Source organism: Camelina sativa, chromosome 10 (assembly GCF_030686135.1).
Source record: "Camelina sativa cultivar CO46 ecotype springtype chromosome 10, ASM3068613v1".
Taxonomy (NCBI): Eukaryota; Viridiplantae; Streptophyta; class Magnoliopsida; order Brassicales; family Brassicaceae; genus Camelina; species Camelina sativa.
In genome coordinates this window covers 23081503-23153302 of record NC_141889.1, presented here as the reverse complement: position 1 = coordinate 23153302, position 71800 = coordinate 23081503, and the positions used below count along the sequence as shown (strand labels likewise).

Below are 71800 nucleotides of genomic sequence, written 5' to 3'. Positions count from 1 at the left end.
GGGCTTGTGTATCCTTTTTGGCGGGCTGTTTAGCCAATTGTGTGGCCGATGTGCTTACTGGTGTTGTTGAAGAGGATTTAATAAGATTATTAATTCCTATGGAATCTTGAGGTATACTGGGTTGAAGGATTATTCGATTTCTATGAACGGAAAGTTTCCATGAATAGAAAGTTTCTAAAAATGTGAAGTTTTATGAATAGTTAGGACTTGTCTATTTTTGGAAAGGGGATGTGAAACACCGGAGTTGCGGCTTGCAAAGCATTTGATGCGGTGAATCAGAATATGCGAACGTATGGTACTTGTTTGTTTTATTACGCTCGTATTGATGAGTTGTTGTGGATAATTGCCAAGCGGAAAAAGCTATTTATGGAGATTGCAGTTCCAAACAAATAAAACGTTCTATGAATAGTTAGAACTTGTCAGTTTTTGAAAAGGACGTGTGTAAACACCCGAATGGTTAAGATGTGTTAGAGTTGGCTTGATTAGTGGTCATGATGGTGTTGATATTCCAGTGAGGGAATATGGGGGTTGGTAGGACATTGTGATGTTTTACGCAAACCACGGAAGGTGGTTCCGGTGAGGAGATGCTTATAGACATTAGGACTTGTTTGCTCATGAGGAGATGATTAGTTCTCCTGGGGGAGATGCTTAGTTCTCCGGAGGAGATGATTAGTTCTCCTGAGGGGATGATTAGTTTCCCTAGTGCACCGCGGGCTTGACAGGTTGCGACCTTGAGAGCGGCAGAGGAGATGATTTGTTCTCCTAGGGGATGATTAGTTCTCCGGAGGGGATGAGTAGTTCCCCTGGTACCGAGATCTCGAGGGTGACGATCCGAGATTGAGACGGTATGGCTCGAGGACGATGGTCTGAGAGTGCATGCGGTGTAGTTCGAAGGTTGCGACCTGAGAACGTATGAGTGAGAGAGCAAACAATGTCTAGGATGTGGGTATGAGCATAGTGGCTGGATGTAGACCTCGGAGGTCGGGATTGATCTCGTCTTTTTTGCGTTGTGATGACTAGTGGAGGCAGGGCTGTGTGGACCGTTGAGTCACGTGGATGTGCGGGCTGTTGCGATAGTTGCACAGAAAACTTTGGGCTGACAGTGTTCAGTCCGGTCGGATATTGTGCAGGCCGTGGAGACGGTTGCACGGGGGTTCTTGGTGGAGGGACGATGTTGCGGGATTCGAGGACGAATCCATATTGGTAGGGGAGAATTGTAACGCCCGCGAACCAATTTCTGGAATTTTGGTTAGGGTGTAGATCGACACCACATGTGGTGTTGGTCGACACCATTTGCTGACGGTTCGATTGGTTCAATTTTAATCGTCCGGTTTGTGTGGTTGGTTTAAGAGAAGCCCTAAACTCGAGTTTAAAAGGGGAACTCGACTTATTTCGTCTTTTTAGCCGTTTTTGGACAGAGAAGCAGAAGGAGAAAACGTTTTTGAGAGAGATTTGTGAGATCCTTTGTTGTTCTTGAGAGATCTATTGCTGTGGAGTGAAGATCTTGTGTTAGGAACGAAGGAGAAGGTTTCTAAGTGTTGGATTCGCCGTTGTTGAGTGAGAATCTTCCTGCAAAAGAGGTGAGTGCTTGACCATGGCTGATCTAAGCCTGAGATCTCTGTTGTTTTGGCTGTTTCTTTGTGTTTGTGGTGTTTTGCTTGTGTGGGTTTGTTGTTTTCATGTTCCCATAGGTTCCTGAGAAGTTTGGAAGAGTTTGGGAGGGTTTGGAAGCGGTTTGGAACGGAGATTCGTCGTTCGGCTTCGACGACACCGACCTTGTGTCAGTCGACACCAGTGACGCGTTAGCATCGGTCGACAGCGACTTAGTTTCGGTTGACACCAGTGACGCGTTAGCGTTGGTCGATACTGACTTAGTGTCGGTCGACACCAGACTTGACCGAGTCTTGTTTTCCTGGTTTGTTGTGTTGTTTGTGTTTTGGTTGTTGGCTTTAATAATAGAATCTCAGTTGCTTGTGTGTATAGCCCAGTAGATGGGAGGATGGCCTCACTGAGTGATTATTAAATACTCATGCATCTCAATTTGTGTTTGCGGTGTAGGTAAAGGCAAGTGTGAACGTGGAATCAAGGCAATGAGGAGGAGGATGATCTAGGGTCTCATTTGTGTGTTGTTGGTTATTTATGGTTATGTGTTGGAACCTTGGTTAGAGTTATGATAGGTTGTTAGATAGAATGGTTAGGAATGTTATTGTATTAAGGATATGTTAGTTTGGTACTGTTTGTACGTTTCCGCTGTGTAAGATGGTTATGGCTTGTTTAAATGATGTTTTGTGGTTTGGATTGATTTAATTAATTAGTATGGGATGCTTAATTATATATATAGTATTTAAAAAAGGGTCGGATCGTTTCAACTAGTCGTAGTTTATTTATTTATTTATTTATTATTATTATTATTATTATTATTTAAAAAAAAGATTCGATCGTTTCATAATCCTTCTTTATTATATAAGATTATTGAACTTACAATAACAAAAGATGAAAAGAAAGACAATTGTTTTTTCAAAAAAATTCAACCAGTTTTAGCAAGGGTACTGACATTGGCACAAAACAATATTACCAAAGGGATTACAAAATCCACGCCCACCTTTATATTTTTGTGCGCAGTTCGCATCACAACATTTCTCAGGACAAACGTAACTGCACATTCTTTTAACTACACCGATGCAAACTTTGAGGGGTGAAAGGGGTGAAGGGGGTGAAAATGGCACCCCCTCGTAAGTGCATGTGCCTAAGTTGTCGTTGCATGAATCTGCTCTTGTCTGATTCACAACTAGAACAATATTGTATACCGTATTAAATTTCAACATAACAATAAGAATTTTTTTAAGAGAAAATAAATCTTACTTTAGTCTTAATTTTAAAAGAATATGTGACTATTCTCCGAAAAATGTTATTCTTTTTCTTTTCATCCATTTCCATGTGAGTGTGACATATGTCTGTAATTTCTATTTTATCTAATGGAATATAACAATTGAAAGTATACTAAATATATAAAGTACCTGCGACGAATATAATAAGCAAGCTAAGATGGAATATAAGTGAAGGTGTCCTCTCCATACTTTCACGTTTTCTAGTTTCCTTCTTAATGTCCTCTGTAAGATAATTGATTAGTTCATCTATTTATAAATAAGCTGAAGATCTTATATATATTTCTTTGAAGAAAAGAATTTGGAGATAAGGATATTACTTTCTGGTCCATATATCATAGGTTACAAAATATTATTGGTCTAAGGGATGGTATGTAAAGACTAAAGAGATAATTAGATTTGAATTAATTAAATGCATACATCCTTTTTTTTTACAACAAAATAACTAATTAAATGCATACATCACTCCATGAAATCTATACCATTTTAAAAGTAATAAAAAAAATTGAATGAGTTAAATGCAATACATCACTCCACGAAATCTATACCATTTTAAATGCATACATCACTCCATAAAATCTATACCATTTTAAATGCATATATCACTCCATAAAATCTATACCATTTTAAAAGTAATAGAAAAATTGTTATCTATACCATGGCGATTACAGAAACTCGCCAAGCATGATCATCCACAGAAGATATGCAACAAAAGAACTAATTAAATGCATGTAACACTCCATGAAATCTATACCATTTTAAAAGTAATAAAAAAAATTGATATTGCACTACAAGAAAACATGAAATTAAGGACTGCACTATTAGTTACTATTTAGTCGCTAAATAGAGTTTTACGATCTAATAAAGACTAAAACCAGTTGTCGAAATCGTTAGTCGGTAAGAAAAATTAGCCATAAATTAGTAGCAAAATAACGACTACATTACGACTAATGTTCGCAGTCGTAAGCTTAGTCGCTAAATTTAACGACTACGTTACGACTAATTTTACGATTACGAACATTGGTCGTAAAATAGTCGTCAAAATTACTGACTAATTACCGACTATAGTTGTATTTAAGTATTTATACATTATTGTATTTATACAGTATTTATCCAAATTATAAATATATATTATTAAAAATTTTAAATATATTTAAATAGTGAATAATGATTTTTTGAATACTATATTTAGTATTATAAACTAGGGATGTTAAAAAGAGTTTATAAACCCAGCCCGGCCCGGCCGTGTACAAGCTCGGCCCTCCAAAAACCAATTTTGAATTTGGGCCCTACAAAACTAACACTAACGAGCCTAAACTCGGTCCAGCCCTGACCCTGCAATTATTATTTTATTTTCTCTTCCTAAACGTGTTATTTAATTATTGATGAGTTGAGTGATAAACTTTGTAGTGGTCGTGGAATCGAAGCCAGAGCCTTGGACTGTGTCTCTGCTATGCGATTATCTTCTCTGTTTTGGACTTCTTGAAGTTGAATCTAATAAGCCTTTAGATCTCAGGAAAATTCCTTATTCGTTCCCCAATCTCTTATTTGGATTCGTTCATCTTTGAATCCCTAGTTCCTCCATCATCTCAATTTGAGCGAATTGATTTCTACAAAGATCGTGTGAGTGAATTGATTTTGAGAGGTCCGTCAATGGTGCTTAGGAGTTGGGAGGAAGAAAAAAAAATTGCCTAAAAAAAAAACCTAGACTAAAACATCGTCGTTTTCAAATAGAAGATTGAAGAAGAATAAAACAGGGCCAGCTCGAACTTTTGCACAACTCGACCCTAGACGAGCTCGAAATATTAATAACAAAAATACAGGGTTACAGGTACAAGATATTTAAACGAGCCGGGCCAACCCTGTAACTTTAAGCCCTTCTTAACATCGCTATTATAAACCATGATTATAAAAAAAACTGTATTACAAAATAAAATTAAAAATCATAATTAAAAATAAGAATACTTCATCCTCAAAAAACATAATTAGAAGAAAAAAAAATAGATGAACAGCTACATAATAAATGGTTTGTAGCACATTCTCAATTGCTTTGTATTCCATCATTGAAGCCTAAGTAATTCCCACTAATGTTCCCAGAGCAACTCATTTCTTCAAGTACCTTCAGAACAAACAAACAAAAAAGGTATCATGGGGACACAAATGACTGGCTGCTAAACAAATTACTCTCTGAATGAATTAATAAAAGTCTCACAACAATAAGTAGCAAAGTAAATATATTGTACCAAATGAAAGTTTACCTTCCGCTCTGAAATAAAGTTGTACATCATGAGCTCTGTCGAAGAGTGTGCTTGGCTGTGGCTTTCTCTGTAAGCCAAACATCATCTTCGACCTAAGAACAACAGGACATGATCAGAAAATTTCATTTTTAGAGACTGAAATCACCAAAAACAAAGAACCTTCGAGATATTATAAATAGTCCGGCTTTGGTTCAAACATAGAAAATAAGAAAGAGCTGAAAATAAAACATACATAACATAAACTAAAGATAACAACTTTCATATTTAAGAAAAAGAAGAAGAAACTTACAACTGAAGCTGCAAAGACACTCCAAAGCTGTGAAGCTTAGTGGTGTGACCATCCCTCTTTTTCTCACATAATGCAAACAGGTTTGGTTCAGTAGCACCAGTTAGCATATATTCTAATCATGACATCGTCCTGCAGAGGAGTACATGATCTTATGAATGGTTTCAATCAAACATTGTCTATGATTTGAATATAAAACCTCAATCTATCTACTTTTCTCCAACAACTGTATCTCAAGAATTAAATAGAAACGAAATCTTATCGGACCCAACATACCAAAATTAACCAAAATCGAAATCAGAAATCAGAAGAAGATGATACAACATACCACGAGACGCATGTCTCAGAATCTCTCTTGAGCGGTGCAGGTGCTGATTGAGAAAGCTCGATCCATATGAGGCGAGATTTCTCGGCGTTAAGCTTTTTACCGCTGTTGACGAATCCATCGGGACGAGACCTCTTCTTTGCGACAACACTTCTACCGCCACAAGGTCTAGGGTTTGCTATGATTCTTCTTCCTTCCATCATCAATCCCCTTGTCGATTTCGGTTCCTCAAATCCCCTTCAAAGAACACAAACAAAAACAAATAAATGACAGTTAAATTTTTAGATCCAAACATAGGGTTTTCAATTGTCTTTCTCGCCGGGAAAGAATTCTAAATATCAGATGAACATGAGAGGTGCTGGCGTCGCCAGTGTTGTTTCGAGATAAGACAGATCTTCTTCTGTAATCTGTACCTTGAGGATTTCGTCGGAGGAGAAGCATGGTTTCCAATTTGTGGAATTGGTGACCAAAAAGCAAGTGATTTCGATGAGTATATGTGGTTTCCTTCAATGTTTTTGAGCAAAAGATTGAGAAGATGAAATAATTGAGTGAGAGGGAGAGTAAACGAGGGTTAGGTCTAATTGTTTTCTTCCAAAAGACATAGAGAAAAGGGGAAGGTGACTAGAGACAGTAAAGAAGACTTGAAAGACGAGATTTGGAGGTTTGGCCGGACAGAGTCATCGCGATTCGAAGAAATGAGAGTGAGAGTTTCTCTGAAAGAGTTTCGAGAGTGATGATGAGTTTTTTTTGTAAGTGTAGTGTCAGAGGAACGGAGGCACATATCTAGAGGCTGGTTTGTTTGTTTGTTTATTGTTTTTTTTTATTTGTCGGCCAAATTTCGATTCATATCATAGCCCAAAGTGAGACAAAGCCTCTTAAGGCCCAGACTAAATATTAGTTTTAGGTTTTTTTTTTTTTTTTGTCAACAATTAGTTTTTTAGATTTTACAATGACTAATTTATAAATTTTATAAGTAAATAGTTTTTGGAAAGATTAAATTATATGTATACACTAGATAGTTTTAGGTATGGCTTTTATTTCATACATATATAATGGTTATATTTTGGTTAAATGGTTTATAATTTAATTTCTATATATTCTGCATTATAAATTTTTAAAATTTAAGGCATAGTGTTTAAAGTACAGAGTTGGGGTATATGTTTATGATTTGGGGTTAAGTTTTGAATTTATGATTTTTGAATTAATTTCTAAGATTTAGAATTTATGAGTTTGGTTAGGGGTTAAATTTTGAAAATTTTGATTTTCTTAAATAGCGATTGATATGCGACTTCTTAGTAACATTTACTATGAGTCGCATATTAGTCACTAAATTGGTGACTATTTAGCGACCACATATTTCGGTATGAAATATAGTCATAAAATAGTCGCTAAATTACGACTAAACTAGCGACTACGATATGTAGTCGTCAAAAAAACGACTGAGATACGACCAAATATTTATATTCGTAAAATAGTCACTAAATAGTAGCTACTTAGTTGCCAAAAATGAAGACTACATATATAGTCGCTAACTATAGTCGTAAAATCCATGTTTTTTTGTAGTGTTGGCTTTTTATTCAAGATTTTATACAAGATTTCATTATTATTTTCCATTTTCTTTTTTCTAATATATTTAAATATTTGAAGTGAGCAATGGAAATAGATATATTAAATGAATAACATTTATCTTACATTTTAAAAGTATATAAGATAACAATTAACTTAGCACTGAAAAGCAAATAGTTAAAGGTTATATATATAATTTATTGTTTTGCAAAATGGACAAATATTTAAATGATTGAAAATGATTTTTTATATATATCTTTTATTTTATTTTCTATTACTAATGCTTTTACATCTTATATAAATTTAATTTTAACTTATTTTAGTGATCTATATTAACATTTTGAAGTACATTTGGTGTTCTATCCTTTAAGTTATACTTATTTACAAAGTTAATCCTTAAAAAATTGCACCAAAAAAAGTTAATTAGATTCCCAAAATTTTTCTACCAATTTCGTTTATAATTTTCTAAACGAATTTAGAAATCTAGAAATTTATTACACTTAATAACACATCCGAAAAATATCTATACAATATTGTTTTTTTCTATAAAAACACTAATATTCAATAATAACTATATTGTTTGATATAAAATGTAAAAGCAATTATTTCATGGGTTAAATCTAATTGGAGTAATTATAATACAGTTTAATCAACGGTATACTGCATAATTACTTTTACGGATATAATTCTTTTATGGCTTAAATCTAAAAAAACATTAAACACAGTTTAAATTTAAAACACTAAAAATTTAAAAATATAATAATATAAGAATAATCTTTTCACGGGTTAAATTTAAAAAACACTAAAAGTTTAAATTTTTATGACCATATGAAATTTGATATGGTAAAAATGTAACATTATTATAAATACAACTGGTCAAATTTCAGAATTAACATTTAAAATATAATTATACAATCTTAAACACTGCACAAAAGAAACAAAATTAACAAACAAATATAATTTTAAAAAATTTAGTTTTTTTTTATAAAAATGTTGTCTTCCGGTGTACCATGGGTCAAAATCACTGTAAAGACTGTGACACATAGCAAATTAGCAATTAATATACTGAGTAGACTCCAACATAGAGAAATTACCAAAGAGTCGTTACCCTATTTATGAAAATATTAAAACAAATATAGTATGTGTCCCAGTTTCGCGTCTAAGCCAAAGATCGTGTTACACAGACAACCTCAGCATTAATTTCTACACGAAATCAGTTGAAGGATGTCAATGAATCTCTTATGTTTCCAACAAGCCCAAAAACACAAGATTTGGCCAACAAACTACAAGGATACACTTCATTTGCTAAAGGAGGTCAATCTAGTTCTATACTAGAAGAGTTTTAGGTCTAATTGGTTTAAGAGCTTCCAGAATTATGTTTGACAACCAAGAGGTGTTTCTACTAAGCCCAAGGGCAAGAAATTGTACAAGCCATGTTGTTTCTCAGTAGCAAATTGGATCAAGGAGTCAAAGAGCTAAGAAGATCAAGGAAACAGTTAGGAAAAACAGCTAAAATCAACCCCAACTATTTCTCAAACGCTTTTTTATACCCAAACTTTAACACCCTCCAAATAGCAACCTAAACTATATTAAAATTCAAGTTTGCTACCTAAACTATATAAAATATTGTCAGTTTCAACCTCTATTCGAACAATGTTAAATCAGAGTATATGATGTTGAGTCAGACGGTCTGTGACTTCAACGTAGCACTAAGACTTACCAAAACTACATTGTTTTGGTCATTTTTGGGTATTTTGTCATCGTTTTGTTTCTTGCCACAACACACATAAAAATGACCAAAAAACCTTAGTTTTGGTCATTCCCAATGCCATGTGGATACCACAAATCGTCTGACTCAACATCGTTAAACTCTAATTTGACATTGTTCGAACAGAGGTTAAAATTGACAACATTTATATAGTTTAGGTAGCAAATTTGAATTTTAATATAGTTCAAGTTGTTATTTGCAGGGTATTGAAGTTTAGGTATAAAAAAGCGTTTGGCAAATAGTTGGGGTTGATTTTAACCATTTTCCTGAAACACTTAATGGCCTAATTCAAAAGCTTATGGCCAAAGAAAGCATGGAAAATTCTAATGGGGATATTGTCTATCAAGTCCAGCCCTCTTTGAGCCTATTTCAAGTCCAAGAAAGCCCAAAATAATCACTTTATTTTGTGGTCAAAGAGGAGTGACGAAAATGGAGTTCAACTCACCTTGGGTAGGACACCTTGGGAAGGACACTCTTGGGAAGGCAAACTTCAAGAGTTGAATCTTCATTCAACTATCCCCTAAATATTAATAGAGAAGGATTAATATACACATATTGTCCTCATTTTTATGGCATGTACACATAATTGCCATTTAATGATTAAGGAATATTCCTTTACAATTAATTTAAAAAATCAAACATTTCAATTTAAATTTTATTTTAATCAATTTATAACAGTAATTATTAAAATATAAAATCATTAGATCCAAAACGCTTTTAAAACTGGAATTTATTCACCTATTAAAATTTTTGAATATTATTCCCATATTTAAAGTTTACAAAGTAAAATTATCACAATAATTATTATTACAGGGAATTGACTTGTTTAATACCATTGGTATAATATTTCACGGATGAAACATATTCTTACACAAAATAATTTTTTTTTAAATAGAAAATTTTGCATAAATTGAAGAAAGAGAGGGTTATACATATATTTAGATGATACATAATAATTTGATCTAAACATATACTCATGGTTATATATATATATATATTTACACAAACAATTTTTAGATCCTAGAAAATAACTTTATTCATAACTCTAAGTTTATCTGCATAGATTTATCCCGCACATAGTGCAGATTGTTACCTAGTTTATCTTTATTGTTGTTAGTGTCAATAATAATAATTGGATTTGTTACCAAGTTTTCTTTCCTATATAAACTCATGTAAGAGCAATGAAATACTCAATCCAACTTTTTTACAAAACCTTTATCTTTTTTAGAGTGATTCTCTTCTGCTCTTTGTGAACAAAACTGATTGCTTGGTATGATTCCAACAATCAAAATCGATTACTTGGTGTGATTCCAATAGTCAAAACCCCAATCTCTTTGGTGCGAGGCTGAGAGATCCGATCCTTTTGGTGCGAGGCTGAAAAGATCAAACCGGTATATCAAGAGTCTTTCCGCAACTCTTGTGCAACCATTCAATCCACCATCCTTATTCTTGAGGCTTCATTGTCTTTTGATTAAAGTGTCTTTATCTACCAACTCGAAGGTGTCGATTCCTTGGAAGAATCATATCAAGTGGTATCAGAGCCTCAAGAATCATATCATATAGTCTATACAAAATTTGAGTCGTGTTATCTGCGAGAGAACTTTTTTCTAATCTTTTTTTGTTATAATAATCACTAGATATTCACTCGCGGTACACTACAGGACTATTTTTTACTTTAAAACAATTTAAATACTGTTTTATAAATTTTAAGTGAACAATATATTATAGGTTTGTACCGATTTTTTTGTATGTGTCTATTTGGTTAGCAATGTATAGATAATAGTATCTAAAATTATTTAAAATAAATAAATTATATGCGTATACGATATTATGACATGTTAATTTAGTTTGTTTCATCTATTTGTTGTGCATATAATCCTTTTAATTTTCGATGTTTAAAACTTTTAGGTTATCCAAACTAATTTTTTCCTTTGTTATTAGTATGATACGTATGTGTATATAGATATGTTAGCAATGAGCAAATTAAATTAAATAATAGTTTTTGTTATAGAGAGAAATATATGGGTTGTGTCTTCTTCTTCTACAATTGGGAAAGTTAATTTTTTTTTTTTTATTTTGGTCTCGACCGACTAAATAAGTGAGATCTGGGAAAACAATGTTCCCATATCTTTTTTTCTTTCCTTAGCATTAAAGCCCAACTCTTTTATTTAAGTCAGAGAAAGCAAATCGAGCTGTTGTCATTTCATGATTTCATTTTTGAGTAGATTAGACAAAAAGAGTACCGATTTCATCACATCCTAATCGAGAATTCCATATCTATTCAACTTTTGGAATAGTTCGGAGGTAAATTACTCTGTTTCTTTGTGTTTTTTGTTTCTAATAATTCGATCTAATAAAGATGTAATTACATACATATGTTAATAGATTGTTTGGAAATTTGAATGTAGATTCTCAAATATGGAAAGAATTTAATTGAGGATAGCCATGAGCTTGGGTCTTCCTAAGAGAGAATACTTTGGACAAACCCAAGTTTTACAAATTTTTATTAAATAAATAATTAATGACAGTGGCATAATTATAAATAGGTTTGAACTTTAGAATTTATTTCATAAATGTCTTCAAAAATATATATATAGATTCTTTCTATTTAATTTGTTTTAGTGAGCTGCTATAATTTGTAAATTAATTAGGTGAATAGTTTATGTGTTCAACAAAACTTTATATGTTGGGGTCTTCTCCCTTCCCTTCAACTTTTCAAAGTCTACCAAAAATCAATGCTTCAAAGTTCAAACTTCAAAGTCTACCAAATATCAGTGCTGAAGTCAATGTCTTTCCTACACCCAATAAAGCAAAAAAAAAAACTTTAGATTCCAAGTCAGATTTTACTTTTTCTACGTTTTCGTTTTACACATCTTTTTCTTTTTGGTTTTACTAAGTCTTTTTTTTTTTCATCCCGAATTAGCCGGTTCCGTTAGCCAAATCAGTGATTAATCTTTAAAATAAAACATATACTTTTATCAAGATTGTTTAGTAAGTGCACTAGAGTAAAAAATCTGACAAAAATCTAAATTAACTAAACACCCCCACACATTGGTTTTGGTCGTCGCAGAAATCGATTTTTTTTTTTTTTTTGAAAATATATTAAATTAGATTCAAAAAAAATAAAAAACGTTATTACATCGTATGCGACATGGAACTTAAAAGTTTTTTTTTTTGTTTTCCACAGGGAAAGCTGATTAAGTATTAAAACAGAGGAATCAAAAACGCGATGCTAGACAAATGCCCAATCCATCCTGAAACCATTCATCACCTCCAAGCTGAATTGCAAGCAGTTGGTTTCGAATTTGTTGATCAATCCGTTGAATGAGCTGAGCTTGTGCGATGGGGGGAGCTTCATGTCGACGGTCATTCCGTTCCCGCCAAAGCGAATATACAGAAATCTGCAAAACGTAACGCGCAAGAAACCCAATTGTCCGATGAGGCCAAGAAGAAGAAGCCGTATTGACGACCATTTGTCAATCAGTGGAGTGTCTAGTGGTGTAAATGCGAGATGCAAGGTTGTTCCAAAGCCCAGCTGTAATCTCACAGCAGAAAAAGAGATGGTCTCTCGTTTCGAGAGCATTGTGACAGAAAACACAGGTGGCATCCGCTCCGTTGTTCCAGAGCATCATCCGGTCCCCTGTGGACAGCCTATTTTGCACGGCTAGCCAAACACATAAAGAAAATTTTGGAGTGGCATGGGTGAACCATACCCCCCTACTCCAACCGACCACACTTGAGGCTTGACGGAGATTATTCCAGGTATCCCTAGTAGAAAAAAACAGCTTTGTACTCATCATTCTTCCCTTTCCATAGAACTTTATCTACCTCTGTATTGCGGTTAAGCCAGTGCGTATGCAACACGTCCTCTACTGCAGTGAGTTGGGTTGTTCGACGGCGTCTCCGACGACGGGTCCAAGCCTCAGCAACTGTAGCGTGTTGACCGATACCCATATCAATGATTCCCCGTGGTCCAACTAGAGGCATAAGACGACCCAAATGAGACCAGTTATCGAACCATAAAGAAGTCCTCTGGCCATCATTGACGGTAGTCTTAGTAAAAGGTTTTGCAACATCCCGAAACTTCAATATCTTTTTCCACATCCAGGAGCCTAGATGTGTTGCCTCAACTGACCAGAGAGAGGAATGCTTGAGAAGAGTTTGTTGTACCCATATAACCCACAGCGAATCCTCGCAAGAGATGATACGCCAAATTAGCTTCAAACAACTCACATCATTGGCTTCTTGCAGAGATCGTAGACCTAAACCCCCTTCAGTTTTTGGCTTACAGACGTCCACCCAAGCAACCTTGGCTTTATTTATGTTAAGCTCTGCTCCAGACCAAAGATACGCTGAAAAAATCTTCTCCACAGTTCGAATACATTCCCGGGGAAGGCGGTATGCAGCTAACCAGAAATTACAAATGCTCCAAAGAACAGAACTAATTAAATTAAGGCGACCAGCATACGAGAGGAAACCTGCGGACCAAGATCCAATCCGTCGTTTGACTTGCTCAATGAGAGGAAGGTAATCAGTTGTAGAGAGACGCTTAGTGACTAGAGGAAGTCCTAAGTATCGAACCGGCATAGTACCCACGACAAAGGAGAATCGATCTGTAATTTCTTGGTGAACTTCGGGAGAGACCCCCGCAAGGTAAACAGTTGTTTTTTCCATACTGATACACAGACCAGAGCGCCATGCAAAATTCAAAAATACCTGGACTATCCCCTCTATGGAACGAATACTACCATCCGAAAATACAAGCAGATCATCAGCAAAGCTGAGATGAGTTAAGCCAATGATCTTGCATCGCGGGTGATAGCCAAACTGTTGTGATATCGCCACTTTATCCAACATTTTTGAAATCACATCCATAGCAACAACAAAAAGATAGGGACAAAGAGAGCATCCCTGTCTTAGCCCACGTTTACTGTTGAAAAATCCTGCGAGTTTGCCGTTAACTTGGACAGAGAAGGAAGGAGTTGTTATACAGAGCATGATCCATTTGACAAATTCAGGAGGAAAATCCATCGCCAGCAGTGTGTTGTGCAAAAAACCCCATTGAACAGAGTCAAAAGCTTTTGAGATATATATCTTAATAGCACAACGGTTTGATATTGAATCCTTGTGATAATTCTTGACCAATTTTGTGGCATGTAAGACATTCTCAATGAGTAGTATATTTTTGACAAAAGCGGAATGATTCCCAGCTATGAACTTTGGCAACACTAGTTTCAACTGATTTGCTATTATTTTTGAAATGACCTTGTACAAAACGTTGCAGCAAGATATGGGCCTATAATCCTTCATCTCTCTTTCCTCTGACTTTTTTGGAATCAATGCTAATATTGTTGAATCGACTCCCTTGGGTAGAAAGCCTTTGACAAAGAACGACTGAACCGCCAAAACAAACTCTTGACCCATAGAGTTCCAAGCTGCTTTATAAAACTCTGACGTATACCCATCTGGACCAGGCGCTTTATCATTTGGCATTGCAAACAAAACCTTCTGAATCTCTTCTGCAAAAACAGGTCGAGTCAAAAGAGTTTTGTCGCGTTCGGAGCAGCGATACAACATCAAACCGTGCAAGACATCAACTGAAACCTCCTCATAGTCACCAGGAACCAACTGCAGGAACTCTCTAAAAAATCTCTCTGCTTCAAGTTTTATCTCATCCGGATCCTTACTGACAGAGCCATCTGGTCTCTGGATCTCCCTAATAGAATTTTTTGCCGCACGTTGAAGCACAACCCTATGGAAAGTTTTGTTGTTTTTATCCCCAATCTGCAACCAGTGCAGCTTTGATCTCTGCTTAAGGTATTTCTCCTCCAAACTAGCCACACGCTCCCACCGTTCATAAGCCATATTTTCTGCATCCATCGCATGCGACGTCGGGAACAATAGTGTCTGCTCCTGTTTCTGACATAAATCCTCATAAGCCTCCTTTGCTTTCCTGACCAAGTCACCCAATCTGTTCTTAGCCAACTGCCGCAATCCCGCCTTCAAAGCTTTCAACTTCTTAGTGAACTGATATAGCGTAGACGTGGACATATGCAGGGGCTCAGTTGTTTGCCAAGCGTTACTGACAAATGGTTTAAAATCTGGTAAACTCGTAATAGCATTAACAAACTTAAAAGGCTTTCGACGAGAACATGGATTACCCCCACCTGCCGTGAGATCTATCCGACACCGCAGATGATCTGAGCAACTACCTGCCTCAAAAACACTGTATGATGTCGGAAAAGAATGCAACCAACGAGCATTCACCATAACGCGATCCAGTTTCTTAGAGATAAGATCATTCACCCTTTTATTACTCCAAGTAAACAATGGGACATGAGCTGCTAAATCGGAGAGCGAACAATAGTTCACGATACTTTGAAAATTCCTCATACCTGTCGTGGCCACAGGCTGACCGTCCAGGTGTGAATGCTCCGACAAGTCCAAAGTTTCATTAAAATCCCCCATTATCATCCACGGCTTACCATTAATTATCGGGCTATCTGCATGATAACGAAGCTCTGACCACAACTCCCTTCTCTCTGTTGTCGTGTTATAACCATAAATAAAAGAACAAAAGAAATCCTCTCCCTGATCAGGCAGCTGGATTGAACAAGTTATCATCTGTGCACTCTTGTAAAAAAGAGTGAGAAGGACATCAGGTCCCCATACTAGCCAAATTCGACCCCGGCGATTATACTCATAATTTGTAATAACCGACCAATCATTAAAAACTTTAGATACCACCAATGGAACTTTCCTCTCTCGTACTCGAGTTTCTATCAAGCACCCAAACTTCGTCTTATTCTCTTCCACCCATTTCTTTATAACGGAATGTTTTTTTTATCTGTTTAAGCCGCGGACATTCCAAAAGAAACCTGACATGATTAACGACGTTTGGAGTTCTTCATACCCGCTCCACGAGTAGAAGAAATAGTGACCGTTTTGTGAGCTGTTTTAGAATCTCGGGGAAGATATGGGCGCATCGGTGGATCTGTCATCGGTTTGTCAGCCAGTGAAATTGAGTGCTTAACCAGTAAACTTTCTCGAGAAGACCCCACCTTCGTATTTTCTACAGGATGTGTCTCTGTCACATCCGTTACCTCCACATCTCCCTCCCCCATATCCTCATTTTCACTCAGAACATAGTAAGAATTCGATAGTGTAGAACCTTCAGCCAGTGTAGAGTTAGTTCCCTTACTGGGGCTGCGGCTCTTCTTCTGAGGGGTGCTCCAACCATCTGCATCCCCCGGTGAAATCGCTGCCAAACCCGCGTCAGCAGAGACAGTAGCCACCGTAGGTGAACCTTCCTCTGTTTCTGCAGTCTGTGCTCCCTCTAAAGCCTTCCGATCAATCACCAGAGTGATCGGTAAGTCTTGCTCCTCAGGAGCCGAATCCTTTGAGGTACTCTCCATCAGACATGAGTCTCTTAATTGGCCCCACTTATTACAACTAGTGCACCTTGGTGGAAGCCAAGGGTAAAAATAGTGAATAACCGCATCCAAATCTCCTTCCTCTTCACCTCTAATTACGAACTCTCGTGGTAAAACCTTAGTGAGATCAGCTTCAACTAGAATTTGAGCTTCGTCAAAACGTTCACAGGCTTCTGTTTTTGGATGGAGACGAACTGGCTTCCCCACTCCACTTGCTAAGAACTCCAGTCCCTTTTTTGTGAACATTGATGGGAGAACATCCTTTAACGTGACCCATAGCTGAACAGACGTCATAGCCGGCTGCACTTCCTCTGCAAACGGAGACCATTTACTAACAATCATCAGAATTCCCATGATATTCCACATACCCCGATTCAAAACCCTACGCCGCATTGTTTCGTTTTTAACACGAAACTTGAGTGTTGTGTCATTGATGACAATAACATCAATCATTGTATGTAAGTCAGTAAGTGTATGTTCTTACCCAAATCCATCTACGTATAGCCGTATAGGCTTGCAAAGCTTTTAGTGTCTCATGTATTATTATGTGAACTCATGTAATAGCAAAATTGTAAATGAGATATATTATACGTATAACTAAGAGATAATTTGTGTTCGTTTTATCTAACAGGAAGAAAATTTGCGACAAAATAAACTAAGAAAAAAAGTTCCAAAAGGATGTAAAAAAAAAGGTAAGAAAAACAAAAAATTACTTTTTGCATATAGTCAATAATGGTAGGTGAATTGTTGTGTAAACATTCTTCATGTAGTCGTATATATATCTATCAACCATTCCTCAAAAACATTTATTTTCTCTTTTCTTATAATAATCTTCACGATGAGTCTTAAAAGCAGAGTAACCTCAATATCATCTCACAATCTTCACCATTCCGAAGAGAGAGTCCCTCTCCGATCAGATTCAGACCAGACATGTCTCAATTCAAGCCCCGAGTTCGATTTTTGTCTACGGCAGAATTCAAAACAACAGTTTTCTCACGCAGACGAGCTCTTCTCAGACTGGAAAAGCTTCTCTCACTCGGCCACCGACACGATTTCTAAGAAGACCGATGTTACTTCTCAGAGAAGCAATCTCCCAACCCTAGCCGTGAAATCAGACACAAGAGGTTCTGACTCAGAAGGTGATGATCCAAGTTTTGGGTGTGGGTTTTGGCTTGTCCGAAGCAAATCTGTTGGGTACTCAATGAGAAACAAGAAAACTAATTCTTCTTCGGAGTATCAACGGAGCAATAGTGATCCGTAAAAGAAGAAGAAGATGAAGAGTTTGCAGAAGATGAATTCTACAGAGTTTAGAGCTCCAAGATCCATGAATAGTCCGGCGTTGAATGTCCCATTGGCTGATATATTTTGCTTAGGCCCTGTTTTTTCCGGTAGCCGTGATCGGAGAAAGTAAAGCGTTCTCTTATCTTTTAAACACGATCCTATATAAACGAATTTGTGGAACATGTGAAGAGTTAGGTATATGATTGGTTTTTAAGCTTATGATTTTGGAGCAAGACAAAATAAGAATCTCAATGGGGATCGTCATACTCATATTATATAACTAAGAATCTAATTCGAGTTACTTTTTTTGTTTTTTTAATGTTATTAATTTGTGTTTCCATTCGTTTATGAGAATAAATAATTTAGAGGTTGATGTAACAGTATATACTGGTTGTAATTCAGAAATATAATGTCACAGTTAATAGGAAGAAAAAAATATACTTTACTTGTTTTGTGAAATACTTATAAAACTATACCGACAAGTGATACTAGTAGTCAAACGGTACACATATATTGATTAAATATGAGAATTTTAAAACCTTGACTAATATGATTGGGCAAAAGTTGACTGATAAAGTTGACTGTTTACTTGTATTGTCGTATTGGTTGCTCCAAAAAATATTTATACGTGAGAGTTTTGCTACATTGTTAATATTGTTCGATGTAATATAAAACGAGGTAATTTTGTTGAGAAAATTAAAGCAATTTATGTATATTGTGTATTGACAATTGACTATAGAGAAAGTGAAAAAAAAAAAATAATACCGTGTAACTCTTAGAATGTTTTGAAGAAAGATTCAAGACTTAATTATCAATTAATGAATGAAAATGTAGTTTTTTTCGATAATTACTTTTTTTTTTTGTTTCCAGTTGCACAATCATAAAAAAATAATATGAGGATCTATTTTTTAAAAAAATTAGCACGATGGATCCAATATATTAACATCCAGTACTGGTAAAGAACTCGATCGGTCCACTTATGTGTAACGTTGCTTGGAAGTCCCATGATAACAACTTTGTCGCTATAGTTAAAAAAGTTTCCAAAATTTGAACACCGTTTCAATGCACCTTATTAAATATATGCATCCAAGTACATCACAATCTCGGTGGCAAGGAAGGACCAGTTTAACTATATAAGGAAAACAAAATGTATGGACATGCAAAAGTGAATTACTAGAGTGCTCTTAACATACCTTCTATTAGAAATGTGTTATAGATAAGACGGTTGTCGAAAGGTCAGTAAGAAACTTTGTCTTTGATTTAACTAGCATGAGAGAAGGGGTTGCATGATGCAAAATGTTTGCAACATAGTTATACACTACTGAAAAAGAACTACACATGCCAATGAAGAGTGTATTTTTTCGAGGTCTATATCATGTTCACTTAGATCTAATGCTGGAGCACATGTTAACTTAGATCTAATGCTGGAGATGATATTCGTTAGTTAATATTTGGATCGAGATTGTGATAGTACTATATCATCTATGTAGAGTAGAAGATATAAAAAATATTTTTCCCTAGGACTTAATAAAGTAGGGATCACATATATCCACTTTGGGTGTACCCAAATGTATTGTGCGTGAACTGTAAACCTTGTGTACGATGTCCGAGATGCTTGATTAGATTTGTAGATTGATCGAAATAACAATTGTTATTTGGTTTGGTCTAGTCACTGAATACTAGAGGTTAATGCATATATACAACATTATGGAGGCCATCGTGTAAGAATGTGTGTTATTGATGTCTAGCTGAGAAAAGACTAATTTTGCTACAACATTACACTCACCACGAAATATGGTTATTAGTTTGACTACTAAATTAAATATCTCGCATGTTGGGGTTGGTTCTCACCCCATCACAAGACCCGGTCCATGAGATCAATAAAAGCCCAAGGAAAAAAGGAGCATCTTCGAGTGTGGAGGGATATTTTGGTCATTTGAGTAGACCAGCACATACGACACCACCAAAAAGAAATCAGAAAAAAAGAAAAGAATCATTCATAGAAAGCGACTTGAAGTTGACGGCTGACTCGTCGAATAGATAAATACTGGACGAACCACTTGGGTCGTCTATTTTTTTATAACATGTAATTCTCATCGTATTTAGCTCGTCGAGTTGAGCCTTGTACTTCAACTTTCACGAGCCTAGGCTTAAATTTATAAAGAGAATTTTGATATATTTTCCAGCAAACAAATCTCTAATTGTTAATTGATGATCTTGATATCAACAATTTGGCGCGCGAGGTAGGGGAAGTCAAAGCAAAATTTGGGCAGAGTTTAGTTGTTTAGAGAGGTGTTGTCGAAAATGAAGTCATAGAGGTGCTATTTATAAGCCCTTCACTCGACTTCTTTGGCTTGGCAAGTGGCATTTTTCGTTTGACAATTGTCAACTACTTTGCATGTACTCTCCCCAGGACCGTGCATCTCAAACAATGGCGGAAGTGGCTTAATCGCATGACATGTGGCGTCTCACTCCCATGCATAGACTCTTCCGCTTCCCGCATCATTCCGCGTCTCTCTTGCGTCCCAAGTTCCTGTGCTTTTCCGCAGAACAACCCATTCGTCCCCGAGTCTGTTTTCCTCGACAGTTCCCGGTCCTCCCGACCGTGACATTGGACTTCCTCGTCTATCACCGGACCTCTCGTCCGTGACTCTTGATTATCTCGTCCGTGACTCTCGATTATCTCGTCCATTTTTAGACCTCTCGTACCATGCGTTCGATCCGTCCATCGTCCCGCGGTACATGGACCATTCGGTTGGTACGTGGCCATTCTGTTCCCATGGTCTGTTTTACGTCCTTAGTACCATTTTGCCACAACCATTACTTTCTTTTCCCTTCCTTTGGTCCTTTCACCATCGCCCTTTATCATGCGTCGTCCAATGAACCGGATGTACAACCAGTTCACGTCATTTGCACACGTTTTTCGTGTCTGGTACGTACTTCGTGATACAGGTCATTACAACCACCATCTCTTAATGGGCCCTATTTCCACTCATTGCCCATGAGCCCATCTTGCTTAGTTGTCTCCATGTCCTCTTACTACTCCTGTAGGCCCATCCATATTCGACGGTCAGCTTGCTACGTCCGGGAGACTTTAAAGACTTGCTTACCATCTCTACAAATTACCACATGATCTTTCCCTATGTTTTGTCCTCAATCACACAGTTCCGACAATCATTTTCTGAAAGGTCACCCATTCTAAAACGACTCCAGCATAAGCATGATTAACTTTAGAGTTCTCTCAGGAACCTTAATCGCAAAGATAAATGCAGTTTAGTGAGATAAACGACTAAATCAATTTTTTAAAACCTCTCTGCAAATCGGTGTGTCAAAGCTTAACCCTATGTTCTCCTCAGGAGGGATGGTTTGTTAGCGTCGAAGGGGATGGTTGTATCAGGTTTGGGTGGGATGGTTATATTATCCTTAGATAAGAAGACTAACCCCTCTTGCCCTTCCTTTATTGACTTCTTTCCCTCATAAATGTTTTCCTCATCGTAGGAAATACAAGACTATCAAGGCACTGTAACCTTGTATATTAATCGATAAATTTGTTAAATATCAATCACAAGCTGGCAAAAGAGGAAATGTCAAAATGACACTTCCATAGTAGAGTATTCATCATATTAGTTATTATGTTACCTTAAGCTTGTTCATCTGAATCACTACATCTCTAGACTTGGTGCATTACTCAGCCTTGGGAGGGATGTTTGTCTCAGCCTTGGGCAAGAAAACTCTTGAACCGAAAAGCAGCTTCGGGTGTCTTTTAAAGATTTCAGTCATTCTTGTAATGACACTAGCATTATCAACTCTATGAAAGATAATCATAAACATCATAAAAAAGTTAACGAAAGGCTTGTGTTTGTTGTGTAGATTCACAATCTACACAACTGATATTATGACCAGACCAAAATTTAAAAGCGCCGGAAAATCATTCTTGAGAATTTTAAATTCGTCATATTTTGTAGGTTCATCATGAAATGTTTCCTTCACAGAATCAACGTTTGAAAGTGCATCATCCAGCAATGCTAAAAAGAGAATCTTTGTTATTTACAACAAATCAAAACACTTAATCCATCTACTATCGCAAACCTATGACCACATAATAGTATCCAGTTGCCTTTTTCCGTCGCTCCACCCATCATCTCCCCTTTGTTCTCTCTGGCGTTCCAGATTCGATCGTAAACGAGGTCAGTGATTTCATCTGAGCAAGATTCTGGTTATAAAAGTAAAGATGCGATTTTGTAATTCTAATTTTGGGTATGATTGATTTTTTTTATGTAGCCACCATGTATTCAACCAATACAAACAAGATGATGCTCGACAAGGCGAAGCAGGAGCCAAAAACGATGGTGTGGTGGGACATCAACAGCTGTCCGGTTCCCGATGGTTATGATGCTTCTATGGTCGCTCAGTCTATAGAATCGGCCTTGAAGAAGGCAGGCTACACTGGTCCTCTCACCATCACTGCTATTGGCAACCTAAAACACACCTTAAAACGAACCCCTGGTGTTCTTCCGGCGATCTCTTCCTCTGGAATCCTTCTTAAACACGTTCCCGACGGTTAATATTCTTCTCTTTGTTACTGTATTTAGGGCTTAGATTCAGTACGGTTAATGTGCTGTATTTGATTTTTTTTTTCTTGTCTTTTTGCTATTTGAGTTGCTTTCCTATAGTGAAACAGGTTTCAGAGACATTTTTGAGGAAGTTATTGTGTGGAAGAGGGAAAATCCACCTCCGGCTACCATAATGTTCATAACCGGAGATGTTAAGGAAGTGAAACGCTTATCTTATGCTCTTTCCAATGTAGAAAGGCATGGGTACACCCTTCTTCAGGCATTTCATCAATCAGCTTCCGACCTCATAAACAACTCTGAAGAGTCTACAACCACGCCCCTGCTCTTATCTAAAAAGTGTATTTGGGAGAAGTTACTGAAAGGTGTGTGTCCTCTCTCTCTCACAGTGTTATCATATAACCTGCAAAGCTGTTGTTTCTAAACTAGTTTTTTTTTCTTTTTTCTTTTCTTTCCACCAGACGCAATAGATTCAGGGGTGACAAGAAGACAGGAGTTTGAGAAGAAGTTCTTTGAAACGGGTGAATCTCCGTGCAGGTTTTTTTGCACACTATGCAATTTCTACGGCCAAAGGTTTGAAGATTTCACTACGCATCTCAAGGGTAAAGATCATATAGTGCGTGTAAGGCTTTATCCTTTCCTCCTCTAAATATTGTTTTAGTTACATTTGTCATTTTTCATCACTTACACTTGTGCTCACATGTTATCTTTGTTTATTCAAGCAGGAGCTGGACCTGGTGTCACGGCCTCTACCCAAGAGGAAGCTGGTGAAGCGGATCTTTACTGTTTCTAAATACATTAACAAGCAAACAAAGGCAAGTTTTAATCACTCAACTAGACTCTAAAATGCTCAATAGTAAGCACCATTTTGATTTATTGACTTTTGCTGATCCTAAAACATTGAAGGATTTGAATGGGTGGATTGAAGAAGACCGAATGAGCCTCTAGAGGGAGGACCTGAACTAGGCGAGGAAGATGAAGACGACATAGCATTGATCTTTCGTACCTCCATCTGTCCATTCTCTTAGATGATTTTTGTGGAAACCTGCAACATTATATCATATTCTGTTTTCAGAATTCTTGTCTTCCCTAGAATACTGGATTTTAATATTATCACACTCTTGATGATGTTTACTAGAAAAATCTCCATGGTTTAAGGGAGATGCATGTCACAGGAACATGTTCCCTTCCTTCATTTTTTTTTAACTGCCATTGTACCAAAAACGGAAAATGATGATTATTTATTTGCATACTCTAGTACACCCTCCATTGTTTTAACCGGAATCTTTGAGACAAGGGGAGGGCTCTCTTCATCTACACCAAAGTTGCGGTGAAGGAGCAGCGGAGCATGCATGCTAACACTTGAGCAATCATAGAAGCAACGAAGTCTCGCCACTTTTTGCTGTTTGATGATGCTACATCCTCAACCGCTGCGGTTGTTAAACTAACTAGTCACACCTGAAAAAGGGACAATTGAATTTTTGAATTAGAAGTTTTGAAAACACGTATTGCACAATAAATCGACAAAATTTGGATATAACATTGAAAATTTTAAGAATTAAAAATACTAGGGTAGTTGATTTTTTTGCTTTTTTATTACTATTTTGTTGTGTTTTTTTTTTATGTTGTTTCTCAGTTTTTCTTAATTTTGTTTGGAACTTGTTGGTTTGAGGATTATTTTTAATAATTAATTGTAGTTTAAGATAAATAAGATTGAGTATTAGAAGTCTTGTAAAAATTGCAATTTAGTACTCTGATTTTGCTCAAATTTTATTGTATACTTTATGCATTTTAATATATAGAAGGTAACCACTTGAATAACATCCCCTTTATGCACATGGTCGAGTACTTCGAGCCGCCTTAGTGTTTTGTCTCTTAGCTAATTTAGGGCTTCCTTCCCTTCCTATAAATATCTCTTGTACACTATGGCCGTCCACAAGTCAGACTTAGTTAGAAATAATATCTAGAGCCACCGCAAACCTAGTTTTTACCCCTTTTGGATTTTTAATATTTTTCTGTATCATTATCCACTTTTGTTCTTGTTTTTTCTAGATTTTCTCAGTTTGTAAACTCTATAACTTTTCATGTTTTGAGAATCTGATTTTGCTTCTTGGTATTAAGTTGTAGATCTCTCTCTTATCTTTCTAGTCAAGTTGATTTCATCATTTCCTGGGTTTGATTTTTTCATCATCATGATCTATTCATCTGAGTAGTGAACTAGGGTTCTAGAGATGGTTTAGGTTGGTTTAGAGTTATGGTTATTTAGACTGATCAAGCTTGTTTGTTTATAGTTCTCTTCTAGATTAGGTGTCCTCTAAGTTGTTCTTGTTCTGAGAAGTTAAGAACAGATCTTAAGCTTCCTATCATCATACCAATGTCTAGGTTGTTAGATAATACTAATACTGAAGATTATTGTGCCTAGCCTGAGAGATTAGTTGTCTAGGGTGGTTTTTAACAAATAATGATTTGGATCTTTAATGCCTGTTTATCTATGTCTTAGCTATTGAGGACTACGTCTAAGAGTATATAAACCTGATTACTATTGTCATGAGAGTGGATTAGTAAGTCTATGAGATCATTTTCTAAAGATAACTCAAGTTGATTGAGGTTTGTTGATCTGTTTAGGTAGTCATAGCTTGAGACCAGCCCATGAATCCATCTCTAGGAGCCTACTTTGTTTATTGATTGTCTATTATTGCATACTGTCCTATTTCATTGCTTTTTAATCTGTTTAAGTTGTTAAAATTTCTTTTGTTCTTCGTACCAAACCACTCGACCACACATACGATCGAGTGCTTAATCGAGCACCATTTGGGTTGCTTGTTTTACATTTAGTTTCATTCCTGTTTCATTGCATTCATTTCTGATTTGTTGTGTAGTTTTGTTTCATTGCACTTATCTAGTTCTTGCTACTGTTTAGTTTAGTCTCTGCTTAGTTTATCCTTGTTTATCTTGCATTTAGTCTCTGTTCCAAGTAATTTACATTCTGCATTTCACTATTCTCATTAGGTTGTTAGTAATCAAACCATTATCATATCTGGTTTAACTTGAATCATTGTCCACATCTTAAGTGCTTGCATAGTCACCCTTTATGGATTGACATCTCTTATATTGCAACATCATAAGAGAATTGAAACCTTTTGCATTACACCTGAACATCATTACTTATTTCTCTGTTTGCATGTTATAATACATTCATTGCATAAGAACCATAGTAAAAGACATGTTTCAGATGCTTTAGAGGAAGCTCGTGAATTATTAAAAGGTTCTCATGAAAGTGGTTATGAGGAACTCCCCAAGTAGTTGTACAAGATAAAGTAAGCAAATCCTGGTACAATTGCTGACCTAGTGCTTGTAGGTAACCAAAGATTTAAGTATCTATTTTTTGCCTTAGGTCAAAGTTTAAGAGGATTTGAATTGATGAGCTAGGTAATAGTAGTGGATGTGACTTTTTGAAAGGAAAGTTCACGGATACTCTCATAGTGGCAACTGCTCAAGATGGAGATAATCATATATATCCTCTTGCATTTGAAATTGTTGATTATGAGAATAATGCATCTTGGGACTGGTTTTTTTCTCGTTTGAAATCATTTATCCTGAAAATCCTAACTTGGTGTTGATCTCTGACATACATGAATCTATTGAAAAAGTTATTGAAAAGCTGTTTTCGTCTGCATATCGTGGGATATGTTTCTTCCACCTTAAGAAAAACATCAAAACCAATTTCCAAGCAAATCAATTGTTACACTTGGTTAAGAAAGAGAAATACATATAGACGTGATGTTTTTACAAATGAAATGAATGAGATACGTCATTTTAATCCAAAGCTGAGCAAATACATGGAAGATGCAGATATATGTTTATGGTCTACCGCTCATTTCCAAGGAAACAAGTATAACATCACCATATGCAACATTGCTGAATCAATTAATGTGCTTTTAAAAGAAGCAAATAAATACCCCATTGTACGGGCTACTCTAACGCATTGGTTTTATGAGCGTCAACAAAAAGCTGCAAAACTTTTCACGGAACTTGGACCATATGCTGATGGTGATACTGGGAAAATACATGAAGAGGTAAACACACTTGGGGTGCAAGCCATAATTCAAAACCAGTTCCATGTGACCGGTGGCTCAGAAGATTTTGTAGTTGACATACAAAAATTGAGTAGTTCATGTCGTAAGTTTGATATAATGAAAATTCCATGCATGCATGCCATTGCAGTTGCTACGAAGAAGATGATTCCTGAGCACACACTCTCAGATCCTTGCTACACAAGAAGTTATCTATTTTCTACATATTCTGAGTCCATATATCCTGCTGTTCAGGATATTCTCAATAATATTCAAATACCGCCTGAAGTAGATAAATTAAATGTGTATCTCCTCAAGGTGGTCCCAAAAATAAAAGAATTCAATCTTCATTAGAGATTGCAATGGAGAACAAACGACCGAGGAAAGAGCATAAGTGTTCGCGATGCAAGCTTTCTGGACATAATAAAAAAGCATCTGAGACGGCGTTGCTAGTAACATCTTAGTCCACCTGCTAGTAACATCTTCATTATCTTCAACATCATCTGTGGGATATTGCTCACATGAAAGCCCAGTTATAAATCAAAACTCCTAAAGCAAAATAGCGTATTGGTTACCCACCAAAAAGAGACCACAACTCATATTTTATGTTTCTCACAAGCTGGTTTGCAAGCAAGAAGAAAATGAACAAAGGTACCTGACCAAATGAATTTATTGGCCTTCGCTAGCCGATATAAATGCACAAACGGAGATGTTCTTAATGTCATAGTAGTGTGGTTTTGCTTTTATTAATTTTTACCAAATGAAAAACGAAAGATTTGTGAGAATTTGTTATAAATACTCTTTTTTTAAATACCTTTATTCAAAAATATTTTCTTTTTGAATATTTTTATTTTTACTGTCTTTTACATAATTATAATGTGTTACATTAATTCTTAGAATTTTCTGTTTAGGTTTGCGTTATTAATTTTATGTTTAGAGTATAGTTTTTAAGAAGTAGGGTTTAGTATTTAGGATTTAGGATTTAAAATTTAATCATTTTATATATTAAAAAGAAGTATTTTTGAAAATACACACCTAAAAAAGCATTTTTGAAAAGTGACAAAGGAGTATTTTTAAAAATCTTGGAAGATTTTTAGTAGGAGCGGTTTTGCTTTCATAAAATTTTATAAATTATTCTTTTACTATTAAAATATGATCTCATTTTAATCTTGCATCTAATAGAATCAAAATTGTTCTCTCTGGCGTTCCAGATTCGATCGTAAACGAGGTCAGTGATTTCATCTGAGCAAGATTCTGTTTATAAAAGTAAAGATGCGATTTTTGTAATTCTAATTTTGGGTATGATTGATTTTTTTTATGTAGCCACCATGTATTCAACCAATACAAACAAGATGATGCTAGACAAGGCGAAGCAGGAGCCAAAAACGATGGTGTGGTGGGACATCAACAGCTGTCCGGTTCCCGATTGTTATGATGCTTCTATGGTCGCTCAGTCTATAGAATCGGCCTTGAAGAAGGCAGGCTACACTGACCCTCTCACCATCACTGCCATTGGCAACCTTAACTACACCTTAAAACGAACCCCTGGTGTTCTTCCGGCGATCTCTTCCTCTGGAATCTTTCTCCGAAACGTCATCAACGGTTAATATTCTTCTCTGTTTCTACATTTTTTGGTAAAGTAGAAATTAGGGTTTAGATTCAATTGGCTGTATTGAGTTGCTTTCCTTTACTGAACAGATTTCAGATACGTTTTGATGGATTTGTCATTATGGGGATTTTCTAATCGAACTCCGGCAACTTTAATGCTTATTTCCGGTGCTGATGCATACTCTGCTTCTATATCTTCTAAATTTTCCATGCTACAACGTGTCGGACACACTACTCTTCTGGCGCATCCTCAACAAGTGAAGTCCATGCATTTTGTGTAATGATTATATTTGATAATATTAAATATTCTTTATAAATTTTATATCCGTACACCTTATTAAGAATACAAGTGGCTAGACACATTATAATGTATCCAAATATCAAGTGTACAAATGAATAATAATACACAAGTTTAACCCCTACAGTTCATTTAGTGTACTTATATCTATGTTAATATACATGTTTTTATCTGTACAACTGATATATAATATATTAAATATGAATGAAATAAAATATTTATATGTGTGTAGTAAATGTGTACACTAAATACACTACTACACTATACCCCACTTTCTTATCTATCTCATACCTCTTCTATTACACAAATAGTAAAACCCATCTATTTCTCCAATTATAAATAGTAAATTTTGAAAATGTACTATTTTGCCAACAAATCCTAATAATGAAGGGTTTTTTGGTGTTTTAGTACGTTTCCAGAACTTAATTAGTAGTTTGATACTATCACTATTTTAAAAAGAAAAACCAGGGTGGTAAGAGATAGGGGAGAGTAGAGATAGGAAAAAAGGTAGGACATAGGAGATGGGTGGAGATTACACAATAGCCCTGCGGCATGGGTTTGTGGTTTCTTTAGAGGAGAGAGAGGGTGGAAGGGAAGAGAGAGGAGAGAGAAGCATGAGTTTTTTTTCTTCTTTATTATATTCCATATAATCTAAAAACATAAAAATTGACTAATTAAACTTTGTTTTTTTAAAAAATTTCAGATATATAAAAATTTATGTTTTTTTTCTTTACAATTTGATATGCATATTGATTGATGATTTTATTTGATAATGTTAAATATTTTTTACAAATTGTGTATCCGTACACCATATTAAGTGTACATATGTGTACACGTCTGTACACATTATTATATGTACAAATGTCTGTACACATTATTAAGTGTACATATGTAATTTGTTTAATTCTTAGGGTTTTGGATATCTGTACCACAATGGTTTTGTAAAAATTACATCTGTACATTTAATAATGTGTACAGACATCTGTACACTTAATAAGATGTATAGACATTTGTACACTTAATAAATGTGTACGGATACAAAAGATCTATATAATATATTTAAAATTTATTAAACAAAATTCATATTAAATTGTAAAGAAAAAAACTATAGATTTTTTTTGTATCTAAGAAGTTTTCTAAAAAAATTATATTAATTTGAAAAATCAAGAAATAGGAAGAAAATGAGAGTAATTGTACAATGGCAAAAAATGCTGAGAAAATTGTTGAATGGCAAAAAATGCTGAGAAAATAGTCAAATAGTGTTAAATGTGAGTTTTTCTAATTGTAAATAGTGAATGTATCTTCTTCCTAATTATGTTTGAAAAATGTATCATTTTGCCAAATATCTCAATAATTAACTACTTTGTTTCCCTACAAAATAAAAGATATAATATTTTAAAATTTTGGTTTGTCAAACAGGAACTGAACATGGTCTCTAGGCCTATAAACAATAAGTTGGCTAATCTTACAGAATGCTGTTATCAGACTTGAAAGGCAAGTTTTAATTTTTTAAGAACCCAACTTTCTTGGTTAATGTGTGAATATGTGTGAATTTCTACCTTGAGGAAAAAAAGAATCTGATTTCTCAAAAACGGTAGCGTAAACTACACTCCTAATGTTCAATAAATATGATGATTTTGATTGATTTACTGATTTCGATTGATGCTAAAACATTCAAGAAGAGGACCATTGAAGAAGAAGAAGAAGACCAGTACTGGGACGATGAGGAGTGGGAACGACTAACCGTTTAGAGGAGGATGTGAAGAAGAGGATGAGAGGCACTGGCTAATCATCTACAGGAGGTTGTGTCGTTTTCACAGATTAAAGAACGATTATATCACGTCATATTATATTTTAAAATAAATTAGTTAAAATCATAAAAAAAAAAAAAGAATAGATAATGGAAACAAAATATATGTACATATAACCACAACATAAAAAACTTGAGCCGATATGCAAATTTGTTTCACTACAAGAAAACATAATTTTTGTAACGAATTTTAGTGAGGGAAGTAGAACGTTGCAAGGTAGTGACACTTTTGCAATGATTTTGTGACTTTATAAAAAACATCGCAAATACGTCGCTATATTGTGAGGACTTTAATCGTCACTAAGCTGTGGTGAGTTCGGGTCGACTTAGCAACATTGTAAAGATGTTTATTGAAGGCGTCACCATATTGTTGTTAGAGCATAACTATTGTTTTAAAAATAAGGAAGAAAAGTAGAAAATTATTAGGGATTTTTACTCAGATGTTAAATATTTTAGGTAGTATTACCAGAATCTACAAAAAAAAGATTTTATTATTATAATATTTCGGGTATTTTCAAAATACCAAGTGTGCCCTATTTTATGTTACCAGAAAAACATTATTACAAAAATGCCATTACCACGTTAGACGCCACGTCAGAAATCGCTGACGTGTATTAAATAACTCAGCCGTAACGTGCTATAGAGGTAATGACGGCTGAGTTATAGGTATGTTGTGGCTGATTTATGGAAAAAACATTTGAGTAAGAGCGAACGACTGACTTAGAGCACAACTCAGCCACACGTTACGGCTGAGTTATCAAAATTTGGCTGAGTTAAACTCTAACTCAGCCGTCTTTACGGCAGAGTTTTCACCGGATGGTTGAGTTGTCAAAATTTTGGTTGAGTTAGAGCATAACTCAGCCGTCCTTTTGGCTGAGTTTTCACCTGGTGGTTGAGTTGTCAAAATTTAGGCTGAATTATCAATACGACACCACTGAGTTATCATATTTCTGGCTGGCTGAGTTATGAAAAACGGCTGACTTATTAAATGTAGTTGCGGCTGAGTTATGGTTAAAAACTATAACTCAGCCATGATAGGGTGACTTATCATACAACTCGACCATTTCACGGCTGACTTAGTAGCAAAAGATTAATTACTAGAATGTTATTCAGTTACGGCTGACTTATTAAACTATACGACTGAGTTTCATATTTTCAGTTGATGAAGCGGCTGAATTTGGCAGCTATTTTTCTGTTTTTTAATTACTGTAATGTTATTCATGTTGTGACTGAGTTATAATTTGTTTGATGGCTGAGTTATATTAAGGCTGAGTTATTATTTCTTATGGCTGACTTGCCACGTCGGACGCATCATCCATGTTAGCATTCCATGTCATCATCTTTCTTCTCTGGAAATACGAAACGTTGTTCCTTTGATTCTTCAACTGGTTATTAAGTTAATTATTTACCTTCTTCTTCACCTTGTTCTTCTACTTCTTCTTCACTTTCTTCTTCATCATCGATGAGACTTTCTTTAATGTAGCTATATATATGCAATGATGTAACTGAAGAAGATCCAATCTTCATTTCTCTTGGTGGTTCCTTCATTTGATTTTTGTAAAGATTCAAATTTATATGAAAATTGAGCTAAGTAAAATTGCCTCTCTTATGTTTATACATATTGAAAGTGAACATTGAAGTTTTGACTGTTACATAAGCAAAAATGATGAAGGGAGACAAAAAACAGTTCTTAACTTTGAGAATAAATCAAATTAGTTTATGTAAAATCTCTCACTAATACAAGAAACTGTACTAACAAAAGAAAAAAAAAGAAAAAATCCCCAAATTAGTAACCCTAATTTCTGGGAATAACAATAACTGGGACACTAATTCCTGTGGATTCAAGGGCCACGACATTTAGGCAGCAACGATAGGATCCAGACGACAGAAGAACCCGGTTTACATCGTTAATCTTGATTCGGCGAGTCACCTGACCCGCTACAACCTGTAACATCCGCGAACCAAATCTCAGTTTGGGATGTGCATCGGTCGATGCTGGAGGAGCATCGGTCGATGCTGGTTCAATTTCCGCGTTTGGATTTATGTTAAACGCTGCGTTTTGGGCAAAAGAGAAAAAGAAAACCATTAAATCGTTTTTTTTGTCTCATTAGTCGACTTTGGCCGCTTTTGAGAGAAACAAAAGAGAGAAAGAGAGTTCTTGGTGTTCTTGAGTGTTCTTGGTGATTTCTTGGAGTTGGAAGCTGTTTGTGTAGAGATCTGTAGCTAGGATCGTTGTAGGAGCTTCCTAGGAGCGTTTTCTTCCAATGTTTGGGTTAGATTTCTTCTGTGGCAAAGGTAAGTGCATGACCATGGCTTATCTAAGCTGGAGATTCCCTGATCTGTTTGTTTATGTGTTGTTTGGCTTGTTAGAACGTTGTTTAGGTTCGTGTGAGGCTTTCTTGTGGCTTGGGATCTTTTCTTGTGGTTGCAGGAACGAAGATCCGACGAGAAGCTTCGGGGGAAAACGATGCAAGTGCAGATTTTGTTCAGGAGACCTCAGAGAAGATTCGGGTTCTCAAGCTGAACATGAAGGAAGCTCACGATCGGCAGAGGATATAGAGCGTACCTCAAGATGGCCATGTTGCGGGGTCCGAACAAGTAGTTGACGGAGGCCAAGTTGAGTCCAGGGTATATGGGTCTGTTCAGAGTGATTGAGCGAGTGATACCAGTGGAATATAGGCTGGAGTTACCTGAGGTTATGCATGCATTTCATAACATTTTCCATGTGTCTATGTTGCGGAAGTGTCTCCATGAGGATGATCAGTTGTTGGCTAAGATCCCTGAGGATCTTCAGCCCAACATGACTTTGGAGGCAAGACCAGTGAGGGTTCCTTTGATGAGAGTCCTGTGGGACTGTGATGGTGTTGAGGAGCAGACTTGGGAGCCAGAGGCGAGGATGAAGGCAAGGTTCAAGAAGTGGTTCGAGAAGCAGGTCGCGACTTGAAATTGTCTAGCCTGGTCCCAGTTGTAGTCCGTGGCTTGAGCGGGATTGGAGTATTCCAGCCCATCTCTCTTGTTTACTTGGTCGCTTAGGGGTGGTTGGTTGTGCGACTAAGTAACAAGATGAGGTGGTGCTCGGGGTATGAAATTTCCATGAGGCGGTGTTTGAAGGAAAGTTTTCTGAAATAGAAGTTTCTATAAGTGGCAAGTTTCCAGAAGTGAAAAGTCAAAAAATGGAAAGTTTTATGTGAGTTAGAATTTATCCATTTTTAGTGATTGTGAGCCTTGGAGGGGCTTGGGTAGCCTTAGTGGCGGACTTTTGAGTCATTGCACCGTGTGTGGCGGTCTTTTGAGTCATTGTGTGGCCTTTGTGGCGGGCTGTTTAGCCAATTGTGTGGCCTTTGTGGCGGGCTGTTTAGCCAGAGTTCCTGTTTAGGCGGTCCTTCGGGACAGACGGTCTTTGTGACGGTCCTTCGGGACAGAGGGTCTTTGTGACGGTCCTTTGGGACTGATTGTCTTTGTGACGGCCTTCGGGACATATGGTATTTGTGACGCTCCTTAGAGGGGCTTGTGAGGCCTTTGTGGCAGACTTTGGAGTCATTGTGCCCGGGTGTGGCAGTCATTTGTGATATTGTGTGGCCTTTGTGGCGTGCTGTTTAGCCGCGTGTGGCCTTTATGGCAGGCTGTTTAGCCATTGTGTGGGCTTTGTGGCAGGCTATTTAGCCAATTGTGTGGCCTTTGTGGCGGGCTGTTTAGCCAGAGTGCCTGTTTAGGCAGTCCTTCGGGACAGATGGTCTTTGTGACGGTCCTTCGGGACAGATGGCCTTTGTGGCAGTCCTAGTTAGGACATTTGTTTGGCCTTTGTGGCGGTCCTATTTAGGACATTTGTTTGGGCTTTGTGGCCGTCTTGTTTAGGACATTTGTTTGGCCTTTGTAGCGGTCATGGTTAGGACATTTGTTTGGCCTTGGTGGCGGTTCTGTTTAGGATATTTGTTTGGCCTTGGTGGCGGTCATGTTTACGACATTTGTTTGGCCTTTGTGGCGGCCCGTGGGGCAGTGAGATGACCTTTGTGCGGTCATGAGGTATTCCAGTAATGGGATATGTGGTTGGTTGGACATCATATTGTCTTACGCGAGCCACGGGAAGGAAACCTGGATAGGGATATGACTCAGACGTGTTCATGATTGTTTGCTCGCGACTCCTGCGGGACTTCGGTTCTCTTATTACCGCCATATTCTAAGACTTTTGAAACTGACTCTTTTTGTGGTTGGGTGAATGATGTATGGAATGATGATGTATGGAATGAATAGATGTCAGGGTGTTTCAATTCCCCTTATGCAATTGTAGTATAAGAGGTGTCAATCCAATCTGAGTGTTTGTGAACAATCAAGATGTGCATATGAGTCTAAGTCAAGCCAATTGTAAAGATTGTTTGTCACTAACAATCCTATAATGAGATATGAAATGCAGAAAGTAAAAACAACTAGAACAAGATACTAAATGCAAACAGAACAGACAAATTAAAGCTATAATGAAACTAGAACAGAAATAGACACTATGCTGATGAACTAATGCAAGACAAGTAATGAACAGAAAACTAAGTGAATGCAATGGAAATGAAACATGAATGAAACAAGACAATCACAAATCATAAACACAAGTTCTGGGGACGAACTCGAGCAGCACTCGACCGAGTGTAGGTCGAGTACAGGGTCGAGCTAGACTAAACGTGAAAACAGAGCAACACAAGAAAAACAGAGCAATGCAAAAACGAATCAAACAACAAGCAAGCAATGATATTTAGACTAAGATATTAATAAAAAAAGAAGGACTTGAGGAGGGATTCATGGGCTGAACTAATCTTTGTGGTTATCTAACTTGGTCAACAAATCTCAAGCAAACTTTGAGCTGATCTCTAGACATACTATTCTAAGACATGTTTAATCCACTCTCATGGCAAGAAACAATCAAACCTATGCATTTCTAGACTTATTCTCACAAAGTAAATAATCTACACAAGCAGGCATTAAGCAATACATCTCAAACCAAACAAGACTTCTAATCTCTTAGCAAGCCTAATGGTAAGCTCTAGATCTAGCCTTATCTATGCTCCTTAGACATTGGTGTGATGCTAAGATGCTTGAAATCAAACCCTACCTTCTCAGATATAGGGTCAGCATTAAGAACATCTAGCCTAGAAGAGATCTACAACAATCAAGCTTGACCAAATCAAATAAACCACAAGATCAACCCAGCCTAACCCATCCTCAAGGTCCTAAACAAACTACTCACAAGAACACATGGTGAAATAAGTCAAAAACCCAGAAAATATTGAAACTTGCATCATTAGAAAGATGAAACAGAGCTCTACAATATTGATGAAGAAATAAAACTTGAAATCTTAATATTTTGAAAGTTATGAAACAAACAAAATACAAGAATCTAGTCTTTCTTTCTTAAACAAGTACAAAATCTAAAATAAAAGAAAGTGCAAAAGGAATAAATCTAAAAAAGGTAAAAACTAGGTTTTAGACTCTCTAAAAAGCTGGACTCTTTGGTGGCTGCAGGTACAAGGGCCTTATATAGGAGATGAGGTGGAAGCCCTAAAAATACAAAAAGTCAAAGCAGTCAACGGCTCGGTCAACTCGACCAGTGCTCGGTCGAGTGGCTGGTCGAGCTGGCTTCTCTCGTGCATTCTCCACTCGGTCGAGTCCTTCTCAGCACACGGTCGAGTGTCTGGTCGAGTGTGCGGTTGAGTTGGACTCCGGACCTTGATTCTTCAGCCTTAACTCTCTTGTTTTCTCCTCAGGATTGCTTCACTTCTCCTTAGCATTGCTTCCATGCTCCTTAAGCTCCAAAATCACCTGTTTATGCATGAAAAGATACAAATGCAATGCAACTATACTCTAATGCATGATTAGTCCTAAAGCTACACAATAATGGCCTAAATGGATAGCAAAAGATGCAAAAGTTGTGAATAAACTAAGGGAAAACAAGGTAATATATATGAACATCAACACCCCAAACTTAGTCTTTGCTTGCCCTCAAGCAAATAATCAAGACAAAAGAAGGTAGGTGAGGTTTGAAAGTGGGATCTCAGCTCCTAAAGCTTGCAAATAGACTATCTAGAATCAATGTCCAAGTTACTAGTACTATGATGCAAGTTGAATGAGCTATACTTAAAGATTTTAGACAAGCATATCACAACCTTTACTGATTTGAGCCTTAGATGTCCACATGCATTCAAATCAACCATTTCCTTTAACATTCATTAATCAAGAACATGAATCAATTATATGCAATGCTTAAAATCATTTGGCTTGGCAATAAAAGGTTTAGAGACAATGATGGTCTCTCTTTAGAGTGGGGTTTATCAATATCAAGGTTCTCTCATAAAAAATGGATTGAGCTTTAGAAGAATGCTAAAGGTAAGAACACTTAGACACATACAAGAACAAAACCTTGTGAAACTGACTTTCTTTGTGGTGTATGAATGAATGATGTATGGAATGATGATGTATGGAATGAATAGAAGTCAGGGTGTTTCAATTTCCCTTATGCAGTTGCAGTATAAGAGGTGTCAATCCTATCTGAGTGATTGTGAACAATTAAGATGTGCATATGAGTCTAAGTCAAGCCAATTGTAAAGATTGTTTGTCACTAACAATCCTAAAATGAGATATGAAATGCAGAAGGTAAAAACAACTAGAACAGGATACTAAATGCAAACAGAACAAACAACTTGAAGCTATAATGAAACTAGAACAAAGATAGAAACTATGCTAATGAACTAATGCAAGACAAGTAATGAACAGGAAACTACGTGAATGCAATGGAAATGAAACAGGAATGAAACAAGACAATTACAAATCAAAAACACAAGTTCTGGGGATGAACTCGAGCATCACTCGACCGAGTGTAGGTCGAGTGGGTGGTCGAGCTAGACTTAAACGTGAAAACAGAGCAACACAAGAAAAACAGAGCAATGCTAAAACCAATCAAACAACAAGCAAGCAATGATATTTAGACTAAGATTTCAATAAACAAAGAAGGCCTTGAGGAGGGATTCATGGGCTGAGCTAATCATTGTGGTTATCTAACTTGGTCAACAAATCTCAAGCAAACATTGAGCTGATCTCTAGACATACTATTCTAATACATGTTTAATCCACTCTCATGGCAAGAAACAATCAAACCTATGCAATTCTAGACTTGTTCTCACAAAGAAAAGAATCTACACAAGCAGGCATTAAGCAATACATCTCAAACCAAACAAGACTCCTAATCTCTTAGCAAGCCTAATGGTAAGCTCTAGATCTAGCCTTATCTATGCTCCTTAGACATTGGTGTGATGCTAAGATGCTTGAAATCAAACCCTACCCTCTCAGATATAGGATCAGCATTAAGATCATCTAGCCTAGAAGAGATCTACAACAATCAAGCTTGACCAAATCAAACAAACCACAAGATCAACCCAGCCTAATCCATCCTCAAGGTCCTAAGCAAACTACTCACAAGAACACATGGTGAAATATGTCAAAAACCCAGAAAATAATGAAACTTGCATCATTAGAAAGATGAAACAGAGATCTACAATATTGATGAAGGAAATAAACTCGAAATCTTAATACTTTGAAAGTTATGAAACAAACAAAATATAAGAATCTAGTCTTTCTCTCTCAAACAAGTACAAGATCTAAAAATAAAATAAAAGTGCAAAAGGAATAATATCTAAAAAAGGTAAAAACTAGGTTTTAGACTCTCTAAAAAGCTGGATTCTTTTTGTGGCTGCAAGTACAAGGGCCTTATATAGGAGGTGAGGTGGAAGCCCTAAAAAATGCAAAAAGTCAAAGTGGTCAACGGCTCGGTCAACTCGACCAGTGCTCGGTCGAGTGGCTGGTCGAACTGGCTTCTCTCGTGCATTCTCCACTCGGTCGAGTCCTCCTCAGCACACGGTCGAGTGGTGGTCGAGTGGTGCGGTCGAGTTGGACTCCGGACCTTGATTCTACAGCCTTGACTTTCTTGTTTTCTCCTCAGGACAGCTTCACTTCTCCTCAGCATTGCTTCTATGCTCCTTAAGCTCCAAAATCACCTGTTTATGCATGAAAAGATGCAAATGCAATGCAACTATACTCTAATGCATGATTAGTCCTAAAGCTACACAATAATGGCCTAAATGGATAGCAAAAGATGCAAAAGTTGTGAATAAACTAAGGGAAAACAAGGTAAAATATATGAACATCAACACCCCCAAACTTAGTCTTTGCTTGCCCTCAAGCAAATAATCAAGACACAAGAAGGTAGGTGAGGTTTGAAAGTGGGATCTCAGCTCCTAAAGCTTGCAAATAGACTATCTAGAATCAATGTCCAAGTTACTAGTACTATGATGCAAGTTGAATGAGCTATACTTAAAGACTTTAGATAAGCATGTCACAACCTTCACTGATTTGAGCCTTAGACATCCACATGCATTCAAATCAACTATTTCCTTTAACATTCATTAATCAAGAACATGAATCAATTCTATGCAATGCTTAAACTCATTTGGCTTGGCAGTAAAAGGTTTAGAGACAATGATGGTCTCTTTTTAGAGTAGGGCTTATCAATATCAAGGTTCTCTCATAAAAAATGGATTGAGCTTTAGAAGAATGCTAAAGGTAAGAACACTTAGACACATACAAGAACAAAACCTTGTCTACCCAAAGGCACCCAAAGTGTTTATCCTATCAATCTAAACCCAATTGGTCCTAGTGCTACCCTTTAACTTCTTTTCTTCTTTTTCACCCTTTTCTCTTTTTGGTTTTAAAGTCTTAGGAGAGGTTTCTTATTTGATCTTTCTAGTGGAATGTGGGATTCATACTTATTTGCTATGGTTCTCTTTTCTTCTTATTCGTAAGACATATAAGCATTTTGCTAGACTTCTCTTTTCTTTCTTTCTTTTCTTTAACTAGAACCATCTTTAAACCACCTTATTCTTCCCATTCTTTCACTAGACTTTAAATTTTCTTAAACACATTCCTCTCCTAAAGACTCTAACCTTTTCTTTCTCTTTTTCCTCTTTTCTTTTCATAATAGCCAAGTCCCAAACCCAACAAGTGAACCACCTAGTCCTATCTAGTTTAAAAAATGCAAACTAGAACTACACAAGGCTTTACTCTTGTCAGTTCAAACCTAACACTTTCTACCAAACTCAATCCCAAAAATAGGCCTCACACACACAAGAAGAAACATGGCTTGAAAGAAGGTTTGGTTTAGGGGTAGGGGAACTGATTCTTAATGAGGAAATCAGCTACTTGGATCAACAAGAGTGGTAAAAAGGAAGAAGATGATCCAAATATGTATGTGGTATCCATGAGTTTAAAGCATTGCACACATTGATAATTGAAAGTCAATATTAGGTTCTTATAAATAGGAAATGGTTTCAAATCTCAACATGCTTCAATTTAGACCAAATGCAATGTAGGAATTCAAGGCTTGGTTCAATCTTATTCTAACCACTCAACTAGCATCAAAGTACTATTAACTTGGGCATTGATCCTAGTCTAGTGAATAAACAAGCTAATAAGGGAATACTCATCATAGATCCCTAATGCAAGTACTATACAATCCTACATGAAACATGCTAAACAAGATCCTAATGTGCAGTGCAAACTACATGAACACTCTTTTTTTTATAAAGATTTTTGCAAAAATTTTCAAATTTTTAGGGTTTTTCTATGCTTTAGATGCTATGCAAGTATTAACATGATTATGCTAAAAATTTGAAATAAGAATCACAAAACACAATGTCAAATGCTATCTCAAACCCTACCCCAAACTTAAATCACACAGTCCCTGTGTGAAAGAAATTTGATTGAGGATTCAAGATGAAAAACAAAAAACAAAACACAATGTCAAATGTTATGATATCTACAAGGGAAGGTGATAGTGGTACCTTAGGGATTGTGGAAGTAGCTGTCCACATCCATCTGCATGCTATCATAGGAGTAGTTGGGGTCTTGTTGGTGACTTGGAGGTGGAGATTGGGGCAGCTCAACGATGGGAATCGACCGGGACTCGGTCGAGTACGTGCTCGAGTGGGGGGGTCGAGCTGGACCACGAGTCTTCTTTTCCTCTTCTATTTGGTCTCCCTTGCTTCCCTGATCATGAAAATACCAAAACAAAAATCAAAATACCTAAAACCTTAAACAATATGTACATGGATACCTTAGGGACTTCCTCCCTAGTGAGCTTGTTTAAAGTCACTAAGCTTGACTTTGGTATCCTTTTTAGGCTTGTGGAGCATCTTGGAGAAGCATTGTGAACTTCTCAGGTGTTTCTTTTTCTCCTAAATACTTCTTAACTCTCTGACCATTGACTGTGAACTCACTACCATCCTTGTTGAGAAGTGTGACAGCCCCATATGGTAGGATCTCCTTTATCTTAAAAGGGCCTCCCCATCTACTTTTCAACTTCCCAGGGAATAACTTGAGTCTTGAATTGTAAAAGCAAAGCTTGGTCTCCTGCCTGTAAGTCTTTGATGAGAATCTTCTTATCATGGAAGGCTTTAGTTCTTTCCTTGTAGATTTTGGAGTTTTCATAAGCTTCCAATCTGATTTCCTCAAGCTCATGCAGATCAAGGCTTCTCTTAGCTTGTGTTGTCTCAAGATCCAAGTTCAAAAGTTTGATTGCCCATAGGGCTTTGTACTCAACTTCAATTGGGAGATGGCAAGACTTGCCATAGACCAGTTGGAATGGGGTTCTTCCTATAGGTGTCTTGAAAGCTGTTCTATAGGCCCAAAGTGTTTCATCAAGTTTACTAGACCAATCCTTTCTTGTTGCTCCTACTATTCTTGATAGAATGGCCTTGATTTGTTTGTTTGACACTTCAACTTGTCCACTTGTTTGGGGATGGTAGGCTGTAGACACCTTGTGTTTGACTCCATACTTCCTTAGCATTCCCTCAAAGATCTTGTTAATGAAGCGTGCTCCTCCATCACTAATCACAGCTCTTGGAATTCCATACCTTGGGAAGATTATGGTCTTAAAAAGTTTAAGCACTACTTTGTGATCATTGGTAGGACTGGCAATAGCCTCTACCCACTTGGAGACATAGTCCACTGCCACTAATATGTAGACATTCCCATTTGAAGGAGGATTAAAAGGTCCCATGAAATCAATTCCCCACACATCAAATATCTCAACTTCCAGAATTGGGTTTTGGGGCATTTCATTCCTTCTTGTGATATTTCCCATTCTTTGGCAAGCATCACACTTTGTGATGAACTTGTGAGTATCTTTGAATAGTGTAGGCCACCATAGACCAGCTTGTAAGACTTTCTGGGCAGTTTTGAAAGTTGCAAAATGGCCTCCATAAGTGGAACCATGACAATGCCCTAGCACTCCTTCAACTTCATTTTCTGCTATGCACCTTCTAAACAACCCATCTGATCCCTTTTTGTATAAGTAAGATTCATCCCAATAGTACCCATTGATGTCCTTGAGGAGCTTTTTCTTCTTATAAGGGTCCATATCTGCTGGGACTTCTTCACACACCTTGTAATTGACTATGTCAGCATACCAAGGTAAATCTTCACTTTCAAGTGCCATCCACTCCTCCATCTCATCCTGCTCGATCGTGTGCCCAAACATACTCGATCGAGTGCACGCTCGAGTAGGCGGTCGAGTTGGAGGCCGAGTTGTCCCTATCAGCATCAGCTTCTCCTCAGGCATTGAATCATCGATTGGAATCTCCTCCTCTATCCTCATTCTGGACAAATGATCAGCTACTCCATTCTCAATCCCTTTTTTATCAACTATTTCCATGTCAAACTCTTGGAGAAGCATAATCCATCTTAGCAACCTTGGTTTTGTGTCCTTCTTTGAGTAGATGTGCCTCAAAGCAGCATGATCAGTGTACACAATTACTTTGGACCCTACTAAGTAGCTTCTGAATTTTTCAAAGGCAAAGACCACTGCTAGAAGCTCTTTCTCTGTTGTTGAATATCTTCCTTGAGTTTCATCCAAGGTCCTACTTGCATAGTGAATAACATGCAGCTTCTTATCTTTTTTCTGTCCCAGAACTGCCCCTACTGCAAAGTCTGAAGCATCACACATAATCTCAAATGGAAGATCCCAGTTTGGAGCTTGAACTATTGGGGCTGATATTAGAGCAGCCTTGATCTCCTTGAAAGCCTTCAAACAATCTTCATCAAAGTTGAACTCAGTCTCTTTGCAAAGCAACCTTGTCAATGGCCTAGCTATCTTTGAGAAATCCTTGATGAACCTTCTATAAAATCCACTATGACCAAGAAAGCTTCTTATGTCCTTAACTGTTTTTGGTGGTTGAAGTTGAACCATGACTTCAATTTTTGCTTTGTCAACCTCAATACCCTTCTCTGAAATCTTATGTCCAAGAACTATCCCTTCTTCAACCATGAAGTGACATTTTTCCCAATTTAGGACTAGATTTGTCTCCTCACATCTCTTTAAAACTCTGCATAGATTAGTAAGACAAGAAGAAAAGGAATCTCCATAGACAGAGAAATCATCCATAAAAACTTCAACCACATCCTCAATAAGATCAGAGAAGATTGACATCATGCACCTTTGAAAGGTAGCTGGAGCATTACATAATCCAAATGGCATCCTCCTATATGCAAAGATACCATATGGACATGTGAATGTTGTCTTCTCTTGATCATTGGGATGAATAGGAATTTGGAAAAATCCAGAATATCCATCTAAGAAACAGTAATGAGTATGATTGGCTAATCTTTCCAACATTTGATCAATAAATGGAAGAGGAAAATGATCTTTCCTAGTAGCAGAATTAAGCTTCCTATAGTCAATGCACATTCTATGTCCTGTTATGGTTCTAGTGGGAATTAACTCATCATGATCATTCTTTACTACAGTGATTCCTCCTTTTTTAGGGACACAGTGGACTGGTGAGACCCAAGTACTATCAGGGATAGGATAGATCACACCAGCTCCAAGCAATTTTAGAATCTCCTTTTTGACTACTTCCTTTAGGTTGGGATTAAGCCTTCTTTGAGGTTCAATACTAGAGTAGGATTCATTTTCAAGGTGGATTCTATGCATGCAAAGACTAGGTGAAATTCCTTTAATGTCATCCAAAGTATAACCAATAGCTTTTCTAAACTTCCTTAGCTCAACAACTAGCAAATCAAGCTCTTCCCTACTCAAGTTAGCATTTACTATCACAGGATAAGTAGAGTTCTCACCTAAAAAGACGTACCTTAGCCCAGAAGGGAGAGGTTTTAGCTCTACTTTTGGTGCGTTCAGTTCAGACCAGTCGTCTGCATGGGATTCGGAAGTGCACTCGGTCGAGTAGTGTTGGTGCTCGGCCGAGTGTGTGCTCGAGTGGGTGGTCGAGCTATCCGTATCTGCTGTTTGAACTGCCCAAACTTCCTCTCTTAATGCTGGTAACCCCTCAAAGACCTCTGGATGGTGTGATTCTTCACAGGAGTCCAATATATCTTCATATGCCTTAGTCTCTTCATGGATAAACCCTTCCTCTCCACTTTTGGTCAAAACAGTTCTAAGGTGATCTTGTTCTGCTAGCTCTTCCATCAATTCTCCTGATAAGTTGTCCAACTCTTCAACCCAAAAGATTTGTCCTCCAATTGTTGGTTTCATCATAGCCTTTACAATGTCAAATGTCATTTTGAGGTCTTCTCCCAAGTTGAGATCAATCTTCCCTTGTCTCACATCAATTATTGCTCCTGCTGTAGCTAGGAAAGGTCTCCCCAAGATCAAAGGATCTTTTGGTTCTTCATCCATTTCCAAGACTACAAAGTCTGTTGGGACTTCCACTGCTCCAACTCTAACTGGTAGATCTTCCAAAACACCATGTGGTAATCTTATTGATCTATCAGCTAGGATTAGGGAGATGTTGCATGGCTTATACCTTGTAAACCCTAGGCGCTTAGCAACTGATAGAGGCATTAGGCTCACTAAGGCTCCCAAATCACAAAGGCATCTATTGAAGGTTAAGGGCCCTATAGAGCAAGGTAGAGTAAAGGAACCAGGATCTCTTAGCTTTTGAGGGTTCACTTGCTTTTGGATTATGGCACTACACTCATGGCTGAGAATCACCATCCCTTGAACTTCCTTGATCCTTTCCATCACAGCATCTTTCAAGAATTTTTGGTAAGGAGGAATCATCACAAAGGAATCTATTAGAGGCATCCTAAGCTCAATCTCTCTAACTTGTTTGTTAAACAATGGCTTGTATTTTTCAACCATCTGTTTCTTAAATCTTCCTGGGAAAGGTAGTGGAGGCTTGTAAGGAGGAGGAATGAACCGGACTTCCTTTTCTTTGGAGGTAACTGGATTGATTTTCCCTTGAGAGTCAGCTCGATCGGGTACTCGACCACCTACTCGGTTGAGTGAGTGGTCGAGTGGTACGTCGAATTCAATGGTGTGTTCATCCTGAGTTTCTTCCTGTTGGAAACCCTCCCCTTCTTGAATTCCACTGTCCTCAGTGTTGGAATGTGCTCCTAGCCGTGTTGGTAAGACTCTCCCACTGCGAAGATTGATAGCATTGGCAAATTCAGTACTTTGTACAATGGTTGTGCCCTTGTTATGGTCATACTTTGATGCAAAAGCTTGGTTGATCTCCATAGTCACCATCCTGGATGTCAGTGTGTCATACTTGGCATGAAGTTCACTGTAAATATCATCTATCCTCTTGTTCAGCTCAGCAATCCTGTTTGTTGTCTCAATCTTGCCTTGTGTTTGCCCAATCAACAACTGTTGCATCATTGCTCTTAAGTCTTGTTACTGGCCATGGTTAGTTTGAAACCCTGGTGGGGGACACAATTGGGGCTGGAACACTTGGTGTTGCTGCTTGGGGATGTAGTTTTGTTGCTGTTGAGGTTGAGGAGGTGGATAGACCTGGTCTTGAGGGTTGGCCACATTGGTGCTCCTATAAGAGAGGTTGTTGTTCTTGAAACCTCCTTGGTTGTAGCCTTTGAATCCTCCCTGGTTCTGCATGTAGCACAACTCAGCAAATTCAGGCTCCCCCTCTTGAACTGGAGCTTCCTCTTCACCTATGAAGTGAATGGACTTGGATTGGCTGAGGAGGATCTTGTCAAGCTTCTCATTGACCATCTTCAAATCCTTCTTATACTTGTCCTCTTGATCAGTTGAAGAGCTCCTTATGGTCCTATCATAGTCCTCATTATAATTGCCATCAGATTGAGCAAGATTCTTAACTAACTCCCATCCTTCTTCCACATTCTTGTTGAGGAAGTTGCCATTAGAGGTTGTGTCAAGAAGCATTCTTATCTTGGGAAGCACTCCTCTATACAAGGTGCTTAGAAGTGACTCATTGCTGAAACCATGGTGAGGACACTGAGTTTGGAATCCTTTAAACCTCTCCCAAGCTTCACAAAAGCTCTCATTATTCCTTTGAGCAAACCCAGAAATCTCATTCCTCAGCCTAGCAGTCCTTGCATTGGAGAAGAACTTGGCCAGAAAAGCTTTCTTGCATGCATCCCATGTGGTGATAGCTCCAGTAGGTAGAGTCTTCTCCCAAAGGTGAGCTTTGTCTCCAAGAGAAAATGGGAAGAGTCTTAATTTGAATCCATCTTCACTCACTCCATTGATCTTAGTGAGTCCACATATTCTGTCAAACTCATCAAGGTGATCTAGTGGATCCTCCATTGGCAACCCATGAAACTTGTTTGCTTGTATCATTGAGATCAATCCACTCTTGATCTCAAAGTTATTGTTTGCTACTGAAGGTGGCACAATTCCAGCCCTTTGGTTGTGAGTATTGGGTGCATCTCCTGCACCAATGTGCCTTGGTCTTTGCTCATGGATAGCTTGTTGCTCCATGATGTCTTGACCTTGTTTTGTTGAACTACTCTTCCTTGCTTATGTCTCAAACCCTTTTGTAGCCTGTGGATGTTGTCAATAGGCTGTTGAAGACTATCTTTGCCTTTTGACCTTGTGTGCATCAACAAACTCTACTACGGACTCGAACAGATACACGGTCGAGCGCAGGCTCGAGTGGGTGGTCGAGTCGACTGGGAAGTTATGGCTAATTTGATCCGTTTTCTGGCTCGATCAAGTGCTCGATCACAGCTCGGTCGAGTGGTGGTCGAGTAGGTGGTCGAGTGGGTACCTGAATCACAAAACAGCCAAGCAAAGGAAGATTCGAGTTCAGTAACTGAACAAGTGTGTAAAACGAACTTAATCTTAGACTAATAGGGATCCTAAATGTCACAAAACACACTCAAATGGGCAACGACGCCAAATTGAAACTGACTTTCTTTGTGGTGTATGAATGAATGATGTATGGAATGATGATGTATGGAATGAATAGAAGTCAGGGTATCTCAATTCCCCTTATGCAGTTGCAGTATAAGAGGTGTCAATCCTATCTGAGTGATTGTGAACAATTAAGATGTGCATATGAGTCTGAGTCAAGCCAATTGTAAAGATTGTTTGTCACTAACAATCCTAAAATGAGATAGAAATGCAGAAGGTAAAAACAACTAGAACAGGATACTAAATGCAAACAGAACAAACAACTTGAAGCTATAATGAAACTAGAACAAAGATAGAAACTATGCTAATGAACTAATGCAAGACAAGTAATGAACAGGAAACTACGTGAATGCAATGGAAATGAAACAGGAATGAAACAAGACAATTACAAATCAAAAACACAAGTTCTGGGGATGAACTCGAGCATCACTCGACCGAGTGTAGGTCGAGTGGGTGGTCGAGCTAGACTTAAACGTGAAAACAGAGCAACACAAGAAAAACAGAGCAATGCTAAAACCAATCAAACAACAAGCAAGCAATGATATTTAGACTAAGATTTCAATAAACAAAGAAGGCCTTGAGGAGGGATTCATGGGCTGAGCTAATCATTGTGGTTATCTAACTTGGTCAACAAATCTCAAGCAAACATTGAGCTGATCTCTAGACATACTATTCTAATACATGTTTAATCCACTCTCATGGCAAGAAACAATCAAACCTATGCAATTCTAGACTTGTTCTCACAAAGAAAAGAATCTACACAAGCAGGCATTAAGCAATACATCTCAAACCAAACAAGACTCCTAATCTCTTAGCAAGCCTAATGGTAAGCTCTAGATCTAGCCTTATCTATGCTCCTTAGACATTGGTGTGATGCTAAGATGCTTGAAATCAAACCCTACCCTCTCAGATATAGGATCAGCATTAAGATCATCTAGCCTAGAAGAGATCTACAACAATCAAGCTTGACCAAATCAAACAAACCACAAGATCAACCCAGCCTAACCCATCCTCAAGGTCCTAAGCAAACTACTCACAAGAACACATGGTGAAATATGTCAAAAACCCAGAAAATAGTGAAACTTGCATCATTAGAAAGATGAAACAGAGATCTACAATATTGATGAAGGAAATAAACTCGAAATCTTAATACTTTGAAAGTTATGAAACAAACAAAATATAAGAATCTAGTCTTTCTCTCTCAAACAAGTACAAGATCTAAAAATAAAATAAAAGTGCAAAAGGAATAATATCTAAAAAAGGTAAAAACTAGGTTTTAGACTCTCTAAAAAGCTGGATTCTTTTTGTGGCTGCAAGTACAAGGGCCTTATATAGGAGGTGAGGTGGAAGCCCTAAAAAATGCAAAAAGTCAAAGTGGTCAACGGCTCGATCAACTCGACCAGTGCTCGGTCGAGTGGCTGGTCGAGCTGGCTTCTCTCGTGCATTCTCCACTCGGTCGAGTCCTCCTCAGCACACGGTAGAGTGGTGGTCGAGTGGTGCGGTCGAGTTGGACTCCGGACCTTGATTCTACAGCCTTGACTCTCTTGTTTTCTCCTCATGACAGCTTCACTTCTCCTCAGCATTGCTTCTATGCTCCTTAAGCTCCAAAGTCACTTGTTTATGCATGAAAAGATGCAAATGCAATGCAACTATACTCTAATGCATGATTAGTCCTAAAGCTACACAATAATGGCCTAAATGGATAGCAAAAGATGCAAAAGTTTTGAATAAACTAAGGGAAAACAAGGTAAAATATATGAACATCACCTTGTCTACCCAAAGGCACCCAAAGTGTTTATCCTATCAATCTAAACCCAATTGATCCTAGTGCTACCCTTTAACTTCTTCTCTTCTCTTTCACCCTTTTCTCTTTTGGTTTTCAAGTCTTAGGAGATGTTTCTTATTTGATCTTTCTAGTGGGATGGGGGATTCTTACTTATTTGCTATGGTTCTCTTTTCTTCTTATTCTTAAGACATATAAGCATTTTGCTAAACTTCTCTTTTCTTTCTTTTCTTTTCTTTAATTAGAACCATTCTCAACATTTTTTACTTCCCATCCTTTCACTAGACTTTTACTTAAACAAATTATCCTCTTAAAGACTCAACCCTCTTTTCTTTCTCTTTTTCCTCTTTTCTTTTCATAACAACCAAGTCCCAAACCCAACAAGTGAACCACCTAGTCCTATCTAGTTTGAAAAATGAAAACTAGAACTACACAAGGCTTTACTCTTGTCAGTTCAAACCTAACACTTTCTACCAAGCTCAATCCCAAAAATAGGCCTCACACACACAAGAATAAACATGGCTTGAAAGAAGGTTTGGTTTAGGGGTAGGGGAACTGATTCTTAATGAGGAAATCAGCTACTTGGATCAACAAGAATGGTAAAAAAGGAAGAAGATGATCCAAATATGTATATGGTATCCATGAGTTTAAAACAATGCACACATTGATAATTGAAAGTCAATATTAGGTTCTTATAAATAGGAAATGGTTTCAAATCTCAACATGCTTCAATTTAGACCAAATGCAATGTAGGAATTCAAGGCTTGGTTCAATCTTATGCTTCTAACCACTCAACCAGCATCAAAGTACTATTAACTTGGGCATTGATCCTAGTCTAGTGAATAAACAAGCTAACAAGGGAATACTCATCATAGATCCCTAATGCAAATACTATACAATCCTACATGAAACATGCTAAACAAGATCCTAATGTGCAGTGCAAACTACATGAACACTCTTTTTTTATAAAGATTTTTGTAAAAATTTTCAAATTTTTAGGGTTTTTCTATGCCTTAGATGATATGCAAATACTAACATGATGATGCTAAAATTTTGAAATAAGAATCACAAAACACAATGTCAAATGCTATCTCAAACCCTCCCCCAAACTTAAATCACACAGTCCCTGTGTGAAAGAAATTTGATTGAGGATTCAAGATGAAAAACAAAAAACAAAACACAATGTCAAATGCATTGATATTTACAAGTGAAGGTGATAGTGGTACCTTAGGGATTGTGGAAGTAGTTGTCCACATTCATCTGCATGCTGTCATAGGAGTAGTTGGGGTCTTGCAGGTGACTTGGAGGTGGAGATTGGGGCATCTCGACGATGGAAATCGACCGGGACTCGGTCGAGTACGTGCTCGAGTGGGGGGGGGGGGGGTCGAGCTGGACCACGAGTGTCAATATTCTGACCTTGCTGCTGGTAGAACTGCTGGTAGAGTGCTGGATCCGTGAAGTATTGGGGTGGGATGGGAGGGTAACCTGGATATCCTGGATAAGCAGCTGGAGGTGGGAAGCCATAGGGTGTTTGGGCTGGAACTCGGCCGAGTACATTGGAGGTGCTCGGTCGAGTGGGTGCTCGAGTGACCCGGTCGAGTACCTTGAAAATGGTTGTTCTCGGGTACTTGAGCTCCTCTTACTCTGATTTGGCTCATACATTGAAGCCCTAGCTGGTTTCACAGGGTTCGCAACTCTAGAAAGTGCTCTAGTTGAGCTACTCCTCCTCAAAGGGCTTGATGGTGTAGGTGAAGAATTCCCACTCTTCAACTCAGCAATCTCCTTCTTTAAGCCCTTGATAGACTTAGCCATGTTGGTCACCTTCTTCTTCAGCTTATCAAACCTCTTCCCATGCCATTTGTTCCATTTTTGCAAAAGGGTTAATCTCTTGGTAGCCTCCCTCACTCCTCTACTATCTCTTGGGTTGAGCTCATAATCCTCAAAGTAAAATTGCTCCTCCCCATCAGCCATTTGCACATCTCCAGCTTCATCAACTCTAGGTTGAACTATCCCATCAAACAAATGCTCCTCAGCTAGCCAAAAGTCAATGTTGGCTCCTTCTTGAATGGTGGTGAGCTCTTGGTTAGGCAAAATCAGTTGCTTTTTCCCAAGTGTTGGAAGCTCAAAGTTGAAAATGTGATTCCCTTGATGCATCTCCTTGGCTAGGATGAGAGTAGAGGTGAGGTAGCTAGAGTCAATCCATCTTGGTGAAACCCTTTCTCCTCTAAGTGGAACCTTAGCAGCTTGTAGGATAGGAGTAATGATGCCTCCAATGGTTAGTGCTCCTCTTGATCCTTTATTCTCCAACTTGCCTACCCAACTTCTCAAGTAAATCATGTGGTCAATGAGCACCATTGCTAGGTCAGTCTCCACAGTGCTCCCAAGAATGATGGTACCATTTCTTGCTTGAAAGATGATTCCATTGAGAGCCAAATCAATCATCTTTAGCTCCCCCTCATTAATGTTCCTAGTTTCCTTCCTAGCAAAGAAGGTGTTGGCAAGAGCTTTGTGGAAGTACCTTAGGACTGGGCTCCTTATCCTTGAACTCTTGGAATTGGAGGATGAATAGAATTTGTTGTCCCCAATGGTTTCCCACACAACATAGAGGTCTTCTCTTGGAATCATCAAACTCCTATTGCTCCCAACCTCAAAACCAAACACATTGGCTATCTTCTTCATTGAAAATTCATACCTTTTCCCCTTGATTGTGAAAGCAATGTGACCAGCTCCAAACTCAGCATCCTTCCTTGCATATGTGTGCAGCTTGACTGTGGCTAGAAACTCACAACTCTCTTCTTTGTAGCCCTCCATGCAAAGCCCCATAAACTTAGTTAGGTTGCTCTTCTCAAAGAGATACTCCACATCTTCACCAGTGGCTAACTTCTCCATGGTTTCCTTGTGTGGATATCTAGTCCCTAAGAACTCCATTCTCATGAAAGCATCATAAAGTTGCCTCTTTGACAACCCACAAGACTCAGCTTCTCCATCATCCTCTAACTCTTCTTTTTCACTTTCTTCCTCACTCTCATTCTCACTCTCCTCTTGTTCAACCTCAACTGCTGGCCTCTTCCCTTTGGCCTTGTGTCTCCTCATGAACTCATTGAGAGTTGACTCCCTTTCCTCCTCACTTTCAGTCCTCTCAGGATCTTCCTCAACTCTCTCTCTCCTTGGACACGGCATCTGGCTCGACCGGATGCTCGAACCGCCACTCGGTTGAGTGCATGATCGAGTGGGGCGTCGAGTGGCTCTTCCAGCTTCTACTCTTGATTCAAGGCTAGCATCATGACGTTCCATGGAGTTTGCAGCGGTTTGTTGAGACTTCCTAGTGATCCTTGAAGACATTTTTTTCAAAAAGAACTGAAGGGGATAGACTCAAAGCTCAAAGTTAATAGGTTAGTGACCCAAAAACTTGAAAGAACTAAGCTTGAGCAAAAGATAAGCTATGAGAGAGACTTTAAAACTTGAATTCAATTGTTTTGAGCAAATGAGAGAATGTGAGAGGTATAATCTCGTGCAAAGTCTATATAAAGAAGCTAAGGGGACAAAGAGACAAGGGTGGAGCGTCCATACCTATTCAAATTTGAAATGGGAATCTTTGACCTGCTTTTTGCTGCCACTCGACCCCACACTCGACTGTACACGGTCGAGCACCTTGACCAAATTTTGAAATTTCAAAATTTTTCTTCTTGTTCTTCCCTCCACTTGATCGTTCTAGCGATTTGAAGATCAAATGGGCTTTAATTCCTTTCTAGCTCGGTCGAGTACCTCTCGTGGGCAGGTCGAGTGGACCTGCGAGTCTCCTTCTCCAAGTCTAAATCTCTCCTTACCCAACTACATTTTCACCTAAAGGCCTGTCCAACACAAACATAAAAGAAAACACATCAAAACTACAAGGAAAATAAACCATATTTACAAAGGATACCTTAGGGACTTCCTCCCTAGTGAGCTTGTTTAAAGTCACTAAGCTTGACTTTGGTGTCCTTTTTAGACTTGGTTTAGATACCAAGGAGGTGATGAAATCCTCCCTGGAACCTCTTGATCACTGTGAAGTTGATCCTTGATCTCCTCACCCTTAACACACATACCATATTTCTTCTTGATTTTGAGCCTTGGTCTTGCTTTCCTTAAAGACCTCTTGTTCAGCTTAACTTGGAGATCCTCAACCATACTAGTCAACTCTTGAACTGACCTCTTAAGCTTTTCCACAGAATCATCTTGAAAGGAGAGCTTAGCCTTTGGCGTTGCTTCACCACTTAAACCTTCTTGACCTCCTTTGTCCTTGATAGTAAAAGGTTGATCATCAATGGTAGGAAGGTTGGTTGGGTTATAGATGTTAAACTTCATGGCTATATCTTCAGCAATGTTCAAGGTCACAAGACCCTCTTTGACATCAATAACTGTTCCAACAGTGGCTAGGAATGGCCTTCCAAGAATGATTGGATCTTCAGGTTCCTTGTCCATCTCCAACACCACAAAATCAGTGTGAACCCTTGCCTTCCCTATCTTGACTGGGACATTCTCCAACCTTCCAACTATCTCCTTGTTTGACCCATCAGCTAGACATATATGAAGGTTGGTGGATTTGAAATTAGTTCTCCCAAGCTTTTGTGCTATGGAGTATGGCATCACACTTGTTGAAGCTCCTAAATCACAAAGGCATTGGTTGTAGTGGAGATAGCTAAGTGTGCAAGGCAGATAGAATGGTCATGGATCCTTAAGCTTGATTGGAATGATAACTCCTCCAAGGTCCTCAAGATCCTTCTCATCTTGAGCTTCAGCTTTCTTCTTTGACAAATCAAACAAAAAATCTTTGTAGAGAGGATATGGATCATACTGTTCCAAGGTAGGTCCTCTCTCTTCTTCTTGGTAAGCAATGGTGATCTCTTGTATGGCCAACACTTCCTCAACCACAACTTCTTCCTTTAAAACCCTCTCTTCTTCTTGTTGCTTAGCCATCATCTCCTTTCTCTCAATGATTTCCCTAAGCTCCTTAATCTTTTGTGCCTTGAAACATCCTGGGAATGGAAGAGGTGGCTTGTAAGCAGGAGGAATGTACTTAGCAGGCTTGACAGCTTCTGAGTCTGCAACTCGATCGACCACTCGAGCATGCACTCGGTCGAGTGGCTGTTCGAGTCCCTGGTCGAGTGCAATAGCGGACTCCAGTTGCTTTGCACAAACGTCACTTGGGGCTTCAGTAACTAATGAATTCCCCCAAACTTGGACTTCACTGTCCTCAGTGACTTCCTCATCAGAGATATGAATGGCTTTTGCAGTGAACTCCCTTGGATTTTGAACAGCTTTTCCAGGGAGTTGGTTGGGTTTAGGAGCTGAAGTAGAGGCAATGTTACTCTCCATATACTTCACTCTGGAATTGAGACCTTCAAACTTCATGTTCAGATCATTGTACTGTGATGTGAGCCTTTGATTCAATTCAGCAAACTGTTTGGCTTCCTCAATCTTGCCTTGTGTTTGCCCAATCAACAACTGTTGCATCATTGCTCTTAAGTCTTGTTCCTGGCCTTGGTTAGTCTGAAACCCTGGTGGGGGACACAATTGGGGCTGGAACACTTGATGTTGTTGCTTGGGGATGTAGTTTTGGTGCTGTGGTTGAGGCTGAGGAGGTGGATAGACTTGGTCTTGAGGGTTGGCCACATTGGTGCTCCTATAAGAGAGATTGTTGTTTTTGAAACCTCCTTGGTTGTAGCCTTTGAATCTTCCCTGGTTTTGCATGTAGCACAACTCAGCAAATTCAGGCTCCCCCTCTTGAGCTGGAGTTTCTTCTTCACCAATGAAGTGAATGGACTTGGACTGGCTGAGGAGTATCTTGTCAAGCTTCTCATTGACCATCTTCAAATCCTTCTTATACTTGTCCTCTTGATCAGTTGAGGAGCTCTTTATGGTCCTATCATAATCCTCATTATAATTGCCATCAGATTGAGCAAGATTCTCAAGTAATTCCCATCCTTCTTCCACATTCTTGTTGAGGAAGTTGCCATTAGAGGCTGTATCAAGAAGCATTCTTATCTTGGGAAGCACTCCTCTATACAAAGTGCTTAGAAGTGACTCATTGCTGAAGCCATGGTGAGGACACTGAGTTTGGAATCCTTTAAACCTCTCCCAAGCTTCACAAAAGCTCTCATTATTCCTTTGAGCAAACCCAGAAATTTCATTCCTCAACCTAGCAGTCCTTGCATTGGAGAAGAACTTGGCCAGAAAAGCTTTCTTGCATGCATCTCATGTGGTGATAGCTCTAGTAGGAAGAGTCTTCTCCCAAAGGTGAGCTTTGTCTCCAAGAGAAAATGGGAAGAGCCTTAACTTGAATCCATCTTCACTCACTCCATTGATCTTTGTGAGTCCACATATTCTGTCAAACTCATCAAAGTGATCTAGTGGATCCTCCATTGGCAACCCATGAAATTTGTTGGCTTGTATTATTGAGATCAATCCACTCTTGATCTCAAAGTTATTGTTTGCTACTGAAGGTGGCACAATTCCAGCCCTTTGGTTGTGGGTATTGGGTGCATCTCCTGCACCAATGTGCCTTGGTCTCTGCTCATGGATAGCTGGTTGCTCAATGGCTATTTAGATCCGGCTTCTGGCTCGATCAAGTGCTCGATCACAGCTCGGTCGAGTGGTGGTCGAGTAGGTGGTCGAGTGGGTACCTGAAACACAAAACAACCAAGCAAAGGAAGATTCGAGTTCAGTAACTTCACAAGTGTTTAAACGAACTTAATCTTAGACTAATATTGATCCTAAATGTCACAAAACAAACTCAAATGGGCAACGGCGCCAAATTGAAACTGACTCTTTTTGTGGTTGGGTGAATGATATATGGAATGATGATGTATGGAATGAATAGATGTCAGGGTGTTTCAATTCCCCTTATGCAATTGTAGTATAAGAGGTGTCAATCCAATCTGAGTGTTTGTGAACAATCAAGATGTGCATATGAGTCTAAGTCAAGCCAATTGTAAAGATTGTTTGTCACTAACAATCCTATAATGAGATATGAAATGCAGAAAGTAAAAACAACTAGAACAAGATACTAAATGCAAACAGAACAGACAAATTAAAGCTATAATGAAACTATAACAGAAATAGACACTATGCTGATGAACTAATGCAAGACAAGTAATGAACAGAAAACTAAGTGAATGCAATGGAAATGAAACAGGAATGAAACAAGACAATCACAAATCATAAACACAAGTTCTGGGGACGAACTCGAGCAGCACTCGACCGAGTGTAGGTCGAGTACAGGGTCGAGCTAGACTAAACGTGAAAACATAGCAACACAAGAAAAACAAAGCAATGCAAAAACGAATCAAACAACAAGCAAGCAATGATATTTAGACTAAGATATTAGTAAACAAAGAAGGCCTTGAGGAGGGATTCATGGGCTGAACTAATCATTGTGGTTATCTAACTTGGTCAACAAATCTCAAGCAAACTTTGAGCTGATCTCTAGACATACTATTCTAAGACATGTTTAATCCACTCTCATGGCAAGAAACAATCAAACCTATGCATTTCTAGACTTGTTCTCTCAAAGTAAAGAATCTACACAAGCAGACATTAAGCAATACATCTCAAACCAAACAAGACTTCTAATCTCTTAGCAAGCCTAATGGTAAGCTCTAGATCTAGCCTTATCTATGCTCCTTAGACATTGGTGTGATGCTAAGATGCTTGAAATCAAACCCTACCTTCTCAGATATAGGATCAGCATTAAGAACATCTAGCCTAGAAGAGATCTACAACAATCAAGCTTGACCAAATCAAATAAACCACAAGATCAACCCAGCCTAACCCATCCTCAAGGTCCTAAACAAACTACTCACAAGAACACATGGTGAAATAAGTCAAAAACCCAGAAAAATATTGAAACTTGCATCATTAGAAAGATGAAACAGAGATCTACAATATTGATGAAGAAATAAAACTCGAAATCTTAATATTTTGAAAGTTATGAAACAAACAAAATACAAGAATCTAGTTTTTCTTTCTTAAACAAGTACAAAATCTAAAATAAAAGAAAGTGCAAAAGGAATAAATCTAAAAAAGGTAAAAACTAGGTTTTAGACTCTCTAAAAAGCTGGACTCTTTGGTGGCTGCAGGTATAAGGGCCTTATATAGGAGATGAGGTGGAAGCCCTAAAAATACAAAAAGTTAAAGCAGTCAACGGCTCGGTCAACTCGACCAGTGCTCGGTCGAGTGGCTGGTCAAGCTGGCTTCTCTCGTGCATTCTCCACTCGGTCAAGTCCTTCTCAGCACACGGTCGAGTGTCTGGTCGAGTGTGCGGTCGAGTTGGACTCCGGACCTTGATTCTTCATCCTTAACTCTCTTGTTTTCTCCTCAGGATTGCTTCACTTCTCCTCAGCATTGCTTCCATGCTCCTTAAGCTCCAAAATCACCTGTTTATGCATGAAAAGATGCAAATACAATGTAACTATACTCTAATGCATGATTAGTCCTAAAGCTACACAATAATGGCCTAAATGGATAGCAAAAGATGTAAAAGTTGTGAATAAACTAAGGGAAAACAAGGTAAAATATATGAACATCAACTTTGTGGGTTGGGAGTGTGGTTGGTATATCGACTTCAGATGACGATCCGGGAGTGCGCTGTTGGGTTGCAACCCGAGAGATGAGTATTCTTCCTTATATATATTATGGCATGCGGGCTTAGGCCCGATGAGGAGCCAATAAAAACTCAAGGTTTAGGCCTACGAGTAAAGAAAAGTCCAAAAGTTGAGAACAAATATTGTCTGGAACGTGCGTCTATCGCCTAGATGTGACCTTTCGCATATCGGTCGGAAGAGTGCGGACCGTGGAGACGGTTGCACGGGAGTCCTTGGCTGATGTTTTGTTCGAGATTCGAGGACGAATCTAAATTGGTGGGAGAGAATTGTAACATCCGCAAACCAAATCCTGGTTTCGAATGTGCATCGATCGATGCTGGAGGAGCATTGGTCGATGCAGGTTCAGTTTCTGCGTTTTGACTTATGTTAAACGCTGCGTTTAGCGCAAAAGGGAAAAGGAAAACCCTTAAATCGTTCTTTTGTCTCATTAGTCGACCTTGGCCGCTTTTGAGAGAAACAAAAGAGAGAAAGAGAGTTCTTGGTGTTCTTGAGTGTTCATGGTGATTTCTTGGAGTTAGAAGTTGTTTCTGTAGAGATCTGTAGTTGGGATTGTTGTAGGACCTACCTAGGAGCGTTTTCTTCCTGTGTTTTGGTCAGATTTCTTATGTGGCAAAGGTAAGTGCATGATCATGGCTTATCTAAGCTGGAGATTCTCTGATCTCTTTGTTTATGTGTTGTTTGGCTTGTTAGAACATTTTTTAGGTTTGTGTGAGGGTTTCTTGTAGCTTGGGATCGAGTCTTGTGGTTGCAGGAACGAAGATCCAACGAGAAGCTTCGGGGAAAATGATGCTCGACATATGCATCGGTCAATGCACTTTGTGCGTCGGTCGATGCAAGTGAGAGGATAGCGCGATTTAACCTAAGAGCATCGGTCGATGCCATGTGGAGGTGTCGGTCGATGCAATTAGGGTTTTCGCGTGATGTCGAGCATGCGTCGGTCGATGCAATGGGAGCATCGGTCGATGCAAGCTTTGTGTCGGTTGATGTAGAGTCTAGTTTGTTTGTTTATTGTTGTTGATGGTTAGAGTATCTCTATTGCTTATGTGTATAGCCTAGTAGATGGGAGGATTGCCTTACTGAGTGTTTATAAAATATTCATGCATTGCAATTTGTGTTTGTGATGCAGGTAAAGGCAAAGTGTGATCGTGGAATCTAGGCAATGAAGAGGATGATGTTCTAGAGACTCGATTGGATGTTTTCTGATTATGCTAGGTTGCTAGAGTTGGGTCTGTAGAACAGTGCTAGGTTGCTGGTTCTATGTTTTTTGTTATTTGATTATGGATTATTGGAATATCTGGAATAATGGTTATTGGATGATTGGATATTTATTGATATCGTTATTTCCGCTGTTGAATGTATTTGTGGTTAGGTGGATAGTGGGTATGGGACTAATAGTTGAAGTTATTTATTATTATTATTATATTTATTATTTATTATTTTTTTTTTAAAAACGAGTTAGGTCGTTTCACAACCCTCCCAGTGTGTACAACTTCCGAAAACCGACATCGACGTTGGCAGTTTCCGACATAGCTAACCGCCGAAACTGCGATCTATCCCCTCCTTTAACCACTGCCGGCTTCGATCTCCCTCGAGCAAGGACAACTTCAAACCGGTCTGGTGGACACACAATTCGCGGCAGTTGCAGAGGCTGACAGCTCACCCAGACGAACTGCAACCAGAATACGCGACAGCCAACAAGATCCAAAAGGATCGAGCCATTAACCACATCGACGAAAAAGCACTTCCCACCACTCACCCTTTGGCTTCTACTATAGTTACAACGAGCCGTTGAAATGGAGGAGCCGAGAAGCTCCAGCGATAACCCATCGGCGTCCTCAAACCAGGGGCCCTTACACCAGATCTTCTTCTCCGCTTACCGGAGCCATAACTACACCAAAGAGAGAGAACCAAGCCACTACTGTCGGTAGAAGAGGACCCTTGCTCACTCTTGGATCTTCTTTGCAAGACCAACACCTGTAATTAAGCACAAATTACAAAAGAAAAATGTGGAAAAATGAGATCTACTTTTTTGTGAAGAGAATGAGAGAGAAGAGAGAGAACAGAGGAACGATTGTCCGAGAAAAAAAATTCTCTCTATATCATGTGGATATCACTCTCTTCTTCTTTGATATGATCATGAGACCATCCAAGATGACCCTTGAGTCTTGCTCAACACAAACGAAGTCACATATCAACTCTTCAAGCCAAAACACTATTTGGGATACATTCTTACCTCATCTAGAGCATATCTCGAGGTGGAATCAGTCCAATCAGAGTTCAGATGAAAGTGTTATTCATTTTACAACTTCGGTGAATTCATGGCTACGCGACTTCGACCTACGAGCATTGAAAGGAGGATTCCGACCAATCCAGAAGTATTCAAGCTATGAAACAAACCGTTCTGGAATCTTGATCCATCATGGAATCACTAAGAATTGGAATCACATTAAGAGAAATTCATATGTGAAAGATATGAATATTTCAAGTCAGTGAATCTGTCCTAGTCCCAGTTTCGCATATGAGCCAAAGATCGTGTTACACAGATCAACTCAACAACAATTTCGACACGAAATCACTTGGAGGATGTCAGATCTCTTATGTTTCCAGAAAGCCCAAGAACACAATATTTTGCCAACAAACTACAAGGTTAGGCCCCATTTTCCAAAGGAGGTCATAAGGTCCGATCTAGTTCTACACTTGAAAAGTTTTAGGTCCTATTGGTTTTGGAGCTTCCAGAATTATGTTTGGCAACCAGGAGTTGTTTTCTACTAAGCCCAAAATGAAGAAATGATACAGCCAATGTTGTTTCTCATCAGCAAATTGGATCAAGGTTTCAAAGAGAGTTAAAAGATCAAGGAGGTACTTAATGGGCTAATACAAGAGCTTATGGCAAAAGAGAGCATGGGAAATTATTTTGCGGATGATACCTATCAAGTCCAGCCCACTTTGAAGCTAATTCAAGTCCAAGAAAGCCCAAAATAATCACTTTATTTTGTGGTCCAAGAGGAGTGACGAAAATAGAGATACATGCACCAAAAGTCACTTTGGAAAAAGGGATACTTGCACCAATAGTTGAATCTTTATTCAACTATCTATCTTTAATGTTTTTAGTCTTCAAGAATAATAAGTACTTGGCTTTGTTACCAAGTTTTCTTTCATATATAAACTCATGTAAGATAATGAAATAATAAATCCAACTTTTTTATAAAACTTTTTCTTTTTTAGAGTGATTCTCTTCTGTTCTTTATGAACAAAACCGATTGATTGGTGTGATTCCAACAATCAAAACCGAATACTTGGTGTGATTCCAATAGTCAAAACCCCGATCTCCTTGGTGCGAGGCTGAAAGATCAAACCGGTATATCAAGAGTCTTTCCGCAACTCTTGCGCAACCATTCATTCCACCATCCTTATTCTTGAGGCTTCATCGTCTTTAGAATAAAGGTGTCTCTATCAACCAAGTCGAAGGTGCCGAATCCTTGGGAGCATCATATCAAGTGGTATCAGAGCCTCAAGAATCATATCAAGTGGTATCTTCTAACCTTTCACCTTCTTTCCATCATTTTCTGTTTTTTCATCTTCTCTCTATCTATCATCTTCTTTATTTCATCTTCTATCCTTCCATCTTCATCTTTATTTATTTAATTTTGTATTTAATTTTATATAAAAAAGAACCCGTTCTATCAAAAAAAAGAAAAGAACCCGTTCTAATAAAAAAAAAATAACAAAGGAGAAGAACCCGTTCTAGTTTATTCTATTTCGTTCTAACTTTTCAAAATTATTTGTTTCCAATTCTTTTCTTGTCCATTCTGGGATCTCATTGAGTTGATTCTGTTTCGATTGTTTTGGAAAACACATTGGGTTTGATTGGTTTCTGTTCTATTAGAACCTTTGAGAGTCACTGGAACACACTTTGAGAGTTGAGAGTAAACACTTCTGAGTGAAACACTTGAGAGTAAACACTTGTGAGGAACTTTTTACTTTTAACGAGTTTGTCCATTTTGCAGGTTTCTTTAATATGGCTGACTGAAACTGACTTTCTTTGTGGTGTATGAATGAATGATGTATGGAATGATGATGTATGGAATGAATAGAAGTCAGGGTGTTTCAATTCCCCTTATGCAGTTGCAGTATAAGAGGTGTCAATCCTATCTGAGTGATTGTGAACAATTAAGATGTGCATATGAGTCTAAGTCAAGCCAATTGTAAAGATTGTTTGTCACTAACAATCCTAAAATGAGATATGAAATGCAGAAAGTAAAAACAACTAGAACAAGATACTAAATGCAAACAGAACAGACAAATTAAAGCTATAATGAAACTAGAACAGAGATAGAAACTATGCTAATGAACTAATGCAAGACAAGTAATGAACAGGAAACTACGTGAATGCAATGGAAATGAAACATGAATGAAACAAGACAATCACAAATCAAAAACACAAGTTCTGGGGATGAACTCGAGCAGCACTCGACCGAGTGTAGGTCGAGTACGTGGTCGAGCTAGACTTGAACGTGAAAACAGAGCAACACAAGAAAAACAGAGCAATGCTAAAACTAATCAAACAACAAGCAAGCAATGATATTTAGGCTAAGATTTCAATAAACAAAGAAGGCCTTGAGGAGGGATTCATGGGCTGAGCTAATCATTGTGGTTATCTAACTTGGTCAACAAATCTTAAGCAAACTTTGAGCTGATCTCTAGACATACTATTCTAATACATGTTTAATCCACTCTCATGGCAAGAAACAATCAAACCTATGCAATTCTAGACTTGTTCTCACAAAGTAAAGAATCTACACAAGCAGGCATTAAGCTATACATCTCAAACCAAACAAGACTCCTAATCTCTTAGCAAGCCTAATGGTAAGCTCTAGATCTAGCCTTATCTATGCTCCTTAGACATTGGTGTGATGCTAAGATGCTTGAAATCAAACCCTACCCTCTCAGATATAGGATCAGCATTAAGATCATCTAGCCTAGAAGAGATCTACAACAATCAAGCTTGACCAAATCAAACAAACCACAAGATCAACCCAGCCTAACCCATCCTCAAGGTCCTCAACAAACTACTCACAAGAACACATGGTTAAATATGTCAAAAACCCAGAAAATAATGAAACTTGCATCATTAGAAAGATGAAACAGAGATCTACAATATTGATGAAGGAATAAAACTCGAAATCTTAATACTTTGAAAGTTATGAAACAAACAAAATATATGAATCTAGTCTTTCTCTCTCAAACAAGTACAAAATCTAAAATAAAAGAAAAGTGCAAAAGGAATAAAATCTAAAAAAGGTAAAAACTAGGTTTTTGACTCTCTAAAAAGCTGGACTCTTTGGTGGCTGCAGGTACAAGGGCTTTATATAGGAGATGAGGTGGAAGCCCTAAAAATACAAAAAGTCAAAGTAGTCAACGGCTCGGTCAACTCGACCAGTGCTCGGTCGAGTGGCTGGTCGAGCTGGCTTCTCTCATGCGTTCTCCACTCGGTCGAGTCCTCCTCAGCACACGGTCGAGTGGTGGTCGAGTGGTGCGGTCGAGTTGGACTCCGGACCTTGATTCTACAGCCTTAACTCTCTTGTTTTCTCCTCAGGATTGCTTCACTTCTCCTCAGCATTGCTTCCATGCTCCTTAAGCTCCAAAATCACCTGTTTATGCATGAAAAGATGCAAATGCAATGCAACTATACTCTAATGCATGATTAGTCCTAAAGCTACACAATAATGGCCTAAATGGATAGCAAAAGATGCAAAAGTTGTGAATAAACTAAGGGAAAACAAGGTAAAATATATGAACATCAACACCCCCAAACTTAGTCTTTGCTTGCCCTCAAGCAAATAATCAAGACAAAAGAAGGTAGGTGAGGTTTGAAAGTGGGATCTCAGATCCTAAAGCTTGCAAATAGACTATCTAGAATCAATGTCCAAGTTACTAGTACTATGATGCAAGTTGAATGAGCTATACTTAAAGATTTTAGACAAGCATATCACAACCTTCACTGATTTGAGCCTTAGACATCCACATGCATTCAAATCAACCATTTCCTTTAACATTCATTAATCAAGAACATGAATCAATTCTATGCAATGCTTAAACTCATTTGGCTTGGCAGTAAAAGGTTTAGAGACAATGATGGTCTCTTTTTAGAGTAGGGCTTATCAATATCAAGGTTCTCTCATAAAAAATGGATTGAGCTTTAGAAGAATGCTAAAGGTAAGAACACTTAGACACATACAAGAACAAAACCTTGTCTACCCAAAGGCACCCAAAGTATTTATCCTATCAATCTAAACCCAATTGGTCCTAGTGCTACCCTTTAACTTCTTTTCTTCTTTTTCACCATTTTCTCTTTTGGTTTTAAAGTCTTAGGAGAGGTTTCTTATTTGATCTTTCTAGTGGAATGAGGGATTCTTACTTATTTGCTATGGTTCTCTTTTCTTCTTATTCTTAAGACATATAAGCATTTTGCTAGACTTCTCTTTTCTTTCTTTCTTTTCTTTAACTAGAACCATCTTTAAACAACCTTATTCTTCCCATTCTTTCACTAGACTTTAAATTCTCTTAGACACATTCCCCTCCTAAAGACTCTAACCTTTTCTTTCTCTTTTTCCTCTTTTCTTTTCATAATAGCCAAGTCCCAAACCCAACAAGTGAACCACCTAGTCCTATCTAGTTTGAAAAATGCAAACTAGAACTACACAAGGCTTTACTCTTGTCAGTTCAAACCTAACACTTTCTACCAAGCTCAATCCCAAAAATAGGCCTCACACACACAAGAATAAACATGGCTTGAAAGAAGGTTTGGTTTAAGGGTAGGGGAACTGATTTTTAATGAGGAAATCAGCTACTTGGATCAACAAGAGTGGTAAAAAGTAAGAAGATGATCCAAATATGTATGTGGTATCCATGAGTTTAAAGCATTGCACACATTGATAATTGAAAGTCAATATTAGGTTCTTATAAATAGGAAATGGTTTCAAATCTCAACATGCTTCAATTTAGACCAAATGCAATGTAGGAATTCAAGGCTTGGTTCAATCTTATTTTAACCACTCAACTAGCATCAAAGTACTATTAACTTGGGCATTGATCCTAGTCTAGTGAATAAACAAGCTAATAAGGGAATACTCATCATAGATCCCTAATGCAAGTACTATACAATCCTACATGAAACATGCTAAACAAGATCCTAATGTGCAGTCCAAACTACATGAACACTCTTTTTTTATAAAGATTTTTGCAAAAAATTTCAAATTTTTAGGGTTTTTCTATGCCTTAAATGCTATGCAAGTATTAACATGATTATGCTAAAAATTTGAAATAAGAATCACAAAACACAATGTAAAATGCTATCTCAAACCCTCCCCCAAACTTAAATCACACAGTCCCTGTGTGAAAGAAATTTGATTGAGGATTCAAGATGAAAAACAAAAAAAAACAAAACACAATGTCAAATGCAATGATATCTACAAGGGAAGGTGATAGTGGTACCTTAGGGATTGTGGAAGTAGTTGTCCACATCAATCTGCATGCTGTCATAGGAGTAGTTGGGGTCTTGTTGGTGACTTGGAGGTGGAGATTAGGGCAGCTCGACGACAGGGATCGACCGGGACTCGGTCGAGTACGTGCTCGAGTGGGGGGTCGAGCTGGACCACGAGTGTCAAAATGTTGACCTTGCTGCTGGTAGAACTGCTGGTAGAGTGCTGGATCCATGAAGTACTGGGGTGGGATGGGAAGGTAATTTTGATATCCTGGATAAGCAGCTGGAGGTGGGAAACCATAGGGTGATTTGGGCTGGCACTCGGCCGAGTGCATTGGGGGTGCTCGGTCGAGTGGGTGCTCGAGTGACCCGGTCGAGTACCTTGAAAAGGGTTGTTCTCGGGTACTTGAGCTCCTCTTCCTCTGATTTGGCTCATACATTGAAGCCCTAGCTGGTTCCACAGGGTTCGCAACTCTAGAAAGTGCTCTAGTTGAGCTACTCCTCCTCAAAGGGCTTGATGGTGTAGGTGAAGAATTCCTACTCTTCAACTCAGCAATCTCCTTCTTTAAGCCCTTGATGGACTTAGCCATGTTGGTCACCTTCTTCCTCAGCTTATCAAACCTCTTCCCATGCCATTTGTTCCATTTTTGCAGAAGGGTTAATCTCTTGGTACCTCCCTCACTCCTCTACTATCTCTTGGGTTGAGCTCATAATCCTCAAAGTAAAATTGCTCCTCTCCATCAGCCATTTGCACATCTCCAGCTTCATCAACTCTAAGTTGAACTATCCCATCAAACAAATGCTCCTCAGCTGGCCAAAAGTCAATGTTGGCTCCTTCTTGAATGGTGGTGAGCTCTTGGTTAGGCAAAATCAGTTGCTTTTTCCCAAGTGTTAGAAGTTCAAAGTTGAAAATGTGATTCCCTTGATGCATCTCCTTGGCTAGGATGAGAGTAGAGGTGAGGTAGCTAGTGTCAATCCATCTTGGTGAAATCCTTTCTCCTCTAAGTGGAACCTTAGCAGCTTGAAGGATTGGGGTAATGATGCCTCCAATGGTTAGTGCTCCTCTTGATCCTTTATTCTCCAACTTGCCTACCCAACTTCTCAAGTAAATCATGTGATCAGTGAGCACCATTGCTAGGTCAGTCTCCACAGTGCTCCCAAGAATGATGGTGCCATTTCTTGCTTGGAAGATGACTCCATTGAGAGCCAAATCAATCATCTTTAGCTCCCCCTCATTAATATTCCCAGTTTCCTTCCTAGCAAAGAAGGTGTTGGCAAGAGCTTTGTGGAAGTACCTTAGGACAGGGCTCCTTATCCTTGAACTCTTGGAATTGGAGGATGAGTAGTATTTGTTGTCCCCAATGGTTTCCCACACAGCATAGAGCTCTTCTCTTGGAATCATCAAACTCCTATTGCTCCCAACCTCAAAACCAAACACATTGGCTATCTTCTTCATTGAAAGTTCATACCTTTTCCCCTTGATTGTGAAAGCAATGTGACCAGCTCCAAACTCAGCATCCTTCCTTGCATATGTATGCAGCTTGACTGTGGCTAGAAACTCACAACTCTCTTCTTTGTAGTCCTCCATGCAAAGCCCCATAAACTTGGTTAGGTTGCTCTTCTCAAAGAGATACTCCACATCTTCACCAATGGCTAGCTTCTCCATGGTTTCCTTGTGTGGATATCTAGTCCCTAAGAACTCCCTTCTCATGAAAGCATCATATAGTTGCCTCTTTGACAACCCACAGGACTCAGCTTCTCCATCATCCTCTATCTCTTCTTTTTCACTTTCTTCCTCACTCTCATTCTCACTCTCCTCTTGTTCAACCTCAACTGCTGGCCTCTTCCCTTTGGCCTTGTGTCTCCTCATGAACTCATTGAGAGTTGACTCCCTTTCCTCCTCACTTTCAGTCCTCTCAGGATCTTCCTCAACTCTCTCTCTCCTTGGACGCGGCATCTGGCTCGACCGGCTGCTCGAACCACCACTCGGTCGAGTGCATGATCAAGTGGGGCGTCGAGTTGCCCTTCCAGCTTCTCCTCTTGATTCAAGGCTAGCATCATGACGTTCCATGGAGGTTGCAGCGGTTTGTTGAGACTTCCTAGTGATTCTTGAAGACATTTTTCAAATAGAACTGAAGGGAATAGACTCAAAGCTCAAAGTTAATAGGTTAGTGAACCAAAAACTTGAAAGAACTAAGCTTGAGCAAAAGATAAGCTATGAGAGAGACTTTAAAACTTGAATTCAATGGTTTTGAGCAAGTGAGAGAATGTGAGAGGTATAATTTCGTGCAAAGTCTATATAAAGAAGCTAAGGGGACAAAGAGACAAGGGTGGAGCGTCCATACCTATTCAAATTTGAAATGGGAATCTTTGACCTGCTTTTTGCTGCCACTCGACCCCACACTCGACTGTACACGGTCGAGCACCTTGACCAAACTTTGAAATTTCAAAATTTTTCTTCTTGTTCTTCCCTCCACTTGATCGTTCTAGCGATTTGAAGATCAAATGGGCCTCAATTCCTTTCCAGCTCGGTCGAGTACCTCTCGTGGGTAGGTCGAGTGGGCTTGCGAGTCTCCTTCTCCAAGTCTAATTCCCTCCTTACCCAACTACATTCTCACCTAAAGGCCTGTCCAACACAAACAAAAAAGAAAACACATCAAAACTACAAGGAAAATAAACCATATTTACAAAGGATACCTTAGGGACTTCCTCCCTAGTGAGATTGTTTAAAGTCACTAAGCTTGACTTTGGTGTCCTTTTTAGACTTGGTTTATATACCAAGGAGGTGATGAAATCCTCCCTGGAACCTCTTGATCACTGTGAAGTTGATCCTTGATCACTGTGAAGTTGATCCTTGATCACCTCACCCTTAACACACAAACCATGTTTCTTCTTGATTTTGAGCCTTGGTATTGCCTTCCTTAAGGACCTCTTGTTCAGCTTAACTTGAAGATCCTCAACCATACTAGTCAACTCTTGAACTGACCTCTTAAGCTTTTTCACAGAATCATCTTGAAAGGAGAGCTTAGCCTTTGGAGTTGCTTCACCACTTGAACCTTCTTGACCTCCTTTGTCCTTGATAGTAAAAGGTTGATCATCAATGGTAGGAAGGTTAGTTGGGTTATAGATGTTAAACTTCATGGCTATATCTTCAGCAATGTTCAAGGTCACAAGACCCTCTTTGACATCAATAACTGCTCCAACAGTGGCTAGGAATGGCCTTCCAAGAATGATTGGATCTTCAGGTTCCTTGTCCATCTCCAACACCACAAAACCAGTGTGAACCCTTGCCTTCCCTATCTTGACTGGGACATTCTCCAACCTTCCAACTATCTCCTTGTTTGACCCATCAGCTAAACATATATGAAGGTTGGTGGACTTGAAATCAGTTCTCCCAAGCTTTTGTGCTATGGAGTATGGCATCACACTTGTTGAAGCTCCCAAATCACAAAGGCATTGGTTGTAGTGAAGATAGCTAAGTGTGCAAGACAGATAGAATGGACCTGGATCCTTAAGCTTGATTGGAATGATAACTCCTCCAAGGTCCTCAAGATCCTTCTCATCTTGAGCTTCAGCCTTCTTCTTTGACAAATCAAGCAAAAAATCTTTGTAGAGAGGATATGGATCATACTGTTCCAAGGCAGGTCCTCTCTCTTCTTCTTGGTAAGCAATGGTGATCTCTTGTATGGCCAACACTTCCTCAACCACAACTTCTTCCTTTAAAACCCTCTCTTCTTCTTGTTGCTTAGCCATCATCTCCTTTCTCTCAATGATTTCCCTAAGCTTCTTAATATTTTGTGCTTTGAAACGTCCTGGGAATGGAAGAGGTGGCTTGTAAGCAGGAGGAGTGTACTTAGCAGGCTTGACAGCTTCTGAGTCTGCAACTCGATCGACCACTCGAGCATGCACTCGATCGAGTGGCTGTTCGAGTACTTGGTCGAGTGCAATAACGGACTCCAGTTGCTTTGCACAAACGTCACTTGGGGCTTCAGTAACTAATGAATTCCCCCAAACTTGGACTTCACTGTCCTCAGTGACTTCCTCATCAGAGATATGAATGGCTTGTGCAGTGAACTCCCTTGGATTTGGAACAGCTTTTCCAGGGAGTTGGTTGGGTTTAGGAGCTGAAGTAGAGGCAATGTTACTCTCCATATACTTCATTCTGGAGTTGAGACCTTCAAACTTCATGTTCAGATCATTATACTGTGATGTGAGCCTTTGATTCAACTCAGCAAACTGCTTGGCTTCCTCAATCTTGCCTTGTGTTTGCCCAATCAACAACTGTTGCATCATTGCTCTTAAGTCTTGTTCATGGCCTTGGTTAGTCTGAAACCCTGGTGGGGGACACAATTGGGGCTGGAACACTTGGTGTTGTTGCTTGGGGATGTAGTTTTGTTGCTGTTGAGGTTGTTGAGGTGGATAGACTTGGTCTTGAGGATTGGCCACATTGGTGCTCCTATAAGAGAGATTGTTGTTCTTGAGACCTCCTTGGTTGTAGCCTTTGAATCCTCCCTGGTTTTGCATGTAGCACAACTCAGCAAATTCAGGCTCCCCCTCTTGAACTGGAGCTTCCTCTTCACCAATGAAGTGAATGGACTTGGATTGGCTGAGGAGGATCTTGTCAAGCTTCTCATTGACCATCTTCAAATCCTTCTTATACTTGTCCTCTTGATCAGTTGAGGAGCTCCTTATGGTCCTATCATAGTCCTCATTATAATTGCCATCAGATTGAGCAAGATTCTCAACTAATTCCCATCCTTCTTCCACATTCTTGTTGAGGAAATTGCCATTATAGGCTGTGTCAAGAAGCATTCGTATCTTGGGAAGCACTCCTCTATACAAGGTGCTTAGAAGTGACTCATTGCTGAAGCCATGGTGAGGACAATGAGTTTGGAATCCTTTAAACCTCTCCCAAGCTTCACAAAAGCTCTCATTATTCCTTTGAGCAAACCCAGAAATTTCATTCCTCAACCTAGCAGTCCTTGCATTGGAGAAGAACTTGGCTAGAAAAGCTTTCTTGCATGCATCCCATGTGGTGATAGCTCCAGTAGGTAGAGTCTTCGCCCAAAGGTGAGCTTTGTCTCCAAGAGAAAATGGGAAGAGCCTTAATTTGAATCCATCCTCACTCACTCCATTGATCTTTGTGAGGCCACATATTCTGTCAAACTCATCAAGGTGATCTAGTGGATCCTCCATTGGCAACCCATGAAACTTGTTTGCTTGTATCATTGAGATCAATCCACTCTTGATCTCAAAGTTATTGTTTGCTACTGAAGGTGGCACAATTCCAGCCCTTTGGTTGTGGGTATTGGGTGCATCTCCTGCACCAATGTGCCTTGGTCTTTGCTCATGGATAGCTTGTTGCTCCATGATGTCTTGACCTTGTTGTTGTTGAACTACTCTTCCTTGCTTATGTCTCAAACCCTTTTGTAGCCTGTGGATGTTGTCAATAGGCTGTTGAAGACTATCTTTGCCTTTTGACCTTGTGTGCATCAACAAACTTTACTACAGACTCGAACAGGTACACGGTCGAGCGCAGGCTCGAATGGGTGGTCGAGTCGACTGGGAAGTAATGGCTAATTGTATCCGGCTTCTGGCTCGATCAAGGGCTCGATCATAGCTCGGTCGAGTGGTGGTCGAGTAGGTGGTCGAGTGGGTACCTGAAACACAAAACAGCCAAGCAAAGGAAGATTCCAGTTCAGTAACTTCACAAGTGTTTAAACGAACTTAATCTTAGACTAATAATGATCCTAAATGTCAGAAAACACACTCAAATGGGCAACGGCGCCAAATTGAAACTGACTTTCTTTGTGGTGTATGAATGAATGATGTATGGAATGATGATGTATGGAATGAATAGAAGTCTGGGTGTTTCAATTCCCCTTATGCAGTTGCAGTATAAGAGGTGTCAATCCTATCTGAGTGATTGTGAACAATTAAGATGTGCATATGAGTCTAAGTCAAGCCAATTGTAAAGATTGTTTGTCACTAACAATCCTAAAATGAGATATGAAATGCAGAAAGTAAAAACAACTAGAACAAGATACTAAATGCAAACAGAACAGACAAATTAAAGCTATAATGAAACTAGAACAGAGATAGAAACTATGCTAATGAACTAATGCAAGACAAGTAATGAACAGGAAACTACGTGAATGCAATGGAAATGAAACAGGAATGAAACAAGACAATCACAAATAAAAAACACAAGTTCTGGGGATGAACTCGAGCAGCACTCGACCGAGTGTAGGTCGAGTACGTGGTCGAGCTAGACTTGAACGTGAAAACAGAGCAACACAAGAAAAACAGAGCAATGCTAAAACTAATCAAACAAAAAGCAAGCAATGATATTTAGACTAAGATTTCAATAAACAAAGAAGGCCTTGAGGAGGGATTCATGGGCTGAGCTAATCATTGTGGTTATCTAACTTGGTCAACAAATCTCAAGCAAACTTTGAGCTGATCTCTAGACATACTATTCTAATACATGTTTAATCCACTCTCATGGCAAGAAACAATCAAACCTATGCAATTCTAGACTTGTTCTCACAAAGAAAAGAATCTACACAAGCAGGCATTAAGCAATACATCTCAAACCAAACAAGACTCCTAATCTCTTAGCAAGCCTAATGGTAAGCTCTAGATCTAGCCTTATCTATGCTCCTTAGACATTGGTGTGATGCTAAGATGCTTGAAATCAAACCCTACCCTCTCAGATATAGGATCAGCATTAAGATCATCTAGCCTAGAAGAGATCTACAACAATCAAGCTTGACCAAATTAAACAAACCACAAGATCAACCCAGCCTAACCCATCCTCAAGGTCCTAAACAAACTACTCACAAGAAAACATGGTGAAATATGTCAAAAACCCAGAAAATAATGAAACTTGCATCATTAGAAAGATGAAACAGAGATCTACAATATTGATGAAGGAATAAAACTCGAAATCTTAATACTTTGAAAGTTATGAAACAAACAAAATATAAGAATCTAGTCTTTCTCTCTCAAACAAGTTCAAAATCTAAAATAAAAGAAAAGTGCAAAAGGAATAAAATCTAAAAAAGGTAAAAACTAGGTTTTTGACTCTCTAAAAAGCTGGACTCTTTGGTGGCTGCAGGTACAAGGGCTTTATATAGGAGATGAGGTGGAAGCCCTAAAAATACAAAAAGTCAAAGTAGTCAACGGCTCGGTCAACTCAACCAGTGCTCGGTCGAGTGGCTGGTCGAGCTGGCTTCTCTCGTGCGTTCTCCACTCGGTCGAGTCCTCCTCAGCACACGGTCGAGTGGTGGTCGAGTGGTGCGGTCGAGTTGGACTCCGGACCTTGATTCTACAGCCTTAACTCTCTTGTTTTCTCCTCAGGATTGCTTCACTTCTCCTCAGCATTGTTTCCATGCTCCTTAAGCTCCAAAATCACCTGTTTATGCATGAAAAGATGCAAATGCAATGCAACTATACTCTAATGCATGATTAGTCCTAAAGCTACACAATAATGGCCTAAATGGATA

The 71800-nt window shown here is 38.5% G+C and overlaps 3 protein-coding genes, 1 long non-coding RNA gene, 3 other non-coding genes and 1 pseudogene across 8 annotated transcripts; 6 read left to right on the top strand and 2 right to left on the bottom strand.

Annotated features, from left to right (window-relative positions):
* Positions 1-2441: 2441 nt before the first annotated feature.
* Positions 2442-3186, bottom strand: LOC147937221 (defensin-like protein 182). Its single transcript, XM_087470133.1, has 2 exons — positions 3018-3186; positions 2442-2788 (listed from the first exon to the last, which is right to left on the bottom strand). Exons 1-2 carry the CDS (start codon positions 3073-3075, stop codon positions 2538-2540), a joined length of 309 nt encoding a protein of 102 aa, XP_087326259.1. The 5' UTR covers positions 3076-3186; the 3' UTR covers positions 2442-2537.
* An 868-nt stretch (positions 3187-4054) lies between these two features.
* On the bottom strand, positions 4055-6531 carry LOC104719499 (uncharacterized). 2 transcript variants are annotated; one of them, XR_015568032.1, is made up of 6 exons: positions 6168-6519; positions 5758-5991; positions 5433-5561; positions 5144-5235; positions 4787-5004; positions 4055-4086 (listed from the first exon to the last, which is right to left on the bottom strand). It is a non-coding gene; the product is annotated as an uncharacterized LOC104719499 (long non-coding RNA). The 2 variants fall into 2 exon arrangements; XR_756627.3 differs by lacking the exon at positions 4055-4086 and having other exon boundaries at positions 4777-5004; positions 6168-6531.
* A 10821-nt stretch (positions 6532-17352) lies between these two features.
* Positions 17353-18246, top strand: LOC104719498 (uncharacterized; annotated as a pseudogene).
* A 3457-nt stretch (positions 18247-21703) lies between these two features.
* On the top strand, positions 21704-23516 carry LOC104720565 (uncharacterized). The gene is made up of 6 exons (XM_010438454.3): positions 21704-21989; positions 22084-22362; positions 22484-22738; positions 22835-22995; positions 23099-23188; positions 23280-23516. The coding sequence occupies exons 2-6, from the start codon at positions 22089-22091 to the stop codon at positions 23319-23321; spliced, it is 822 nt and encodes a 273-aa protein (XP_010436756.1). The 5' UTR covers positions 21704-21989; positions 22084-22088; the 3' UTR covers positions 23322-23516.
* Positions 23517-26170: 2654 nt separating this feature from the next.
* On the top strand, positions 26171-26800 carry LOC147937220 (uncharacterized). Its single transcript, XM_087468711.1, has one exon. It carries the CDS (start codon positions 26171-26173, stop codon positions 26798-26800), a length of 630 nt encoding a protein of 209 aa, XP_087324837.1.
* Positions 26801-45446: 18646 nt separating this feature from the next.
* LOC147937219 (small nucleolar RNA R71) lies at positions 45447-45553 on the top strand. Its single transcript, XR_015569712.1, has one exon. It is a non-coding gene; the product is annotated as a small nucleolar RNA R71 (small nucleolar RNA).
* Positions 45554-54240: 8687 nt separating this feature from the next.
* Positions 54241-54347, top strand: LOC147937218 (small nucleolar RNA R71). The gene has a single exon (XR_015569734.1). It is a non-coding gene; the product is annotated as a small nucleolar RNA R71 (small nucleolar RNA).
* Positions 54348-69159: 14812 nt separating this feature from the next.
* On the top strand, positions 69160-69266 carry LOC147937217 (small nucleolar RNA R71). Its single transcript, XR_015569725.1, has one exon. It is a non-coding gene; the product is annotated as a small nucleolar RNA R71 (small nucleolar RNA).
* Positions 69267-71800: the final 2534 nt, after the last annotated feature.

What these genes read in the sequence shown, in the direction of transcription:
- LOC104720565 (XM_010438454.3), top strand. Translation starts at nt 22,089, where the DNA reads ATGTATTCAACCAATACAAACAAGATGATGCTCGACAAGGCGAAGCAG. An exon ending in TCTTAAACACGTTCCCGACG is followed by an intron (nt 22,363 to 22,483) that starts GTTAATATTCTT and finishes ATAGTGAAACAG; the next exon opens with GTTTCAGAGACATTTTTGAG. An exon ending in GTAAAGATCATATAGTGCGT is followed by an intron (nt 22,996 to 23,098) that starts GTAAGGCTTTAT and finishes TTATTCAAGCAG; the next exon opens with GAGCTGGACCTGGTGTCACG.
- LOC147937221 (XM_087470133.1), bottom strand. Translation starts at nt 3,075, where the DNA reads ATGGAGAGGACACCTTCACTTATATTCCATCTTAGCTTGCTTATTATA. An exon ending in GCTTATTATATTCGTCGCAG is followed by an intron (nt 2,789 to 3,017) that starts GTACTTTATATA and finishes ATATTGTTCTAG; the next exon opens with TTGTGAATCAGACAAGAGCA.
- LOC147937220 (XM_087468711.1), top strand. Translation starts at nt 26,171, where the DNA reads ATGAATGAGATACGTCATTTTAATCCAAAGCTGAGCAAATACATGGAA.